The sequence below is a fragment of the Mauremys reevesii genome, linkage group 13 (genome assembly GCF_016161935.1).
Source record: "Mauremys reevesii isolate NIE-2019 linkage group 13, ASM1616193v1, whole genome shotgun sequence".
In the NCBI taxonomy this organism is placed as follows: domain Eukaryota; kingdom Metazoa; phylum Chordata; order Testudines; family Geoemydidae; genus Mauremys; species Mauremys reevesii.
In genome coordinates this window covers 47,958,174-48,022,107 of record NC_052635.1, presented here as the reverse complement: position 1 = coordinate 48,022,107, position 63,934 = coordinate 47,958,174, and the positions used below count along the sequence as shown (strand labels likewise).

The following is a 63,934-nucleotide window of genomic DNA, read 5'->3' as shown; positions in this document are numbered from 1 at the left end:
AGAAGCCAGGAACTCTGCCACTGACTTACCGCGTGGCCTCAGCCAAGTCACGATGCCTGGCTGTCTGTTTCCTCTTCTGTGAAATGAGGATGATGACACACGCTGGCCTGCCTCGCTCAGGCGCAGGGAGGATTAATTGGCTGATGTGTGGCAGATGCCCCCTAACCCGGCCCTGAGAGGATGCCCTCTCCCTCGAGGTGCCAGACACATGCAGGGGCGCTGCAGCCTGGCAGAGCTCCCCAGAGGGTGAGCCCAGCATTCTGGGACTATCGCTGCACTTTGTGTAAGAGCTGCAAACCCTGTCCTGCCTGCAGTGCGTGCTTTGTCCCAGCTGCTCTATTTATTGTATCCCCAAGTGGTTCCTGGTCTCTTGGCGTTCTGATGACCTGGCCAGCTGTTCTCATCTGACTCTGTAACATCATCCCAACCCAGGGACGTCCCCACCAGCTTCCAGGAACAGGCTGAACCCTGGTCATGCTCAGGAGACAGACTGATCCTGCAGCTGGGAAAACAATAGCAGAAAAGGACCCCCCGTCCCGTCCTGCTAAGCCTGTGAGTTTTTAGACACCACCGGGATGGAGCTCAGTGGTTGTACAGGCAGCGACAGGGCTGGTAAAAATCAAACTTGGAAACAGCAGAGAGAGAGAGAAAGCAAGAGCAATGCGGCTACATTCTGCCCCCACAAGTTCCCAGTCCTGGGTGGGTTGTGAGGCTTCAGCCTGCATCACCCCTCACTGCTGACTTGTCTGGCTTCTCCTCAGTTACCAGCCCTCAGACCAGGCCAGGGCCCAGGTTACTGAGAAAGCTACTTTCGATCACACAGTTACCAGAGTCCCCAAGGTCTGGGCTGCATCATCCCAGGGACTTCAGTGCCCAGTCAGCAGCTGGCTGCGTCCCCCAGGGCAAAGAGGCCGGGTGTTCCAGGAAAGCTCTTTGTACTGTTTTGGGAGGGAGCGGGAAGAAGGTTGAACCCCAGAAAGTGAATTGACCCCGGCTGAAGAATGAGCAAATAAAACACAGCGAGCGATTCCCGCGCAGACAGACCAGGCAACTGCTCATCCCCCGGACTGTGCAGACTGCAGCGCCGCACCAGCAGGGTGATTGCACCTTGAGCGTCATGGCTGATACAGACCCACAGGGTTAGAAGGGACCCCCAGGGTCATCTCGTCTGACCCCGGCGAGATGCAGGAGTTGGTGTGTCTGACCCACCCCAGACAGACGGCTCCAGCCTCCTTTTGAAAACCTCCCGGGAAGGATTTTCCACGACCGCACCAGGCATCTGTCCCATTGTCCGACTGTTCTTACAGTGGGGAAGTTTTTTCCTAAAATTTAATCTCAATCTGCTGTGCTGCAGTTTGATCCCGTCGCCTCATGTCCTGCCCTCGGTGGCCAGAGAGAACCGCTTTTCTCCAGCTTTTCTATGGCAGCTTTTCAAGGATCTGAAGAGCACTATCATATCCCCCCTTAATCTCCTTTTTTCCAAACTAAACATGCCCAGTTCCTTTAGCCTTTGCTCCTATGGCTGCATTCCATCCCTTTGATCATCTTTGTCGCTCTCCTCTGAATCCTTTCCAGTTTCTCTACATCCTTTCTATACATTGGGGTCCAACACTGGACACAGTTCTCCAGCTGGGCCTAACCAGTGCGGAGTAGAGTGGCACTATCGCCTCCTGTGAGTTGCATGCTACCCTCAGTTAATGCAACCTGAAATTGCATTTGCTTTTTTGCAACAGCCTCGCATTGCTGATTCATGCTGAGGGTGTGATCCGCCACAACTCCCAGATCCTTCTCAGCCGTGCTGCTGCCCAGCCAGTTACCCCCCATTCTGTTGGTGCGCTCGGTTTTTCTTCCCTAAGTGGAGCACCTGATACTTCTCTTTGCTGAATGTCATTTTGTTGTCTACAGCCCAGTTCTTCAATTTATCAAGATTCCTCTGAATTTTAGCTTTATCCTCCAAAGTACTGGCAACCCCCCCCAGCTTTCCGTCATCTGCAAACTTGCTCCGTGTGCTCGTTATACCTACCTCCAGGTCATTAATAAAGAGGTTAAACAACGCTGGACCCAGAACAGATCCCTGTAGAACCCCATCTGAGACCTCCCTCCAGTCCCACATGAGCAGTAACCCCGACTGTGTGAATCAAGACGCGGGCACAGCCCCTGGGACAGGAGAGCTGTGGGAGGCTGCAGAGAACCAGTCATGAACTACAGCTGCAAATCTAGATAGCTGTGGCCTGTCCCCCTTCCCAGCCCCTGGAATCCCGGCTGCTCTCGGGCTGCACAGCAGGCCCTGTATTCAGCAGCTAGAGGGGCAGCTGAGCAAACCCAACGTCTAGTTAAAGAGCATGGACTGGCTTGTGTGTGGCCCTTGGGCACAACCCCACCTCTGGCAGGTCAGCCTGTGCTGCCTGCAAGCGAGCACAGGAATTCCCATTAGGCTGCTGGGCCTGGCAAAGCCAAAGCTGACTTCGAAGCACCACTGCAGGAGTCTCCGTGCTCGTGACCTGCATGCAGCTTTATGAATGATTGGGGTGGCAGTGGGGAGAGACCTGGCTTTCACCACCCATCTGGAGTGGGCCCAGGATATGGGCCCTGGGAGAGGACAGGCTGGTCTGACATCCCTGTGGCAGCTGGGCTCTGCGCCTGGTCAGCTCAGTACAGTTTGAATGGCAGCTGCTGCAGGGCAAGGGTTTGAACGAGTGCTGCTTAGCAGCGTCTCTGCAGCTGAAGGGGCACCAGCCAGGGAAGCAGCTGAATGTTCTCTCTGCCCCGATTGCTGCATAACCCCGTGACCCTTCCCCACAGCTCCTCTTGTGCTGCTGCATCCGCCTGGGTGTGGATTACAGCAGCAAGGAACCGAAAGAAGGGCTGGTCTAGCCAGAGGCCGGACAAGGCAATAGGTTCCCGCTGCACCAGGCTGGCCGCGTTAGTAACGCACAGGTCTGCCCAGCTGGAAATGGAGGCACTTTGTTCGCCCGTCGGTGCCAGACGGACCCAGGAACCCCAGCAGGGGAGAGGTCTGAAAAAATCCTGTGGCGAAAGCTTGGAAGTGCTGAGTGGTGTGTGCTTTCAGCTGCCTGGACTCCTGGGCTTAGTCCCAGGCCTGTTCTCTGGGGGAGCCTGGGCCTCAGTTTCCCTGCATATAGCTCAGGGGACAGTAATACTCACCTTCCTCCCAAGGGTCAGAAGCTTAATTCATTCGCGTTAGTAAAGGGCTTGGCCTTACCACAGTGCCCGTGTCTGAGCGCGCTGGGGCCAGGCACCGGACGGCTTCCCTGCAGCACAGCCAGGTGCTCACGAAGAATACGGGACGTGGAAGCCCATTGAGGCCGGGCTGCTCTCTGCAGGTCTCATACCCACTAGGCCAGTTTCCACGGGTGGCACAAGGCCCGTCGCGTTGTGCTGCTGTGGCGTTGTGTAGGCGGGGGAGGGAGGCGGGAGTTGTTCAGAAGGACCTTGCTGTGTTCCCACGTTTGCACAGGGTTATCATCATGCTAGCAGTGAACGGACACACTAGGCAGGTTACAATCTGCTCTGGGCTGGGGCAGCCGCTGCCAGGATAAGCAGAGCCTGAAGACATGGTGGTGCATGGGAGAGATCGCCATCTGCTCGTGAAACCGTACCCAGGCCTGTTACCCCGGGGATTGTTAGCAAAACTATGTTTTTCTTGCACGAGTCAGTGTCCCCTCTAGCACTTAGAGCTGTGTAAGGACCACAGTCTTCTGCCTTAGGTGCTAGTGATGTCACCAGCTGTTGTGTGACAAACACAGGGATGTGGAAAGGTTTTCAGTTCACCTTTTAAAAGCTCTCGAGTGCCGGTGGAAAATTGTCAATTTCCACTTCCTCTATTTCTCTCCCCACCTTTCTGCACAAAGCAGGATCTCTGGTTCCTACGTGCTCCACTTCGCATATGTATTATATTGTTACCAAACTGAACTCAAACATCTGCAGTGTTACAAAACAAGGCCTCCAGTGGCTTTTTGGTGAATTGCTCAATCTATAGCAAACTGTGGGTCGGACCGAGAACTTACACCATGCACCAGCGCTCTGGCACCTCCTGGGATGGGGCGTGGGAGGGGCAGTGTGTTATAGGAGTCATGGCCTTCGGCTCTGAATTAACAGGCCTTGTCCACCTGAGTTACGAGAGAGAGACCCCCCCCCCCCCGCCTTTCCCATGGTGACTTGTTTGCGGGGGCTTTGGAGAGCTGCTTGTTAGACACGGACACGTGTGGCTGATGAATGAAGTTTCATCCTTTGAGAGGCTCTGAGGCAGTATGAAGGCCAGTGGCAGAGCAGCTCTCACACTGTATCCAGCGTGCAGCAGTGATACCCACATTTGCCCGTCTTACTGGAGGTGCAGTTGGCCAATTAGGCACCTAATTAGCTCTTTGCACCTTCAGTTACCACAACTGCACCCTCAAATGCAGTAATTCTGCATGCAAATTGTGCACGTTTGCACACACGTTCCTTGGGCACTCAACTGCATGGGCCTTTTTCTCAAAAGGTAGGAAAAATAGACTCTGGCTGTGGGTTTCCAGCCTCCCTGGCACAAACCCTCAGAGTGCCAGACCCTGCGGGGAAGGGACCCCATTTCTTGGGGCAGCGCCACCAAAACATGCTAGTGAGCTGGAGAAGGCCGCTTGTGCAATGTGTGTTTTGAGGGGCAATGGTAAATCAGCAGGCAGCTAGTCTCCAGCCTGCACACACAAAATACAGGCCCCTGCTCATCGAGAGCCACCAGCTTTTGCGCAATTGGTTTGTTGTATGTCTTCCTTTGTTAGCAGCCGTAAGCTCAGAGGAGCTCCATGGGATTGCTCCATGGGATTCACAGAATGGAGCAATGCACATGCAGCGGTGCCCTCAGATTTCCTGTGCTCTGCCTGGAGCTCATCACAAAAAGGGAACTGAACATTTCTGAAAAGATTTCTCCTTCCTTCGGTTGTGACTGTCAGTTCTGCGGAGGGGCAGGGCTGCTCAGGCCCCTGGAAATGAGCTTCTGCACAAAGCAAACCATGGCTACTTGTGAAATGGGCGTAGAATCTTCCTATTGGCTGGACTGCAGTGGCAGGACCAAAGCACTGTGGTTTGCAGAAGGAGAGGAGCAGCATCCAGGGCATAATTTAGCGGGACAGGGGGCTGAGGCAAACCCCCAGCTCTGAGCACACCTCGGTGTCTGGGCTCTTTGCAGCTTGGGTCTGCTGCTGGTTTCAAGGCTGCATGCCCCACCTTTCCCAGCGCGGCTGCTCTTGGGCAGCACTGGAATTCAGCCGTCAGGACTGAGTAGGGGCAGAGCAACTCTCATGCAGTCTAGCCCCCCACGTGCGGGGTAATAACAGCGTCCCATTCGTGTCACACCCCGTCTGAGCCCTCTCTGTTCCCAGGTGATCACCGGCCCTTGCTGCAGGTGGAGCGGCTGGGCTCTGCAGGGCATGAGAACTGTGCATCCCTTTTTCTTTTACACCATGCTGAGGTCACGGCCAGAGGCTGGTCCGAGGCACTTGGTGCCATTAAATGGCCTGCAGCGTGTTACTAGCGACTAAAACGAAGGGTGAAGATGGACCTTAACAGCCTGGCTTCAGCACGACACTTCAGGCCTGGCGTCCCGGGCCCCGACCGGCTTCCTGCACAGAACGTAGCTGCCAGCTGCCTAGCCAGGGTGCAGAGCGGATAAAAGAGCGACAGACTTAATTCCCCGGCCTGGCCCATGCCATGTACCAGAGCTCACGCCGCGCTGATTGGACCACGTCTTACTGGCCACTGCTGGTTGGTGAGGCCATTGGCTCATGGAGCTGGGGGCAGGAGAAGCCTGCTGAGCACGTGGAAAGGAGGAGAGAAATAACTGGGAAAAGCTGCTCCCAGCCAGGGGACTTGACAAGATGTAAAATCCTCCTCGCAAGGGAGAAAATGCCCAGAGAAACCTCTAGTGAGAGCAGCCCCCAGCAGGTCCCATAATCTGCTCCATCCTGCTCCCTGCCCTCTGCCACTGGAATGGGCAAAGTACAGTGCAAGAAAGCCAGCAGATCCAAGCCCCTGGCTGAATCCCGGGGCCTGCTCCAGGAGCCAGCAAGGAGCTGCTTCCAGTTGCCAGGGCAGTGAGGAGGCATTTGAGGTTGGCATGGTGCTGAATCAAAGTCCTTGCCTCTCCTTTCCCCAGGACCCACCCTGGTATCCATGGAGACCCTTCCAGCTGCATTCCTGTGGCTTGCAGGGCTGCTGGCAGCAGGTGTCTGTTAGTGGAGCCGGGCGTCACCCGCACTGCAAGAGACCAGCAGAAACTCTCCAAGTGAGCAGCGAGCGAGCCACGGGCCGGGGAGCAGAGAGTGCCCCGAGCAGCCCTGTCCCCTGGGGTCTGCCCCAGCCCCCGCCCCAGCCCCAGGAGGAGGAACCTGGAGCAGGACATGGCTGAGAATTGTGCAAGTGGGGACGGCCCCCAGAGGAATGTGAAAGCAACTTCCTGCTTCCTTGGCACCCGTTCTCAGTTCCCTCTTCCACCCTGCTATAAACACGCCGGTTACAGCAGCAGGATCGGAGGGGAGCATCGGCCAGCAGCCAGCTCAGCACGGACGGTTCCGCCGCACTCCTGTAAGGATGGCAACGCATCGCCTGGCCCTGGCTGCCTCCGTGCTGGCCATCTGCACGGTGCTCAGCAGGGCCACTAACCCCGGCTTTGTGGCCAGAATCACTGTTAAAGGCCTGGACTATGGTAGGTTCCCAGTCCAATTTGTGTCTGTCTCACACCGAGCCGGGCGAGAGGGGTCAGGTGTGCAGCTCCCCAAAATGCACTGTAAGGGGGGTATGATAGGAACCAGTCAGCCAGCGGGATGGACATGACATGAGAGTCCAGAAATGCGGGTGCTAGTCACGGCCGTGAGGATGGGTCCTGTGACCGTGTGGAGCAGCCTGTTCCCGTCTCTGGAATGGGCCATTTCATAGCAACGTCTCCCTGTGAAGGCAGGGCAGGAGCCCTACCAACCCCATTAGGGCACTCGGGACTTGCATCTCTCCGGGCGTGTTCTCTGTGGGGTGCGTGCAGGTTAAATGGGCAGAGTCCTCCCTGTGTCCTCTCTGCGTGTGGCGGGAAGTGAGTGCACCCTGCAACCCCCCCGAGCTATCTGGAGAGTGGGAAGTGCCTTTCCCTCCCAGCTAGAGCCAACAGCTGCAGCCGTCTAAGGGCTGTGTACACTGCAAACACAGGTGTGATTGCAGCTCGCACTAGCTTTCATTTCGGTCACGTGACTAGAACTAGCACCCGCCGGCACGGACCCTGGTGCAGGCTGTACAAGCCTGCCGGGAATCCTGGGTCCGTGCTCATGTTGCTAACCCACGCCAGGGCCAGGCTGCCGCACCTTCGCTGCTGTTTTTAGCTGCACTAGCTAAATTCAAGCTGGAGCAAGCGGCAGTGGACACACACCTGTAAGGGCCGTGCTGATCTCAGGAGAACCCTGGGCCCATCCTACCCCGCTCTGCTGTGCCTTGTGCAGTGCTCTGCACTGTCAAAGTGAGTGCAGTGTGTGAGCACTCAGATCTGGGGCCTCTTTGACACCAACAACGAGGAGCCCTTGTGGCACCGTAGAGACTAACACATTTATTTGGGCTTTCATGGGCTAAAACCCACTTCATCGGATGCATGGAGTGAAAAATACAGGAGCAGGTATAAATACCTGAAAGGATGGGGGGTGCTTTACCCAGAGTGAGGTCAGTCTAACGAGATAAATCAACTAACAACAGGATACCAAGGGAGGAAAAAGAACTTCTGAAGTGGTAAGAGAGTGGCCCATTTCACCAACGGAACCAACCAGTGTAAACGACTGCCCGGGCTGCAGGGGCGTGAAGAATGAGGCTCACTAGCATCCGTTAGGAGCTGGAATGAATGCGTTTGGCATGCAGCCCTGCTTCCTGGGTTCCCTTGCCCTTGGCAGCAGTGCAGCCTGCCCTGTGCCAATTGTCCACCTTGCTGCAGCCTTCCCGCAGGGGCCAGGGTTAATCAGATGTCACTTAGTGCAGCCGTAGCTCAGGCTGGAATGTTAGGGCTCTTTCTCACAATCTCAGGCTTCGCACTAATAATCGCACGTGGGATGGAAAGCAGCTCCCTTCACTTATGGAATCAGCAGGTAAGTTACTAACTAGTTGTTCCTTTTCACACTTCCCTTGTGTGATGGCAAATATGCCAGGGCTGTATCCGGCTCGCTCTCCAAGGGCCAGCCTGTGACGTCCCCTTTGTGGCCCTGCAGCTCGTCAGGAGGGCATCGCTGCGCTGCAGAAGGAATTAGCCGAGCTGAAGCTGCCGGACTTCTCGGGGTCCTTTAAAGTCAAGCTCTTAGGGAAAGTGCACTACACGTTCTACAGGTGAGACCTTGGGGCTTCCATGCGCAGCTGGTCCCCGCTCTGAGTGCCAGGTGTGGGCAGAGTCCTTCCCAGGGTGGGGCATGTCCCTGAGGGACCGTTCTTCTCACACCGGAGAGCCGGGTGCAAGGGGCTCGAATAAGGTGCAGAGGGAATTGCGTGGTTCTGCCAAACCTGTTTATCCAAACCTCCCAGCCAGAGCCGAGTACAATGTGACCCGGAGCCCAGGCACTCAAGGTTGGGATAGTGTTTGTGCAAAATCGGCCCAATGGGTTTTGCCAAAAAGAAAACCTACCCCCAGCCCAGTTTGTCCCTGTCTGATTCCAGAGCTAGCCTCTCTCCAGGGAGCAGAGCTCCCGGCGCTGCTGGGTGACCTCTCCTTTCAGGAGACCACAAATAACCCCCCACTCCCAGCCCCAGCCCGTCCGACACAAGCAGGTTCCTGTGATGGCGAAAGCACTTTGTGGCTCTCTCCCAGGAGTGAGGAGAGACCGCGGGTGACTGTTCCCAGGAGGGGGCATAGCCCCGGGGCACAGCCCCTCCCCGTGCCGCAGGCCTGTCCTGGCGGGGTCACTCGTGAAGGAGTTTGTTCACCCCGACCTGCTCGGTCCTGGGCCCCGTGCGACCAGCAGTGCTGGTGGGTGTGGGGACATGGAGGCCTATGTTCAGGGTGCAGCTGAGAGCCACCTGCCGCTTTTCCCGGGGAGGGTCTGGTTTCCTGCTGATAGAATTTCTCTCTCTTGCAGCCTGAACCTTCGCAGTTTCCAGCTGCCGAGTTCACAGATTGCCCCGATCCCCAACGTGGGCCTGAAAGTCTCCATCGCCAACGCCTTTGCCCAGCTGACGGGGAAGTGGAGGGTGAAGAAGAGATTTGTGTAAGCTCCGTCTGACCCCGCGTGTGTAACCCTTTGTGTCCCAAAACGGCCCCGTCTTGTCTATCTCCCCTCCCCCGCCCCCTTCACTCACACACGCGCACACACACACACTCGCACACACTTGTTTTTCCTTGTCATTTCCTGCCCCACTAACTTGTTTCCCACATGTAGGGGGCTGATTCTCCTCTCATACTAGTTTTACACCAGGGCAGCCCCATTGACATCAGTGGGGTTACTCCTGATTTACACCAGCATAAGCGAGAGAAGGATCAGGCCCATCATCCACAGGGAGGCAGGCCCCAAAGCCCACCCATGGGTGGGGTTCACCCATAGGGCCTGTCTCCCTGGCGTGAGCACTCACAGGGATGATTGGAGGGCAGTACCCAAGCCCAGCTTTTCATTTCCTGAGGGCAGCATTCTCGTCGCACTGGGCAGGGGGCTGGGTTCTTCTCTGGATCTCCTCCAGAGTCACTCCTACAGCTCTGGCCTCTGCACTTCAGCCCTTGGTCGCGTGGCTCCTGGGGAAGAGCCACGGGGATGAGGGTGGAGGGAATTTCTTGCTGTGTTCTCCCCTTCTGCCTCTTTAGAAATGGCTCAAATGGCTAGTGGGTGACAGGGGGCAGCCCCGAGGCTGAGCTCTGAGCTGGTTAGTATGAAGCACTGGGGAATATACTGGAGGGTGCAATCCTGCAGTGAACCTCCATCCCGGGCATGGAACCAATGGCCTGGTAGGTTATTTCCCACTCCCTAATGATGGATAAAGGAAAAAAGAAACGGCGGAGTGACTACATATCCTGAATATTGCGCCAGCCTCAGGGATGTTCCTTGTGAATAATCAGTGCTCCAGGAATTAACATACAAGCCCTTTCCACCAGCATATGGCATGTGCAGCGGTATTAGCAGAGCCCCTGGCTGCAAATGCCATCTCTTCTCCTGCCTCCTTTTCCATTAGCAGGGACAGTGGGTCGTTTGACCTGAAGGTTGAGGGTATCTCTATCTCTGTTGGTCTGAAGCTGGGCAGCGACACCTCTGGGAGACCCACCGTTACCACCTCGGAGTGTGGAACCCACATCTCCAATGTTCGGGTGCACATTTCGGGCAGGTTTGGGTATGTAACTTCCCTTAATTGTCATGGCTTGGGGATCACGTTGATTAGCCATCTTCTACAAGGGCCTCCAGCGATATAGGTTACCTTCAGCCCATCTCTGCTGCGCCCACTGGTCTGTAAGCAGCACTGTTGGCCCTTCCCATTCGAGGCCTTCCTTCACAGAATGCTAACGAGGTAAACTGAATCCTAGAGTAATTGGCCAAAGGCCCAGTAGCTGCACAGAGAGGCTAATTAAGGAAAAGCTCCGCTACTGCCAGGAGACTGGTTGGTCAAAGACGAATTTAATAAATAAACATGCAGAACCAAATCATGAGCTAATGAATTATCTTGCACCAGGTCTGAATTTGGCCCACAGTGTTGTCCCTTTAGGAGACACGTTTTCAGCTCATCTCTAAGTTTGGGAGCTCTCCTATCGATTTGCAAATGCAGCCATCATAGCAACACAAAGCAAAGCAGCCAAGATTTGAATCCAGAACATCCTGGGCCAATATGCCCCGCGGTCACACGCTTCTCTAGTGTCGCCCCTTTCCAAGCAAACGCTCCTCCCGTTTCCTCCCAGGGGCAGGAGCATGACGTTAGCGCTCTGTGCTTTTCTCCACAGCTGGCTGTACAATCTCTTTCACAAGAAGATTGAGTCCAGCTTCAGGAGGACAATGGAAGGCAAGGTACGATATGCTCGGAGCACAGACTACCAACTCCTTTTAGTGCCCCTCCTTCACTGTCCAGCTCTCCTGCGGCACTGACACGATTTCCAGAGGGCCCATGTCCACCGGCGAGAGCTCGGGGGATGAGGGGCGTCTTGGGGAGAAGCGTGCGGTACGGAGATCAGTGCTGCAGAGTATCGTGAAAAAACACATGAACGGCAGCCCCCTCGGCAGTGCACAGCTCTTACGGAATTCTAAACTTGCCACATTTGCCAGTGCCTAATATCATTGCTCTCAATTAACATAGACTTTTCTTTTCACGTGGTCTGTTCATTAGATCGCATGCCTCAGCCAAGCTCGTATCAAACGAGAGAGCCCACTTAGAGCGAGGCTTTGAACGGCTTGTCACTCGTAGAGATTTTTAGGAGCTTTGGGGTAGAAATTCTCATCGCTGGATTTACAGACATTTACCGGCTTGTTTGAATGGGGCGCAGTAGCAAAAGCCTGGTACCTACAGCACGGTACAATAGCCTGCCCTCAGGAAACCTGCACCAAGACATGGAAACAAGCTGTTAGCAATAATTGCTACATGGCTAACTGGCACGACTTGCTCCATCTCTGGATGGGAACCTCAGTCAGGAAGGAGGCAGTTGGAGAACAGGGAAAAGTCCATTTATATAATAGATTTAAAATACGGGACTGACTGTATTGAGCTACTTTTAGTGCCATCTAGTGGCTTTTTAAGGGCCATCTGGAAGCTGCTGGAGCAGATGGGTTGGTGTTAGAAGCAAAGCCCAGGCCTGTCAGAGACGTGCTTCCATTTAAGGCTTTCGTCTCCTGCCTCTCTGGAGGGGACTCCACTGGGGAACATTGGAAACCTGGTGAGAATCTCTCTCAGTAGCTCCCCTTCTGCTCCTCTTGCAGCACGTCAGGTGCCTGTCACCACAGGCAAGAAACTTCCCGTAGGCAGAGGCCTCCCCCCGTCCATAGCGACCGGTCAGTCTGCTCATGCCTGTCCCTAGGAAGTCACGGAGCTGCTTTGTTTCCCCTCCTTCGAACAGGGGGTGCATCCTGTCTCTCACCCTAACTCCCTGCACCCCCCAGCTCCCTGTCAGTCTCAGGGACCTTCCCACACCCTGCAGAGCGGACCTGCCCCTGCCCCTGCCTTGCCTCTCTCCCCTTCCCATTCTCCGCTGGGCTGGTTCCCCCTTGCCACACAAGCGTGTCTCTGTGCACTAGGAAGGTGTGTGAATGCACAAGGGCTGTTATATGACTCAGCCCCCAACAAACCTTTTCCGTTTCCCCATCAGTCTCTGGCCAGGTTTTGGCGCTCCAGGGCCTATGGAGCTGTACCTATCTCACAGAACCGGAAGGGACCCTGAAAGGTCATCGAGTCCCACCCCTGCCTTCACCAGCAGGGCCAAGTGGGGGATGTGTCCTGTCTCTGCACAGCAGGGTGGAAGGAACATGCCTCCCCTCTCACAAGCTGTACAGCAGAGAGCAGGGGAAAGAACTGAGCGGGAGCTGACTGCATGATGGATAACGGGGACCCGTGGACTAACCAGGCAGTTCCTGCCTCGTACCGCTCGAGGGAATTCCCCCCTTGGGCTCAGCTCTCTGCTTTCTGGTTTCCGTTCCCCTTTCCTCTGAAGCAATTTCCTCTGGATATTGCTCTTGGCCATGCTGCAGGCCAGCGGCCAGATGGGACAGACCAATGGTCCGATCCAGCGCGGCACTTTCTGGGTCCTTATGGGAAACGGGATTGGAGCTCTCCGGCAGGTGTTCCAGTGCATTGGCAGGGTTATCCCTGCAGTCCATTTCCTGCCATGCTGTGTACGCTGGTTCCATCCCCCAGTAATCCTGGAGTGGCGTTTACACAGAGCACCTGGAGCTGCGGGAGGAGAGTCAATAGCATGCTGTCACCAGGGCTGGCTCCAGGGGTTTTGCCACCCCAAGCACCTGTTTGCTGGGCTGGTGCCTGGAGCCGGCCCTGGCTGTCACTGAGAGCACAGAACTCTGGGTTTTATCATCACACTCCATTGTGCTGTTTCTCTCCCCCTCCCCAGGCAAGGCTGATTTAGCCCTTTCTGGTTGCCTGGGTTGGCTAAAAACTTGGCTACCCAGCCTGGCTTACCCAAGAGCAGTAAGTTAAAGACACCTCCCCCTCCCCCCACGCTCCCCCCCGCCATGTGCTGCCTGCATTTGGTGAACAGACAAACTTCCAGCCTACGTGATGGAGCTTTGGTCACAGAGATCATCCACAGCAGGTTGGATTCCATGTACATATTCTCCCACATGTCCAGCCTAGAACATAGAACTGGGAATTGGGTCACCAGTGAGACCCTTTTCAAAGGAGCTCAGCTCAGCCACCAGGCTGTGCTTGGAGTTGTTTGCATGAGCAGATATTTGCACACACAGCACCCCCCCCCCCCACACACACACACATGATTCATGCATGTTGGGCAGTCAGCCAGACCGCTGCCTCATTTGCATGCACAAATGTCACTTGCATGTGCAAACACAGGCTTTTGCATAAGTAAAAAAATTGTGCAACATCGCCGAAACTAAGAGATGGTTTGAGGGTTCGCCCCTGTGTGTGTGACCCAGCCTCTCCAGACAGAGCTGCTGGCCAGTCACCAAGGTGTCACTTCTCTGTTTTCCTCAGGTCTGTGGAGTGGTGACCAGCTCAGTCACCACCAAGCTGCAGCCCTATCTCCAGACTGTGCCAGGTACAACATGGTGATGGCTTTGGATTTTTACAAGTATTTCCCCCAGGCCAGGCACATGCTATGAGACAGGTTTTCACCCACACTGAGGGCCATGGGGCACCACCTCACCCCAGAGGGACTGTGTGAGCTCCCTGGTGGAGGCTGCCCCCCTCTGTGCCTAGTCAGCTGCTCTCCGGACGGGAGGGTGCCAAGCCCGGCCTCCTCCCTGCAGCCTCTGGGGAGCATGGCAGGACCATGCCCAGGGCCCCCGGGGGTTGGAACTGCAGGCGTCCTTATCAGAAAGGACCTAGCTTGACTCTCCAGGCTGAGGGCTAGTTCCCAGAGCTGATAGCTACAGGAAAACCTTGTCTCTTTGTGCCGAACTGAGCTAAGGGAGAATAAACCTGGCTCCCTAGCTCCCCATGCCACTGGCAACTCCTCCCTGGCTTGCTGCTCTGCGTGAGTCCCAGCTGGGGAGCGGGAACGGCCCCCCCGCCCCCGTGATTTCCTCTGGCATCTCAGCCCATCTCATTTGTGTCTCTCCTGTTCTGTAGTCACAGCAAAGATAGACAAGGTGGCTGGGATTGATTACTCCCTGGTTGCACCTCCCGTGGCAACAGCCCAGTCTCTGGACGTGAATCTGAAGGTGAGAGGGGAATGGAGGGACACACACAACCCTGCGGGGATCAGTGAAGAATAGTTGTACGTTCCATTAACATTTCTGCCTAGCGAGGGCCTGGAGCATCAACTACCAGGTGCCGGAGCATCCTAGGACCTAGGGGCTGGAAATCAGGACTCACTGATTCTGTTCCCAGAGCTGCCACTGACTCTCAGTGTGGAATTGTGGCCATCAGCAAGTCACTTAACCTCTCTGTGCCTCCAGTGACTTAGCTGCAGCTAAAAACAGGGGAAATGAGTAAAATGCAATCCGTCCCTCTCTGGTGTCATGTACGGGCACTTGAGCTCCTTCCCAGGACGAGCTCCAGGCCCTTCCAAAGCGTTAGCATTCTTTATATTGATCCAGTCCGGGTTATTTTTAACACACTCTGGTGCGAGTGCAGGGCGGGGAGAGCGGTGGGTAGACCCGGGTTTTATTCTCTTCCTCTGAATGTTTTGCTCCCGAGCTGGGTCAGTGAGAACAAGTGAATTCCAGCTGCCCTTCTTCTCCCCTCCCCCAGGCGTCACTCTTCCTTTCCTTCCTCACTAGGGTGAATTTTTTTCCCTGGCCCATCGCTCTGCCATCCCCTTTCCTCCTCCTGCACTGGCCCTCCCGGCGGATCATGACCGCATGGTTTACTGCGGGGCCTCCAGTTACTTCTTCAACACAGCCGGCTTTGTGTACCACACGGCTGGGGCCCTGCTCTTCGAGATCACTGACGCCATGGTAAGGGGCTATGGGACTCAGGAGACCTGCGTTCCATTCCCATCTCAACCACAAGCTTCCTTGGGCGAGTTGCTGAATCTCTCTGGCCCATCTGTGAAATGGGGATCGTTGAATCGCCCTACTGCATGGGGTGGGGGTGGGATGACTCCACTGATGACTGCATGGCGCTCAGACACTGTGGTGGTGAGGGCCATATGAGTACCGGGATGGGTAGGGGCAGGGGTGTCTGGGGGACGTGAGTGTGGGATGTTTTCTCTCTCATTGGGCACCACATGTGGAGTTTGCAGTGATCCCCTGACAGGGTAAAAGGCAAGATCTCACGTGGACCCGCCCTTAGAGGTGGATACCCCCCTTGCTGCTGGGGTTGAGAGCTCTTCTCACCGCTCAGGGCGGGTCCCACGGACCCTGGGCTATGGCTCCTAGAGAAGGAGGTGGGGTGTTTAGTCACAATTCCTGGGCTAATGGCACCTCTGAGCCCATCCGTTTTCAGGCCTGGGGCTGCAACCTCCCTCAGGATGGACGCAGGCGATTCTCTCACTCTCAGACTGGGCCCTGTGCATCAGCTGTGGTCACCCAGCAGGTCTGAATTCCAGCATGATAGGCCCATCATGAACATGCCACTGCTCCCAGTAGGAGTTAGCTCGAACAGGAGATTCTAATAGCTCACCTCAGTTGTAGCATCACTTTCCCTGACTGACCAGGTCACATATCAGGTTCATACAGGGCCCGGCCTTACGCAGCAGTAGTCTTAGATTATTGCATAGCAGCCCCATGTCTGTTACACATGTAGTGCGCCTTCGAGGACCTTGAGTTAGGTCATGAGATGGGAATATGCCCAGCCACACACACTGATGGCTCTAGTAGTCACTCAGCTCTGGCTGTAGGAGACAGGCCAGCTTGCGTGTATGGATTTCAGTCCTGGAGGAGCCCATCCTCGGGGTATCTGTGGCCCCAGGTCCTTGCTGTCCTACAAAAGGGCACCTGGAGAAACCTTTCCCTGCTGGTGAAACCAGCTTCTAGTGAGGAAGGCGGAGGTGGGTTTGGTGGCTGATTTTGCCTCCAGCTCTTCCTTGTGCCGTTCCGTACGGCAGGTCATTGCTGCGGCAAATTGGCCCTCAGGCACCATTTGTGTTTCTCCTGCTACAGATTCCTAAGGAGTTTAAATTCCATTTGAACACCTCCACCTTTTCAGCCTTCATTCCCCAGGTAAGTGTCCTGCTCCCCTGAGAGAGCGTCGGTGCTGAGCCAGCTACCTGTCTGCCACACACAAGCGATTGGGCATCGGGGTTTCCTGGGGGTGGCCACAGCGCTTTGGTCTGTTGTTTTCAAGTGAGCCGTCGCCCATTCCCAGACTGGATTAAAGATGAGAACTTCCCACAACACTTTGGTTTGTGTTTCGGAAAGACATGTTTGGAAATAGCGAGGTGGGCCCGTCGCTCGCTGGGGCGATGGTCACTGGAGGAACATGATGTGTTGTTAGATTAAAGGCTGCATCAGATTCCATTTCTCAGGGACTTTGCTTTACCACTGTACCGAGCTTGTGCGAATCTTTTGCCACCTTCCCCAGTGCTGACTGGCTCTCTTCTGCTCCATCCCCAGCTGGAAAAGATTTACCCAGACAAGCTGATGAAGCTCAGGATTAAAACCTCTTCTGCTCCATTCCTGACCATCACGCCTGGGAACTTGTCGCTTATGCCTGTTGTGGATATCCAAGCATACGTTATCCTACCCAACTCCTCCCTCGTCCCTGTCTTCCTCCTCAGCGTGGTCAGTCTGGAAATGGCTTATGGATATTGACCCTGGGTGGAGAGACCTTAGTGCAGTTGTCCTACTGATGATAGAGGAGGGATCTGGCATATGGACCTGGAATAGCTGTGAGCTCTCCTAAGCTCATATCCCTGTGTCGCCCCCTCTAGCAAGCTGACTCCTGCTGGGATCAGCTGGGACTGGATTTGCCATGAGCTGGGTCCCATCCCTTTGCCAAGTGCAGCAATTCTACTGCATTCCCAGAGCAGGAGAGGAGAGGGACCCCTCACCTAACCTGCCTTTCCCAGCACAGCCACTCTGGCCTCCTCCCCAGGCCAGCTTCGCTCCAAGTGCTGTCAGCAAGGTGACAGTGCCGGCTGTGCCCAGCCCTTCCCCTGAAGGAGCCAGATCTCACTCCTGGCTCCCCAATCCCAGGGAAGGGCCTTTGCATTCACAGTGCCAGGCTCACGGAAACTGATGTCACTTCTCCTTCTATTCCTAGACCAGCAGCGTTTCAGCCAAGATTATGGTGACCTCTGCCCGGATAGGTGGGACCCTGGAACTTGGCAGGTAGGAGCCACAGTGCGGGTCAGGGGGAGTTCAACCTTTGTCCTTGCCCGCTAAGCCGCCGTCAAGTCAGAAGATGCTCGTAAAGGCTGCTAGCGAGCTGGGCGTCTCTGAGAGCAGTGTGGATCCTGGGCAATGGCGCTGCCAGAGGATTCGGCTAAACTTCCCGCAGGGCCCAGGAGGTGTTAGAGTTTCCATTCGGGGGATAAGGGCAGGGGAGAGGGAGAGGGAGGCTGAGAAGCATCCCGGAGCTGCAAGCCCAGACTCCCTGTTGGTTAGTGGGCTAGCCATGGCTGTGGCCTTATTGGTGGAGTAAATCCAGCCCTTTTGGCATCAGGCGAGTTGCATTGGCTTACATGTGAGCTGAATTTGGTCCTGTACCTGCCAGTGAAGGCCAGGGATCACGGGGCGGGGGAGCAATGAAGCTGGGATGAAAGCGGTGGGATTCAAACTCCCAGCTCCCCTGGTATGTGACTTCACTCCTCCCAGCGTGCCTTGGCATTACAGCACACACCTCACAGTGCACCGCCAGCCCGGCCGCACCACAGCGCCCGAGTACCACACCCAGGGCCTGCCCCCGGCCGCACCACAGCACCCGAGTATCACTGCCCAGGGCCCACCCCCGGCCGCACCACAGCGCCCGAGTATCACTGCCCAGGGCCTGCCCCCGGCCGCACCACAGCACCCGAGGGTCACTGCCCAGGGCCCGCCCCCGCCTGCGCCACAGCGCTCGAGTATCACTGCCCAGGGCCCACCCCCGGCCGCACCACAGCGCCCGAGTACCACACCCAGGGCCTGCCCCCAGCCGCACCACAGCGCCCGAGGGTCACTGCCCAGGGCCTGCCCCCGGCCGCACCACAGCACCCGAGGGTCACTGCCCAGGGCCCGCCCCCGCCTGCGCCACAGCGCTCGAGTATCACTGCCCAGGGCCCGCCCCCGGCCGCACCACAGCACCCGAGGGTCACTGCCCAGGGCCCGCCCCCGGCCGCACCACAGCACCCGAGGGTCGCTGCCCAGGGCCCGACCCCGCCTGTGCCACAGTACCCGAGGGTCACTGCCCAGGGCCCACCCCCGGCCGCACCACAGCGCCCGAGTACCACACCCAGGGCCTGCCCCCGGCCGCACCACAGCACCCGAGGGTCACTGCCCAGGGCCCGCCCCCGGCCGCACCACAGCGCCCGAGTACCACACCCAGGGCCTGCCCCCAGCCGCACCACAGCGCCCGAGGGTCACTGCCCAGGGCCCGACCCCGCCTGCGCCACAGCGCCCGAGTATCACTGCCCAGGGCCTGCCCCCAGCCACACCACAGCGCCCGAGTATCGCTGCCCAGGGCCTGCCCCCGGCCGCACCACAGCGCCCGAGGGTCACTGCCCAGGGCCCGACCCAGCCATGCCCATCACTGTCCAGGGCCTGCTCTTGGCCGCACCCCAGTGCCTGCTGCTATCGCAGAGGGATGGCAACGCTGTGCTTGCAGCCATTCCACTCTCTTTAAAGGCCGGGCTGGCTGCGGGTGGGGTTCAGACGGGAGCCCCCTCCTGGGGCAGAGCCCTGGCAGTAGACCTCCCTACATGAGGGCGCGACGGACGTGCCAAGTCTCTGTGTTTTTCTGCAGGCTGCAGCTGTCACTGAAGCACTCGGACGTCGGCCCTTTCTCCGTGAGTTCTCCTCAAAGGGACTTCACACCAGAAGTCACCCAGGCTCTGCTTGGAGGAGCTGCTGGGCTTGATTCACACCCCTGGGTGTGCACCCAAGGGAGGGCTCCCGGGGGAGGGGAGATGGCACCCCACTGCCTCCATTCTATTGAGGTGCCACCGGGACTCAAGAGGAGCTGCACTACTGGGGTCTTCTCATCTCCCAGGACTCAACTTCCACAGGCCCATCCCTTCCTCCTCCCTGGAGCACCAGGAGACCGTGCATGTGTCTACACTGCACACTAAGCCCAGGCTGGGACTCAGGTGTCAGCCCCCCCTCCAGCAGCAAGCACTCTGGACCCGGGTCCTAGGACCCTGCTAGGGGGCTGGGTCCCCTTCTGGGACCCCTGGGGGGGCTCGGGTCAAAGCCCTGTCATTTTGCAGTGTGGATGGAGGTCAAGCTGCAGCCTGAGTCAGAAGGTCTGCGTAGTGCAGTGTGGACGCATCAGCCCACCTGGGAGACCCAGGTGGAGCAATTCTAAGCCCAGGTTTACAGTGCAGTGCACTGAGTCCACCTGCCCAGGTCCCCCACGCCAGGCTCAGTGTGCGGTGTAGACACAGGGAGCCTGTACGTCCCCACTGTGCCTGCCTGTGGGACCTGGGATGATGCTCCCCCAGCCCCGGGTGTTGCAGACTGTGGGACCTGGTTAGTTTCTAGGACGGCCCCTGTGTTTTGTCTCCTTGATTCAAGCAGATTCTAACCTGAGTTCCTGGTCCCCTGGCATACAGCCACCCCCCTCCCATTGCCTCCCCTGCTGCCAGCTGCAGAGGGTTACGCTCTTCATTGCATCCCCAGGTGCAGCTGCTGCAGGCGCTCATGAACTTCTATGGCTCCAGCATCCTGATCCCACGCATCAACGGTGAGGGGCTGGTGGGTCCCAGGGTATCTGACACCTCACTTCTCAGCAGTGGCTAGAAGCTGCTGCGGGCAGAGACCTAGATCCCAGAGCTGCCACCAGCGTCCTGGGGACCACTGCACACACAGGGTGGATGGCTGGATAGAGTCCATCTCAGAGCGGTGACACGCAGAGAAGAGAACACACTGGAAAGAATGTGCCTGACGACGCACGTCTTAATGCCTTCCAGATCCCGTCTCCCTCACGTGCTGCGTCTCCTGCTGCAGCTCGCAGGGCCAGAGCACTGGGACCGGCTCCTGTGTGCGTGTGCAGGGGCAGAGCGGCACGCGAGACGTCTCCCTGCTTGTGCAGCTGCAGGGAGCAGGGTGCTAACAAGGGGAGGGCTGGGTGGGTGCGAGTCGATGGTGCTCGGTTCGCTGCACAACCCCGCAGCGACTCGGATAGTTCTGCCCCACCATTGCTCTCACGAGTGGTTTATTTTGCAGCGAGACTGAAGGAGGGCTTCCCCCTCCCACTGCCGGCTCGCGTCCAGCTCTCCAACCTCGTCATACAGCCCCGCCAGGTCAGTGAACACAGTCCTCTGTGCTGGGCAAAGGGGCCCCTGGGCAAATATCTGGGACAACAAATAATGCTGACAGCAGGCGGAGCAGAGTGAGGAGCAGCCTCCCGAGCGGGGTGTGAGCTGGGCCCGGAACAACCACCACTGGATGCCTTAGTACAGGGCCAGGGAAGGGCAGGGGAACCCTTTTCATGGCTAGTGACGCCCTTGCGGGGGGCGTAGGGCGGGAGAGGGAAGGAAGGGGTCTCTGCGCTGACACACAGGTTGGTGGAAGCGTGGTGAGGAGGAGCAGTGCCGTTCACAGGCAGGAATCGCCCTGCTTAGTCGGTGCTAGCTGGCAGGGAGGAGCTGGTCTGTACTAAGGGAGGAGAATGAGGAGAAGATCACTAGTCAGTGTCAGTGGCCCAGCAACACACAGACTCCATGGGAGCCCAGGTTCATATAAAGCCCTGTGTCTACCCAAGGTACATCCCTGGATTCCCTTGGGATTTACTGGGCGTGGGCGGCCGGGGGGTAGGACGTGTCTCTCAGACAAGAACTTAGGAACTGAGCTGGTCTCGGCTTTGAGCGTCAGGGTCCAGATTTTCACAATTGCACAAGTACAGTTGCACATCAATCCCAGAACTGCACATTCAGCATCAGCGTGCAAATGGACATGTGGTTTTGTGTTTTCTGAGGGTCTGGTCTTTCACACGGCTCTTTTTATAAAGAGCAGAGATTTGCTGTGATTTTTGATCCTACATTTCCACCATCCCCACCACCACTAACACACACAATCTTGCCATGTGCTATGTGTGGGTTTTCTATTGGGTCGCGTCCTTCCCTGTCCCCACCCTCACGTCAGCAGGGGCTGCAGTCCGGTGGCTTTGTAGGCACATAGAGGGCTCAGGCCAATGCACACTGAAATCAGTGCAGAGTCCTGTTAATTTCAACGGGGCTTGGATCCAGCCCAGACTTTGTGAGGCAATTGGGACCCCTCAGCATGAGGGAACTAAAGAAACGTAACCTGTTAAGGCCTGAGTCCATTGGGTGTTGGCCAGGCACGTTTGTAAAGCCCTTCCAAAGCAAAGCAGCACGAGAATGTCGGTGCCTGTGAGTATTGCAGCACGTCCAGCCGAGGGCGAATGAGTAAAGCGCCAATGACAGAAACAGAGAAACAGCTGCTCACACAACGCTGAATAAATAGAAAGTTGGGAACAATAGCTGGGGAGAAACATGGATTTCCCTCTGATGTGGAGCCAACTCCCACACTGCATGCCCTGCGGCCTGCACCACACACGTGCTCACCGGCTTGCTGCTCTAATTAGAGAACATATTCCCTGATTAAAGAGAGCCCTGCATTTACTGCCAAATGCAGGTGGGCTCTGCGGTTCTGTGACCAGAGGAAAGGCTTTGCCAGTGGGTTACATCATGATCTCTTTCCTAGAACTTCCTGCTGTTTGGAGCAGACGTTCGTTACGTGTAGAGAGGCCGAGGCCGAGACGCTGAAAGAAATGACTGATATGAAAAGACAAAACGTTCCTCTTTCCCCTGAGCAGCACCTGGCCTTGTGAATGGATAGCAGGCTCCCGCCTTTCCTCTTTGCCTGCGCCGCACCCATCCTCATGCCCAGAGAGGGCTCCAAATTCCCTCCTTCCCCCTGCAATTCACTGCTACCAAAGCTGTTTGTCCAGGAGTAAAAAACATGTGATTTGTCTCCAGAGAAATTCCTCCCCTGCCTGTCTTGGTCTGGATCACTGAGCACTGGATAGACAGAGGAGCAGCAAGTGCATTTGAACAAAAAGAAAAAACAAGCAAACGAGCTTCCCTTCCACAGCCTTTGATTCTAGGAAACCGTTCTGGTATGTGCTGCTCTCCAGCACACAAGAACCGATCCAGCTCCAGGAAAGATGCCCATTGGCTGCACTGGGAGTTGGCCCATGCCCTGAACCAGTCAATTGATTTATTAACACACTTGGGGTGAAGTTCTGATCCGCGTTAATGAGCAGTTGTGGCCATTGCCCTGCGCAGCAGACTGGTTGTGCCAGGTGGAGTGTGGCACGGGGAGATGCTCACAATAGAACCTGAGAATGGGCACTCAGAAGGGACGTGTCCATTGATTGTGCAGAGCAATTCACGGTGTTGCAGAGAGACCAGAAATGAACAAAAGCCAGGGGGTGAGGCCTGATTAGCAGGGAGCTGGGAGTCACATGCACCAGGCCCCGGCTGTCAGTCTTCATCTGAGTTCTGGCCCTAGTTTTGTTAAGTGTTGTGTGCAACTGAAAATACCCACGCACCCTACCGGGACGTTAGCATCTAAGCTGGGGGTTCCTCCACCTTTCCCCCGGTAGGCAGACATTGTCTCATGGCCCACTGCCCCGCACACTCCCGATGCTGGGTCAGCTCTGGGGTAGCTATGGCAATTGCTTTCATGGATCAGTAACACGTGGCAGCATTTCCTGTATCTGCTGCTGTCTCTTTAACGCAGTGTAGCAGCTAGCAGTGAAGGGGGGCAGGGGAAGGAGAACCAGCACCATGTGACCTGCCAGCTCGCTGCACATTTTATAATGACGAGAAAACCCTGGAAAAAAGGCACATTGGAATTGTGGGTTCCTCAAAACAGGGCTCCCGGTCCCGCATCTCCCCCGATCCACTTTGCACTCTGACCAGCTGTAACCTATTTATTCACACTGCAGCGTGCTCCAGTGGAAAGTATGTTAGAAAGAGGAACACGTTTTATTGTGCTGTTGGCAAATAAAACACTCTGATAAAGGCAGACGTTGCGGAAGGTTTTTTCATCTGTTTCTGTGGCCCCTCAGCAGAACGGTTACTCCGAGGAAGTACCTGACATAACAATAATACTTTACACCCACATGCCTCTCATCAACACCTCTCCAGCGGTTGCGTGTAACACACTAGCCAGTTGGAACATTTTCCATTGCCTTCGGTGGGCTTTGCGTCAGGTCCAGAGTGGCTTTCATCCAAGCATTTGAAGCTCCATTACACACAGTAATGAGGTCGCTGAAAAAATTCTGTAAAAAAAACCAAACTTTTTTTTTCCAATGAAAAACAATTTTTTGATATCCTGGAAATTTTGGGGGGAAAACTATGAAATCCAACAAATTTTCTGTTTTCAGGAACGAAAAACCACGTGCATTTATTAATTTATTGTTGAAAATGAAAATGTTTATCAGGTTTTCAACAAAAACTAAAAATAATTAAGACTTTTATGAGCAGAAAAACAACAAAAATAATTTTTTTCAGAATTTTTCATGGGAGAGGTGAATAATTGTCCAAGCAGCACGACTGATTAATAAGTCTGGGGGAGGCAGCCATCTTACATGTGAGTAAACTGAGGCACGTAGCGATTAAGTCACAGGCTCAGTTTTATAGCAGAGCCAAAAATCAAACACAGGAGTCCTGACCCTCAGGCCCCTCCCCTACCCGCCAGGTATGAAATACTAACCATTTAGCCACTGGATAGTTTTTATTAGTAGTTTGAATGCAGATTAACTTTCCCACCCACTGCTGGACTCTGGTGTTACGTGGGTCGCTCAGAGCAGGCCCGAGGCAGTAACTCCTGCCTGAGAGTCTCTTGAGGTGGGTAGTGACTGATTTCCCCAGCCCTGTTCTGTAATTCTCGGAGAGGACGGGATTCAGGCAGTTGTTGGCGTAGGCAATGCTGGAGACCCAGGGCCCTGTCTTCCCACAAAGAAGCCAGGCTGGTCCTGCAGGGCTTGAGGGAGGTTTGCCCGGCAGTGGTGATGACGGTGGGCATGGCTGGGGTGTCAGAGGCACGAAAAAGCTGACAGCAGGACGAGCAGAACTTGCTGTTGGAATGTCAGGCCCCCATGTGCCAGGCAGCGTGACGGTTTCCTGTGCTGCTGTCCAGGCTGCAGCCAGTGATTAGAGGCAGGTTTCTGAGGCCCAGTTTGCTGGTGGTGGAATTTAGACCATTGGCCTTTGAGGCAGGTGCTGTGGAGCTGAGATGGGTGAGGTGTGAACCCCGTGGAGGTCTGTGTCTGAAACAGGGCAACGTCCCCCACTGGCCCCACACGCCGATTCTCTGGCCCAGTTGCTGCGTGCTCCGGGACACCCACAGACAGGTGGAAGCAATGGAGTCCATGTGGGCAGGCTCAGTCTCTCTGGGAAGAGGCACCGAGGGCACTGGGGCCTGCGCTTGTGGATGGCACATCAATGAAGGGGAGCTGAGGAGCATGGGAACTAGTCACAGCAGGAGGCAGGCCGGCCGCTGGTTCCGGCCCCAGCCCGTTTTTTCTCCTGCCCCAGCCCAGTCCATGGGGATTGCTGTGAGCAGCTACACGCGGAAGTAAAAGTGGGAGGCCAAGGCAAAGCTGTGCACTCGGCGGGACGCTCTGCCAAACAGCCACTAGCCTGGGCAGAGAGCTGTGGGGTAGAGGGGCAAACACAGCCATTGGCACCTGCCAGGGTCAGGAACCGAATGGTGCCCCCCTGGCTGCTTTCACCTTGACTGCATGATCCAGATAACAGTCCCATTTCCAGCCAGACCTGCTCTGGGCACCAAGACGGTGATACCATGAGCAGAGCTGATAGAAGAGGGACGGTGGAGCTGCAAAGCAGGGAGGTGCCTAGTTCTTAGTTGGAACTGAGATCCAGGGCAGCAGGCGCGGCCCGCGTAACTGACAGCCACGTCTCTTTCAACAAAGCACCTGAGCCCCTGCTGGCCTTGTAGAATTGAATTAAGTATCATTTTAAAACTCAGCAGTGGGAATCGTGCCTGTGCTGGGCGGCCCTGGCATGCTCGGTGATTGCACCGCACGCTCTCCTGCTGGGCTGGTTTCGGGGGGGTGGATGATCGCTCTGCCATGCTGGAGGGGGGAAGCTCTGTTCTAGGGATCCGGGGTTGTAAGCAAGTGTCCGCACTGCCAACCCCAAGAGTTCAAAAATCACGTGTCAGGCACCCGAAATCCTGAGAGTTGTTTGTTTCGGGGACCGGCGGAGCTGGCGGGCGGCACACGGGTCATGCTCTCACGTTGGCCCATAACCAGGCAGCCAGACACGGGCTGACTTTTAAAACCAGAGGCAAGAGTCTGATGGAGGCGCTGGGAGACGCGTCCAAGAGCCTCGCGTGTGAGAGCCGGGCCACGCGGCCGGCCTGGCGGGAGAGGCACGGGAACGTGGCAAGTGGCTGTAGCACATTAGTCTGTATCCACACAACCAGCCAGGAGGCCGGTGGCACCTCGGAGACTAACAGATCTGTTGGGGGACGAGCTCTCCTGGCTAAACCCGCCGGGCCAGGCGCACCTGAAGCAGCGGGAGCTTCGCCCACCGGCCTGTGCCCGAAGGGATCAGTGCGCTGGTGCCTTAGGTGGGAACCTCGGAGCCCGGAACTGCGGTTGCCCGGGCGGTTGCCGGGGGAACGATTTTTGCGGGACACCAGATGGGGCCGGAGACGCTCACGTGGGCGGTGAGACCGGCCCGGCCGGGGCGGGGCCTGCAGCGGCGCTGGCAGGTAAAGCCTGAGCGGGCCGGGGGCGGGACCCCCCGGCGGGGTGAAGGGGGGGGAGGGGCCCGGTACAGGAGCGTGGGGCCCGCTGCCCTGTGCGGGTCGCTGAGCCCGGGGGGCTCAGACCGGGGGGGCTCCGACGCGGGGCAGGGGGCGCAGTCGGTAGCGGTGTGGGGGGGCCCGCAGCACCTCGCTGGGAGACGGGGGGGCCCGGTACAGGAGCGTGGGGCCCGCTGGACGGGGGGGGGGCGCAGTCGGTAGCGGTGTGGGGGGGCACTCAGCACCTCGCTGTGTGACGGGGGGGCCCGGTACAGGAGCGTGGGGCCCGCTGCCCTGTGGAGGTCGCTGAGCCCGGGGGGCTCAGACCGGGGGCGGGGGGCGCAGTCGGTAGCGGTGTGTTTTCGGGGGGGGGCGCTCAGCAGCTCGCTGTGTGACGGGGGGTCGCTTAGCCCGGGGGCCTGGCCGAGCCCCGGGCCATGCAGCGGGTCCTGCCCGCCCCTGCACCCCCCCCGGCCCCGGGTGCAGGGCCCAGGGTTTGGGGGTGCCCCCGGCAGCCCTTCCAGGCCGGCTGCAGCCCGGACACAGGGCGCATCTGTCGTGTCTCTGCCCTTTGCTTCCTGCCTGGCTTTGCTGGGGCCCTGCAGCTCGGTCCTTTCGCTGACCCACGGGACCCCCTCCCCAGTTCATCCCTCGCCCGGGAGACGCGCCTGCCCTGCACGGGGGGAGGATGGGCCAGCTGCCAGGCTGGACCTGACTTACACTGAGACCTCCCCCCGCCCCTCTCCGCTTGCACCCCAAGGTGCACAGCCCCGGAGAACCGTGTCTCTGACTCGCTGACAATGACGTAAGGCCCCGATTCTGCAGCTTGCTCCACCTGGGCAGGTGCCAGCGCTGGCCTGCAGCCCCACTGGCGTCACCAGCCCCCGGATGCTGCGGCAGGAGCGTCGCCCCTGTTCTGAAACCCCAGCGCTGGGGATTTCGATCGTTTGATAGTTTGCTGATTCCGGCGGGGAGGAAACGGGGGTTCCCGGGTGTTTTGCGTCTCGTCAGTTTCCCAAGAAAGGGGGTGAAGTGGGGCTGGCTAGTGAACGTCCTGCTCTCTGGGGTTTTGCAGGGTGTCTGGTCTCTCGCCCATCTGCCACGATGCTCCTGCCCTTCAAACACATCTCGGGAGCTGCTGGGACGTTCCTCTGGAGGCGGTTGTCCCGGGCGGCGCGTTCCGAGCTCAGAGCTCGTGTGCCCACCCGGGGCCGGGGCGAGCGGAACAGGGGCCTGGAGGACTTTAGCGCCCGGCTGGCAGCAGGGCCAACGCTGCAGCACTTCTTAAGAAACGCGTCCCCACCTCAGGAAACTCGCCCTCAGCTGGCGGAGGAGCCGGAGGAGCCAGAGCCCTATCTCACTTCCAGCATCCTGGAGGAAGCCGGGCGGAAAGGTCAGTGTTACTGCCCCTTCTCGGCCCCACTCACCCCTTTGGGGGGAGGGATAGCTCAGTGGTTTGAGCACTGGCCTGCTAAACCCAAGGTTGTGAGTTCAATCCTTGAGGGGGCCACTTAGGGATCTGGGGCAAAAATTGGTCCTGCTAGTGAAGGCAGGGGGCTGGACTCAAGGACCTTTCAAGGTCCCTTCCAGTTCTAAGAGATTGGTATATCTCCAGTTATTACCTTATTACCTTTCCTCAGGACTGGCTCACACCTCTTCTTTGCACCAGCTTTCTGTCCTCCCGTGCGCCTGCCCCCACCTCCTGGGCATTGTGACAGGCCGCGGTCGGGGCAGAGCCCGTCCGTCAGTGACCTAGCACCAGGCTGGCATCGGGGGCTAGCGAGTCTCGCCCTGTGCACCAGGGACCGATGGGCCAGTGGAGCCAGGCCCGGGGCGAGCCAGCACTGAGACTCGCTGGGAAGTGCCCTGTTCGTGCTCTTTTGTTTTTCTGAAATGAGGAGAATGTCACTGCCCTTTCTCCTGTGCCCGGGAGGGGGGCTGAGGAGCGGGGGACTGTTCACGGTGCCCGGCTCTCCCTGTTGGCTGGTCATTACGGTGGTGACCAGGCACCTGGCCCAGCTGCCGCTGGGAAAGTTGGAGTGTTTGTGCACGTTTCATAGCACGTGCGTACTGTGCCCCTGGTTGCTACAGAGGGAATCGCTGGTTACCAGGAGGCGCCAGCTGAAGATGGTGCCATGAGCATCCCAACAGTTCCGCGTCGTTAGGGAGCTGCAGAGTCTGGGCCCACGGCATGCGGGGGAGACGCTGTAGGGCCTGAGGCTGCCCAGTGCCAGTGGTGGGGGATCACTGGCAGCCCTGGCGTGTCATGGGTGTGGAAGAAGCAAGCTAGGAGATGGTGGCAATTCATGTGCTGCCTGCGTGAATCTGAGCCCAGGTGGGAGAGCAGCAGGGTGGCCGGGAGAGGCACAAGACAGAGCCAAGTGTGAGTGATGTGATCCCGTCTCCCTCGAGCATCTGGCCCCAGAAACTGCTGCTTCTGTGCAGCCAGCCGCCCTACTCCTGTAGGGCAGGTGGAAGGGGCTCAGGGCTGCGGGTCCAGGCCCAGCTGGGGGCTGGGCCCACCTGGTCAGTTTCTTACATCCTTGGCCTCCTCCCCATTCCGGCAGGATTCCCACCCTCACTAAGCAGCTGTCGTTGCTGCAGGTTGGCGTTGGCGTTAGGGGTACAGCTTGTCTGAATCTTTCGGCAGACCACTGAGCAGGTTTGCACAGTGGGTGAATCTCCGAACGCCCCCTGCAATCAGCAGCGACGAGTGCGGCCTTCCTTTGCCTGCTCTGCGTGGTCAGGATTTCCCCCCCTCTGTCCTGGTCCTGCCCAGGAGCTGCCTTCTGTTTAATTGCAGTGTATCTGGAGACCTACGGCTGCCAAATGAACGTTAATGACACCGAGATTGCCTGGGCCATCCTACAGAAGAGTGGCTACCTGCGGACACGCTGGCTGGAGGAGGTACGACCCCGTGCTCGCTGTCCTGACATACATGGTGCTGCACCCGGAACCCCTGGGCCCATGTCTCCCAGCCTGGGTCCAGAAGCAGCTTTACATTAAGGGTCTGATACCCTCAGTGGGGTCTCGTCTGCAGAGCACCCTGCCGGTTCAGGTGCTATCTGTGCGAAGCCCTGCGGCAGCTGGAATGGAACGATGTGCTGGGCACATTAATAAAGCTTGATTTATATTTTTTAACTGTTGCGTCTGTCTTGGCTGCGAAGGGGATTGGGCCCAGCCTGAAGCAGGTGGCCGGGCTGTAACTTTCGGCCGTTCCGCGGAGCACACTGCCTGTATTCCGCTCTGGGGGGAGTTGTAGCGATTCCCTTGGTTTGCTGGACTAGCTGATGGCCGTGATGCTGGCGGTGCCTGGGTTCCAGCTTGCATGGAGAACTGATCCTCCTCCTCTCATTTCTTCTGTATTGTCTTCCCCACTGTAGGCGGACGTGATTCTCCTGGTCACCTGCTCTGTCAGGTAAGAAACGTCGCTTTCTTAGAAAGGGTTATTTGGAAACTATGGAGAGTGAATGTCCCCGAGTGTCGGAGATCAGAGCTTGGAGACCTGGATCTGCCCAGTAGATATCCAGAGAGCTGGACTGACCTTATTACAGTGCTCGCCTTGCGGCACGTCGGCATCCAGGTCTCTGCTGTAGCGCAGCCCGAAGTGAACATAACGAGTGTTCATGTGACGACTGCCATCCTGGCTGACACGCTGGGGACTGAACCAGGGACCTCCCGAGCTAAAAGCCGAGCTGCTGCAGCCTGAGCTAGCGAGAGAACGTTCTGTAGCTGGAACCTGTGACAGAGGGGGCCTGTAACACTCACCAGTGGGATACACTTATAGCAGCATTATACAGAATGAAGCCACTCTTTTTTTACTGCTTAATCTGCATCTGGTTTTGCTTCTCTGCATCCTGCCTCTTTTCTCCATCTCCTCCTCTGTAATAATAGAATGTGGGATGTAGTTCAGTGTTGGTAGTAAAATTGCATGCGGTTTCTGAACGCATCGCAGAATGCTCATTGTCAGCTGTGATGCAGTTTGTGTCACCAGTAAAGTCCCATTCTTTCTCTGAAAGACCTCAGTCTCGCTGATTAAGAATCATTTCTGCAGTGTAGCTGCAGCCTACAGGCAATGCCTGTGCAAGCAAACAAAACAGCCCTTGGTGACGCGGTGCCGAAATAATGCAATCTGTCTGCCGTAAACAGTGCGCACCCTCAGGCAACCGGCCCAGGCTGTGGCACGCTGTAACGACAAATATCCTCCCTTGCTCTCGGGGGGTCAGGAGGGGGAAAAATTGGAAAAGGTTCTGGAAAGAATGACAAGAACAGTCTGAGGTTTGGAAAACAGGCCTTCTAGTGAGTGATTTAAGAAGCTCAATCTATTTACTGTACCCAAGAGAGGGTACGGGGTGGCTTCAGCATGGTATATCCCACGTAACCCGCATGGAGAAGAGGTTTTGGAGAGCAGATGACTCTCTAATCTAGCAGAACAAAACCTCCTGAGTTCAATGGTTGGAAGATGAAGCTAGACACGTTCAGCCTAGAGATCTGGTGCAGGCTTTTACCAGGGGTGGGGGATTAACCATCACAACAACTTCCCTGGGCGTGTGCTGGGCTCTGGGTCTCTTGCATGCCGAAGTCAGGACTGGATGTTTGCCCAGTAGATCTGTTCTAGCTCAGCGCACGCTGCGGGCTGGATGCCAGGGGCCCGGATGAGGTTCTCTGGCCCAGGTGACAGGCCAGCTAATCAGAAGGGTCCCTCCTGGCCTAATCTAGGACAGCAGGGGTTGATTACAGTGGACGCGGTTCAGGGCGCAGGCTGCGGAGATGGGGCTGAGCTTGTTCCCTGGCCCTGTCGCACATGTGGGTGTGTCGCTCGGCAGCCGTGTGCCTTGTCTGTGAAAGGAGGCTGATAACCGTCCCTGCCTCTCGTTCCTGCTGTTCAACAAGTGCCTGGGGCCCTTGGCTGGACAGGCAGAGGAAGAGCCATCAGCATCACTGACTGCCGTTTCTCCTGGCTCCCCAGGGAGAAGGCCGAGCAGGCGATCTGGAACCGCCTGCGGCACCTCACAGCTCTGAAATCCAAGCGGCTGCGGTCCCAGGCACCTCTCCGCATTGGGATTCTAGGTACCTGGCAGTATGTACAGCATTGCCGTGGCAAGGGGCCGGGGGGTGTTACATCCACTGTCGGGATGAAAAGCTGCATCCCAGGACGCTGGCTTCATCGGGGGCACTGAGCTTTCTCTGATGGGGAGGAGCGGGCTGTTGGGTGGGCTCAGACACTGACCGTTCTCCTCTGGCTACAGGCTGCATGGCCGAGAGGCTGAGGGAGGAGATCCTGCACAAGGAGAAGTTGGTGGATATCGTGGCTGGCCCTGATGCTTACCGTGACCTGCCCCGGCTGCTGGCTGTGGCCGAAACGGGCCAGCAGGCTGCCAACGTCCTGCTCTCCTTAGACGAGACGTATGCAGATATCCTGCCTGTCCAGACCAGCCCGGATGCCACCTCTGCATTTGTGTAAGAGCCGAGGAGTCTCTCCCCCACCGGCCCTGCTCTGCAGGGCTCTGATTTCGGAGGGTTGTGGGGAACCAGCCCTTAGCGATGGCAGAGACCTGCGAGCTAGTGTCTGTACCGCGCTCGTCCCCGGCAGCGCAGACCCAGGGCATCACCCCGCTGATACAAGCCTGTCGCCTGGTGTACATTCGCTCCTGCTTTATCTCGGTGATCGAACTCCCACCCGCCCTGGTGAGGCTGCCCGACAGTTCTGACCATCAGGGAGCTTTTCCTAATAGCCGGCTTTGGTTTCCCTTTCAATGCTTGGTCCCACCAGCCCAGCACCATTCCAGGCGATTCCCCTGCTTCTGACATTGGCACCTCTCCTGGGGGGGGCGGCTGGCTCACCCTCCCTGCCCGTAGCTGGGCACCCAAGTGCGTATTTTATCCTGCCTTGTACATCGCCCCTCCCAGGGCACCACCCACCCCGTCCTTGTTGCTTTTCTTCCCGTTGGCGAGTTCCTTTCTGAGACGGAGCCGCCCAGCTGTGACGCCACGTTCTAGGTGTGGCCGCGCCGGAGGGGTACAGACAGGCGGTTACCGCCCTGCCCTGGGAGGGAGGAAGACATGGGCACCTCCCGTGTGGGGCAGGCTCACCCAGAGGCACCGGGTCCGGGTGGGGAGCAGTGGCTCTGCTAGCGTGACTGGCGCCCATTCATCGGTGTGTCCCCGCTGCAGATCTATCATGCGCGGCTGCGACAACATGTGCAGCTACTGCATCGTCCCCTTCACCCGCGGCCGCGAGAGGAGCCGGCCCCTGGCCTCCATCCTGCGGGAAGTGAAGGCGCTGTCTGATCAGGTGCGCTGTCCTTTGCACCCGGGGCCGGGGGAGCTCTTGGGTCAGGCTGCTTGGCCGGGCTGCCATCTTTGCGCCAGCAGCCCCAAGCGCCGCGCTGAGCCGAGGCCACTGGCTGCGTGTGGTGATCAGTGGGGAGTGATCCCATAAAACCATGGCTCTCCCTATGGGACAGCCCAGAAGGGAATGACCGAAGGCTGGTCCCTGTCCTCCCCCATCTCCCCCACAGGGAGGGGCCCTGGGCTCGGGCAGGGAGGGGGGGCTGACTGGCTTAGGGAGTTGTGCTGTGATGGGCTACGGAGTCAGTCACCTCTTCAAATCCAGCCCAGGCCAGTGGCATCCCCGAATCCTTCCCATCTGTTCCATGGCCCCAGGTTCGTTCCAGTGCAGAGGCGTCCATGTCACAAAACCTCCCGTCCGGTCTTTGCTCCTGTAGGCCGGACAGTCTCAGCCGAGAGGCCAAGGCTTGACAAGGCCGTGGAGCCGGAGCTGCCCCTTGGCCCTCGGGGCTCGTCCTGCTGCTCCCGGGGCTCTGGTGGGGCTGCGTGAAGTGCAGGCGTCGGCCCCCACCCCTTCCCGCCGGCGCACCCAACTGCCCCCTTGGCGAGGGCTCTGCAAAGCCGGGCTTGGTCCGGAGGCTTGGCTTGGCGGCTAGGCTGGTATTTCCCTTGGTGACTCGCGCCCCCTTGTCCGTCTCCACAGGGGGTGAAAGAAGTGACCCTCCTGGGTCAAAACGTCAATAGCTTCCGAGACACCTCCGAGGTCCAGTTCCGCTCGGCAGCCGCGCCTGGCCTGAGCCGCGGCTTTAGCACCATCTACAAGGCTAAAGAGGGGGGCTTGCGCTTCGCACATCTGCTGGATCAGGCCTCCAGAGTCGACCCGGAAATGCGGATCCGCTTCACCTCCCCGCACCCCAAGGACTTTCCTGACGAGGTGCGTGCAAAGGGGCTGCGGGATTTCAGCTCCTCGCCACGGGAGCTGCAGCTCCCCCCAGAGGGAACAAGGCTGAGATCACCCCGGCAGCTGGTGCCGAGCGGGAGCGGTGTCTTTGCAATGGCTCTTTGCTCCCCTTCGCTGAGGGAGGTTGTTCCCTTTGGGCCAGAGCTGTGACCTCCTGTCTGCTCTCCTCTCGGCAGGTCCTGCAGCTCATCCAGGAGAGGCACAACATCTGCAAACAGCTCCACCTCCCGGCCCAGAGCGGGAGCTCGCGAATCCTGGAGGCCATGAGGCGAGGGTGAGTCTGACTGAGGGGACGTGTTCCAGTCCTCGCTGCGCTGCAGCCTGCCCCTCGGCTCGGAGGTGGGGGAGTGGGAGCCTTCCGGGGGCCGCCGTCCCTGCCAGACAGGGAGCTCAAGGAAGCCGCATGCCCCGCAGACATGCCTGTTTGCGAGTGTGATGACCGTGCATTGGCCAGGGCAGGCACGGGATGGCAGCACAGGCTAGTGCAGAGGCCTGGGTGAACATTTTGCCTGTCAGTTTAACACCCCCCCCCACACACATTTTGGGGGCGAGGGGGGGATTCCAGCAGCACCTCTCCAGGCCTGTCTGCGTTTCAGTCTCGACGTGGCAAACCCGCGTTGCAGTGACGCTCAGCGCCTCTCTGAGCAGTGCTCACGTCTGTCGGCAAAGTTTCATTCCTTGCGCTTTCGGTTCTCCTCTCACGGTTAGTGTTTGTGGGGGGCAGATGCCCCGCTCGTGTGGCCCCCAGACGATTGCAGTGCTGTGTATTGTCGCCTTGAGCTCTGTCAGGGGCGTGTTGCCAGCCTGGCAGGGAGGGAGGTGGAGGAGACGCACTTATCCACTCCACTCCTCGAGCTTCAGGGCCAGCCAGAGGAATCCCTGGGTTTGGGGGAGACCCTGCAGATGCTGCTTTTGTTTCCTGTCTCCCTGATGACGTCAGAGCTTCATAACCAACACGTCCGTGTGCTTTTCCTGACAGCTACACGAGAGAAGCGTATTTGGAGCTTGTACAGCATGTGCGGGATTCCATACCAGGTAGGGGTTTCCTTTCGCCTGGATCTGACCCAGCCACTGCTCTCTCACTTCCCCTGCTAGAATCCCTCGCTCATCCTCACGCGCACGGGCAGCGGTGCTGGGATTGGCTAGATGGGGTTCGTGCTTTGCATTTGAAGGGGCCCATGGGAAGAACCAGGATGTTCCTCCAAATGAAACGAGGTCAGCGAGGTGGCCTGCCCGGCCCTCGCCTGCTCCTCAGAGAAGTGACTGTGCACCAAAGCCAGCCTCCGGCCTCGCTCTGCCCTTGTGCATGCTGGGAAAGAGCCCTGGCAGGGAGGGCTGATGGGGTATTCCCCTCTTGTCTGTGCTTTGTGGGGCGAAGGGTCTGCTCCCCGGCTGTGTAACCCTGTGCCTCTCGGTGCCAGGCGTGAGTCTCAGCAGCGATTTCATCACTGGCTTCTGCGGCGAGACCGAGGACGATCACCAGCAGACGGTGTCCTTGCTCAGGCAAGTCCGCTACAATGTGGGTTTCCTCTTTGCCTACAGCATGAGGCAGGTGAGTGCGGGGCCGGGGGGAGAAGCCTCTAGCGTGGTCACCCTGGTCCGGGTCAGTTTGTTCTTGCCTGCTCTCCCCCCCACACACACACACCCCCCCCCCAGCCAAAGGCAGTGACTGTGTTGCTGGGCCCCAGTCTCTTGCACACACACAGTGCATGTGAATGGCTCATGTGCACTCGCACTGTCAGCATCCGTGTGTCTGGGCTGCCCAAGTGAGGATCTTCCCAGCCCTCGGGGCCTATGGTCGTGGAGCGTGAGCTGATACAGGCCAGCCCAGCAGAGCAACCCATGGGGCAGCCTTTCCCAGCCGCAGTGCTTGCCTTGCTCAGCACTTCCCACGTGCGAAATGCAGTGTGAGCATCCAGGCTGCCAGCTGGGTGAGCTGGCGTCACAGCACAGTTTGCACCCCAGCTGAGCACTCGGGGGCTGACGCAGCATGTTTGGCTTTGCTGGAGGGGAATTTTGCAGATGCAGTGCGTAGCCAGGTGTCCGCCCTGCTGCAGGTGGAGCTGGTCGGCTTTCAGAAACTTTTGGCAGAAGAGGCAGGAGGTCTCTTGGCGGCCGTGCCAGGTGGTGGGAAAGAAGGCGGGAGATTGGCAGTGGCTGAAGGAGGCAAAGGAAGATAAATCTCCTCCTCGGGGTGGGACTTAACTGGCCACCTGTGAAAAGTTTGTCCTTCTTTGAATGGCATCTGAGCCCCACTGGCTCAGACAGGACAGGGCTCCTGCCCCATGTGACCTGGCCGAGAAAGGGCTTTTAATCTCTTTGTTGTTTCAGAAAACCCGGGCCTATCACCGGCTGCAGGACGACGTGCCGGCTGAGGTGAAGCGTAGGCGGCTGGAGGAACTCATCTCCGTCTTCCGGGAGGAGGCCACCCGGGCAAACGAGGCCATGGTGGGCTGCTCGCAGCTCGTGCTGGTGGAGGGGGTGAGTGGAACTTTAACACACGCTGGGTCTGCTTCCCACCCCTGGCCCAAGAGGCTCTGAGGCCATTCGACCGTTCCACCTCCCCGGCACATATGCCGTCTAGTCAGGGCCAGCGATACGTACCTAAATAAGTGACCTGCTCTTCAGAAGTGCAGAGCAAAATACTTGGATGCACCCGTTAAAAATCAGCTCACTTTTCTGTAGGGACATAACTCCAGGCACCTGATTTGGAAAATCTTGGCTTTGGGGAGGTCCTGAAATAGGACTCTTGGGAGGCTGTAGAATTATTATTTCAGGGTGTGGCTGCAGGGGATGCTGGTCAGGTGACAAGAGCTCAGCGTGGAGGAGTTGGTGAAATGTCTGTCCGTTGGATGCATTGCAGATAGATGTGAAGGCGCAGGGTCCCTGCCCTGAAGAGTTGACAGCCCTGACGGGGTGGGGTTTAGACGTGTCTCAAGTTGGGCACCCAAAATGAGTGGAGGCTTTTTGGCTGCCTCTCTCCCAGCGCAGCTGCTGCAGCCAGAGCTCTTTGCTTAACGACACGGAAGGTGGATTTTAATATTGGCCACAGTGCTCAATCCCCGGGCAGCAGAGTCCAGCCATGAGTCGGGGTTGATGCTGTGCAGATAACGTTCCCTGTCCTCCTCCCAGCCCAGCAAGCGCTCTGCCGCCGAGCTGTGCGGTAGGAATGATGGAAACATCCGAGTGGTCTTCCCCGACACGGAGATGGAGGACGGCACTGGCTCAGGAGCTGTGGTGAGAGCCCAGCCAGGGGACTATGTGCTGGTGAAGGTGAGGCTCGTGTGGCTCTCGTCTCCAGGAGGGAGCCGTGCGTTCGGCGGGGGGTTCAAAGGGCTGGGGCCAGCTCTCCCTTTTTGCGTGTGCTTTTTTGTGCTTGCAAACGAATAGTGAGCACAAATGTGAATAGACGAGCTGCGCTGCTGCCTGCCTGGTGCTCCAGCACCATCCCCTGCTGGGGGGAGCTGCGAGTTCCTCTCCCAGGGATTCTGGCATGGCTGGGACCTCCCACCACTGCCAGTGCTGCTGCCCTGCTCCCTGCAGTGCCTTCCGGGGTGAGGCTGGGAGTTCAGACACCAGCAGTGCGCTGTGCATTGCTGCTGGGCGGGGCTGGGACTCAGCAGACGTCCTCCTTCAGCATTCCCTGTTGGAAATCCGTCCGACCAGCAGAGCTGGGCCATTGCCTTGCCCCACGCAGCCAGCTCTCCTGAACTGTTCCCTGCTGTCACTCCGCCGCTCCCAGCTCGTCTCATGACGGTTCTGTGCTGCTGCCTTTCAGGTTACCGCCGCCAGCTCCCAGACGCTGAAGGGAGTTCTGCTTCGCCGCACCACCCTCAGAGAATCGGCGGCGCACCGCTGACGCCTCCCGGCTGCTGGCGGACAAGGGGCAAGCGACTTTTCCCCGGGGAGGACCGGGTAGCACTGGCCAGATGGAGGTGCAGACGGGCATGGTGTTTACTCCCAGAGATGCCCCGTCAGCTGGAGCCGTGCAAACTCCTGAGCAAAAGGCAACGGACACGTGTGCACACGCCGGCCTTGGCAAAGCTGCTTGGAGCCATTCGAAAATCGCTACCTCCAGGAAATGCTTTGTTTCTGCTTTTTCATTTGCTGTCTTTGCTGTACCTCCCTGGGCTCGGGGGCAGTTAGCATCCCCCCTCCTACCCCCCCCCCAAGCTGTGCATCTGCCAGAGTTCAGCACCAGGGGCTGGAGGTCTCCCCAGCCAGCGACTTGCGGCTTTCTCCCAGCTCACCTCCATAAACTCTGCAGGGAGCCGCTGACATTAGGAGCCGCAAAACTCCATTGGTTGCCCAGAGTGCGAGCGAGGAAAGCAGCAGTGTGCAGAAGGTGGGGAATGCCCTGGTGGTTAAAGCAGGGGGCTGGCAGTCGCTACTCCTACAGCTGACAAGTAACACCTGGGTTGTGCCAGCAGGGCAGTAGGAGCCCTGCGTGAAAGGGGAGCGGGGAGAGATCGTTAATGTGCTGTTTATAAAGTGCTGGACGGACGGGAGCAGAGCAGAGGAAGTATTGCTTTTAAATGCCCTGCTGAGGTGTGAGCTGTGGGGTGGGAGACGGATCGCAGAGCTGCACCCTGCTGGCTGTGGGAACCATCCAGGTGGCCCGGCCCTGCCCTGCACTGGTCACTTCCTGTCCGGGCCCCCTAGAGCAGGAGGAGATAGGAGCTGAAGGGCGGCTCTGCCACCTGGACAATCCCTTGTAGCAGAGGAGTCCGGGGGTAGCTGGGTAAAGTGGCTTTTAAGGCTGAGCACTGGTCTGGGAGTCGCGATGCAGCAGCGCTCCCTTTCCTTTCTGTGCTCTGGATTCCAGGTGGGCTAGTGTCGTCCTCCTGGGCAATGGCGCGGGAGTGGGGAGGCAGCCTGAGCCGTTGAACTGGGAGATTATTCCCGGCAATCTGTGCCCAAGGAGCTGTTAACGTCCCGTGGAATCCCAGACTGATGTGGGAATTCCTCGCTGCTTTGTGGGACAGAGCAGGGTTTTGAAATGGAATCGATACCTGTACCTGTCAGGTGGGGGTGAGCAGTGGGTCGCAGGACGTAATGTCCCGAAATGGGAGGACATTGATAAAAGACTCACACCTCTTATGAAATGTGTTGTGTTTTTTCACACTGCTGCAAGCTAAACACTCTAGTGAACTTTGTATGGAAAATTCAACAGCTCATCTCCCTGTAAAGTAGGAAGGACTTGACCCTGTAACTGGGCTGCAGTGAGTTCAGAGCCCTGCATCCCCAAGGGAGATGGGGGTTATGGCCAGCTGGAGCCTGCGCTGTGCAGGAGTGTTGGGATCACGGTGGAAGGGTGAGCGAGGGGCAGAGTCTCCAGAGCTTTACTGGGCATGGGGCAGGGTCTGGGGTGGAGCCCAGGGCCTGACCCACAGATGCTGCCAGCTGGAGGATGGGGGAATAATCTTCCTTCTCCCGCCAAATAATTGAGAAGCAAGTCACGGAGGGGAATGTCCCAGAGTCCGTCCCTGGCTCCTGCCCCCAGGTTCTTGCTGCAGAAAACGGGGGGGTTGGTGCGTGCCCCAGTTTTCAAACTCAGGGGCAGCAGCAATTTTCTTTCAGGGTTTTCAGGGTTCTCTGCTCATTGCATCCGCAATGGGCAGCATGTTGTTTCTAAACAAACTCCCCTCTGCCAACGAACCAAAAACTGTTATTTGCATCATGACTTATGAGGAGGGGCTGAGGGAACTGGGATTGTTTAGTCTGGAGAAGAGAAGAGTGAGGGGGGATTTGATAGCTGCTTTTAACTACCTGAAAGGGGGTTCCAAAGAGGATGGATTTCGGCTGCTCTCAGTGGTGGCAGATGGCAGAACAAGGAGTAATGGTCTCAAGTTGCAGTGGGGGAGGTCTAGGTTGGATATTAGGAAACACTATTTCACTAGGAGGGTGGTGAAGCACTGGAATGGGTTCCCTAGGGAGGTGGTGGAATCTCCTTCCTTAGAGGTTTTCAAGGCCCGGCTTGACAAAGCCCTGGCTGGGATCATTTAGTTGGGTTTGGTCCTGCTTTGAGCAGGGGGTTGGACTAGATACCTCCTGAGGTCCCTTCCAACCCTGAGATTCTATGATCATTTCCTCAGTGAAAAGGGAGGCAGACAGGCTGCCTGAGAATGGGGAATTTCTCAGCACCAAGATACAAAAGCGCAGTCCCTGCCCTTGTGTCGGGTGCAGACTTTGCCTCTCGTGTGCACTGCAAAGTGGCAGAAGAGAAAGTCACTGGTACAGTGCAGCCAGCAGCACAGCATTCTGCTTTCCCACCCTGCTCGCTCAGCTTCCCTTAGAACAACCCACTAAGGCTGCTCGTCATGGGGGGAGGGGGGGATTAAACCCTCCTTTCGCTGCAGGCTGGGCCCATTCCCCTTGGAGCGGAAGCCCCCATGCTCCCGCGGCACTGAGCACTCCCAGGAGTGAGCCAGCCAGGGCGGTGCTGTCTTCTCCCCATCACGCCGCACGCTGAGGGTCTTTGACTGTAACTACATGAAGAGGGAAAGGCTAATGAGGGGGCGAGCTGGGTTTACATCATCTCGCCTCCCACAGATGCCCAGGGGAGTGGGCTCAGTGCCCAGCTTGGGTGGTTAGGGCTTAAAGGCCTCATGAATGACATTTGGGGTTTTAACGCATGGAGGAGGCTTCCACCGTGGCCTTGGCAGCTGTCCGGCACCACTGTCAGCAATTCGCAAGGGGCGTCTAGCTGAAACCCAGCGTCCACCCCCGCCCCGAGTTGAAGCTGCATCCCCAGGCCCTGTGTGGGGCTGAAGCCCGGAGCTCCCCATGGAGCAGAAGCCCTGAGCCCATGGGCAGAGTTGAGGGGCACAGGGGCACCTCCATGGCTGGCAGAGCCCGATGAGAACAGGGATCACAGAGGAGCCCTCTGGGTACAGAGCCCCCAGCTGCCCCTGCCTGCACCCTGAGCTACCCCCTGTCTGCACCCTGAACTACCCCTGTCCGCACGCAGCCCCCAGCTACCTCCTGCCCCCTGAGCTACCCCCGCCCCTGGGCACTCACAGCCGCCAGCTAGCAGAGCCACAGCTGGACCGTGGTGGAGGGGCTGGTAGCTGGGTCCCCAGCGAGTGCGGAGCCATGCTGAGGCTGGGGTCAAGGCCAGGCACAAGGGCAGGAGTTGAGCTTGGGATGGGGATGGGTGGTGCTCCCTCCCTGTCCCCCATGGGGGCTGGCCTGGGACCCCACCCCGAGCATTCCACTGAGCCTCCTTTGGGGGGCGCACCCCACCGTTTGGGGCCCTCTGTGCTAGTTTCCAGCAGCTTGGGATATAGTCAGTTTGGGACATCAGGAACGTCTGCCCCCAAGAATGCCATGGTGACGGACTGATGTAGATGCTAATAAGCTTGAAGTAACAGGGCGACTAACCTATGGGAGACGGACACCCCAGCACTACAAATAAGGGAATGGGGCTGAAACCCCCATTGACTGTGCATTAGGTGTCAGGTCACAGGCGGGAAGGTGTATCCCAGCCGGTGCTTTGAACCGTCAGGAGGACAACCCCTGGGGAGGGGCCGATGAGAACTGACACTCACACTGCAGGTTGTTTGGCAAGGGATGCGCCGTGCTGCCTGACTGGCTGGGGAGTTTGCTGACTGTACCAATAAAACGATTACGACGATGGTTGCAGCTGTGCACACCGGGACACCCTGCACACCGGGACAGCCATTCTGATAGCGCTGGGCTTGCTCTTGGGATAGGAACATACCAACGTTCAGTGCGCTAACTGGGGGAAGTCATTTCGTAATATAATCAATATACGATCAGTAGGTGAGCCAACGTTACTCCCCAGAGCAGACTCAGTGAAGCCAATAAGACGGTGTGTGCGAGTCAGCGCTGCTCACTGGGATGATGGGTGGGAGAATCTTGCCCTCCCTAGTCGCTTTGAAAGGTGCTGGATTAGATGGGCACAACCTGTGTCTAATATCAGGATACGGGTCATCTGAGGTAACAGGTCCAGACCCAGGGCAGGGAATGGGGTCATCTGAGGACACGGGACAAGTAATGGGGTTATCCGAGGTCACAGACTCAGCTCCAGAAGAGCAAATGGGGGTCATGTGAGGTCACTGAAGAAGTAATGGGGTCATCTGAGGTAACAGGTCCAGACCAAGGGCAGGGAATGGGGTCATCTCAGGTTACTGGACAAGTAATGGGGTCATCTGAGGACACAGATTCAGCTCCAGAAGAGCAAATGGGGTCATTTGTGGTCACTGAATAAGTAATAGGGTCATCTGAGGTAAGAGGTCTAGACCCAGGGCAGGTAATGGGGGTCATCTGAGGACACTGGAGAAGTAATGGGGTTATCTGAGGACACAGACTCAGCTCCAGAAGAGTAAATGGGGTCATGCAAGGTCACTGAAGAAGTAATGGGGTCATCTGAGGTAACAGGTCCAGACCCAGGGCAGGGAATGGGGTCATCTGAGGAGAATGGACAAGTAATGGGGTTATCTGAGGACACAGACTCAGCTCAAGAAGAGAAAATGGGGTCACGCAAGGTCACTGAAGAAGTAATGGGGTCAGCTGAGGTAACTGGGGTCATCTCAGGACACTGGACTAGTAATGGGGTTATCTGAGGACACAGATTCAGATCCAGAAGAGCAAATGGGGTCATTTGAGGTCACTGAATAAGTAATAGGGTCATCTGAGGTAACAGGTCCAGACCTAGAGCAGGGAATGGGGTCATGCAAGGTCACTGAAGAAGTAATGGGGTCATCTGAGGTAACTGGGGTAATCTGAGGACACTGGCCTAGTAATGGGGTTATCTGAGGATACAGACTCAGCTCCAGAAGAGCAAATGGGGTCATGTGAGGTCACTGAAGAAGTTATGGGGTCATCTGCGGTAACAGGTCTAGACCTAGGGCAGGTAATGGGGTCATCTGAGGACACTGGAGAAGTAATGGGGTTATCTGAGGACACAGACTCAGCTCCAAAAGAGTAAATGGGGGGAGGTGTGAGGTCACTGAATGGGGGGTCATCTGGTAACTGGGGTCATCTGAGAGGACTGACACCTAGTAATGGGGTATCTGGGGACACAGACTCAGCTCCAGAGAGCAAAATGGGGTCATGTGAGGTCACTGAAGAAGTAATGGGGTCCAGGTAATGGGGTCATCTGAGGACACTGGAGAAGTAATGGGGTTATCTGAGGACACAGACTCAGCTCCAAAAGAGTAAATGGGGTCATGCAAGGTCACTGAAGAAGTAATGGGGTCATCTGAGGTAACAGGTCCAGACCCAGGGCAGGGAATGGGGTCATCTGAGGACACTGGAGAAGTAATGGGGTTATCTGAGGACACAGACTCAGCTCCAGAAGAGCAAATGGGGTCATGTGAGGTCACTGAAGAAGTAATGGGGTCATCTGAGGTAACTGGGGTCATCTGAGGACACTGGCCTAGTAATGGGGTTATCTGGGGACACAGACTCAGCTCCAGAAGAGCAAATGGGGTCATGTGAGGTCACTGAAGAAGTAATGGGGTCATCTGAGGTAACAGGTCCAGACCTAGGAAAGGCAATGGGGTCATCTGAGGAGACTGGAGAAGTAATGGGGTCATCTGAGGACACAGAGTCAGACCCAGAAGAGTAAATGGGGTCATGTGAGGTCACTGAAGAAGTAATGCGGTCATCTGAGGTAACAGGTCCAGACCTAGGGCAGGGAATGGGGGTCATCTGAGGACACTGGGAAGGTTCATCTGAGGACACTGGAGAAGTAATGGGGTTATCTGAGGACACAGACTCAGCTCCAGAAGAGCAAATGGGGTCATGTGAGGTCATTGATGAAGTAATGGAGGTAACTGGGGTCATCTGAGGACACTGGCCTAGTAATGGGGTTATCTGAGGACACAGATTCAGATCCAGAAGAGCAAATGGGGTCATTTGAGGTCACTGAATAAGTAATAGGGTCATCTGAGGTAACCAGGGCAGCGCTAGGGCAGGGAATGGGGGTCATCTGAGGACACTGGAGAAGTAATGGGGTTATCTGAGGACACAGACTCAGCTCCAGAAGAGCAAATGGGTTCATGTGAGGTCACTGAAGAAATAATGGGGTCATCTGAGGTAACTGGGGTCATCTGAGGACACTGGACTAGTAATGGGGTTATCTGAGGACACAGATTCAGCTCCAGAAGAGCAAATGGGGTCATGTGAGGTCACTGAAGAAGTAATGGGGTCATCTGAGCTGGACAAGTAATGGGCTATCTGAGAGTCACAGACTGAGCTCCAGAAGAGCAAATGGGTGAGGTCACTGAATCACAATAAATAGGGGTGAGGACACTGACACTGGAGTAGTATTGTATCTGAGGACACAGATTCAGATCAGAAGAAGCAAAATGGGGTCATTTGAGGTCACTGAATAACTAATAGGGTCATCTGAAGAAGTAATGGGGTCATCTGAGGTAACTGGGGTCATCTGAGGACACTGGACTAGTAATGGGGTTATCTGAGGACACAGACTCTGCTCCAGAAGAGCAAATGGGGTCATGTGAGGTCACTGAATCACTAATAGGGTCATCTGAGGTAACCGGGGCAGCGCTAGGGTAGGGAATGGGGGTCATCTGAGGAACCTGGCTTAATAATGGGGTTATCTGAGGACAGAGATTCGGTTCCAGAACAGCAAATGATGTCATTTGAGGTCACTGAATAAGTAATAGGGCCATCTGAGGTAACAGGTCCAGACATAGGGAAGGTAATGGGGTCATCTGAGGACACTGGACTAGTAATGGGGTTAGCTGAGGACACAGATTCAGTTCCAGAAGAGCAAAAGGGGTCATGTGAGGTCACTGAAGAAGTAATGGGGTCATCTGAGGTAACAGGTCCAGACCTAGGGCAGGGAATGGGGTCATCTGAGGACACTGGAGAAGTAATGGGGTTAACTGAGGACACAAACTCAGCTCCAGAAGAGTAAATGGGGTCATGCAAGGTCACTGAAGAAGTAATGGGGTCATCTGAGGTAACAGGTCCAGACCCAGGGCAGGGAATGGGGTCATCTGAGGACACCGGACAAGTAATGGGGTTATCTGAGGACACAGACTCAGCTCCAGAAGAGCAAATGGGGTCATGTGAGGTCACTGAAGAAGTAATGGGGTCATCTGAGGTAACTGGGGTCATCTGAGGACACTGGCCTAGTAATGGGGTTATCTGGGGACACAGACTCAGCTCCAAAAGAGTAAATGGGGTCATGCAAGGTCACTGAAGAAGTAATGGGGTCATCTGAGGTAACAGGTCCAGACCTAGGGCAGGGAATGGGGTCATCTGAGGACACTGGAGAAGTAATGGGGTTATCTGAGGACACAGACTCAGCTCCAGAAGAGCAAATGGGGTCATGTGAGGTCACTGAATAAGTAATAGGGTCATCTGAGGTAACAGGTCCGGACCTAGGGCAGGGAATGGGGTCATCTGAGGACACTGGAGAAGTAATGGGGTTATCTGAGGACACAGACTCAGCTCCAGAAGAGCAAATGGGTTCATGTGAGGTCACTGAAGAAGTAATGCGGTCATCTGAGGTAACAGGTCCAGACCTAGGGCAGGGAATGGGGGTCATCTGAGGACACTGGCCTAGTAATGGGGTTATCTGAGGACGCACATTCGGTTCCAGAAGAGCAAATGGTGTCATTTGAGGTCACTGAATAAGTAATAGGGTCATCTGAGGTAACAGGTCCTGACCTAGGGAAGGTAATGGGGTCATCTGAGGACACTGGCCTAGTAATGGGGTTATCTGAGGACACAGAATCAGCTCCAGAAGAGTAAATGGGGTCATGCAAGGTCACTGAAGAAGTAATGGGGTCATCTGAGGTAACTGGGGTCATCTGAGGACACTGGCCTAGTAATGGGGTTATCTGGGGACACAGACTCAGCTCCAGAAGAGCAAATGGGGTCATGTGAGGTCACTGAAGAAGTAATGGGGTCATCTGAGGTAACTGGGGTCATCTGAGGACACTGGAGAAGTAATGGGGTTATCTGAGGACACAGACTCAGCTCCAAAAGAGTAAATGGGGTCATGCAAGGTCACTGAAGAAGTAATGGGGTCATCTGAGGTAACAGGTCCAGACCCAGGGCAGGGAATGGGGTCATCTGAGGACAGTGGAGAAGTAATGGGGTTATCTGAGGACACAGACTCAGCTCCAGAAGAGCAAATGGGGTCATGTGAGGTCATTGATGAAGTAATGGAGGTAACTGGGGTCATCTGAGGACACTGGCCTAGTAATGGGGTTATCTGAGGACACAGATTCAGATCCAGAAGAGCAAATGGGGTCATTTGAGGTCACTGAATAAGTAATAGGGTCATCTGAGGTAACCAGGGCAGCGCTAGGGCAGGGAATGGGGGTCATCTGAGGACACTGGAGAAGTAATGGGGTTATCTGAGGACACAGACTCAGCTCCAGAAGAGCAAATGGGGTCATGTGAGGTCACTGAAGAAGTAATGGGGTCATCTGAGGTAACAGGTCCAGACCCAGGTCAGGCAATGGGGTCATCTGAGGACACTGGACTAGTAATGGGGTTATCTGAGGTCACAGACTCAGCTCCAGAAGAGCAAATGGGGTCATGTGAGGTCACTGAAGAAGTAATGGGGTCATCTGAGGTAACAGGTCCAGACCCAGGGCAGGAAATGGGGTCATCTGAGGACACTGGACAAGTAATGGGGTTATCTGAGGTCACAGACTGAGCTCCAGAAGAGCAAATGGGGTCATGTGAGGTCACTGAATCACTAATAGGGTCATCTGAGGACACTGGACTAGTAATGGGGTTATCTGAGGACACAGATTCAGATCAAGAAGAGCAAATGGGGTCATTTGAGGTCACTGAATAACTAATAGGGTCATCTGAGGTAACCGGGGCAGCGCTAGGGTAGGGAATGGGGGTCATCTGAGGAACCTGGCTTAATAATGGGGTTATCTGAGGACACAAACTCAGCTCCAGAAGAGCAAATGGGGTCATGTGAGGTCACTGAAGAAGTAATGGGGTCATCTGAGGTAACTGGGGTCATCTGAGGACACTGGACTAGTAATGGGGTTATCTGAGGACACAGACTCTGCTCCAGAAGAGCAAATGGGGTCATGTGAGGTCACTGAATCACTAATAGGGTCATCTGAGGTAACCGGGGCAGCGCTAGGGTAGGGAATGGGGGTCATCTGAGGAACCTGGCTTAATAATGGGGTTATCTGAGGACACAAACTCAGCTCCAGAAGAGCAAATGGGGTCATGTGAGGTTATTGGGGTCATCTGAGGTAACAGGTCCAGACCCAGGGCAGGGAATGGGGTCATCTGAGGACACTGGACAAGTAATGGGGTTATCTGAGGTCACAGACTCAGCTCCAGAAGAGCAAATGGGGTCATGTGAGGTCACTGAAGTAGTAATGGGGTCATCTGAGGACACTGGACTAGTAATGGGGTTATCTGAGGACACAGATTCAGATCTAGAAGAGCAAATGGGGTCATTTGAGGTCACTGAATAAGTAATAGGGTCATCTGAGGTAACAGGTCCAGCGCTAGGGCAGGTAATGGGGTCATCTGAGGACACTGGAGAAGTAATGGGGTTATCTGAGGACACAGACTCAGCTCCAGAAGAGCAAATGGGGTCATGTGAGGTTACTGAAGAAGTAATGGTGTCATCTGCGGTAACAGGTCCAGACCCAGAGCAGGGAATTGGGTCATCTAAGGACACTGGCCAAGTAATGGGGTTATCTGAGGTCACAGACTCAGCTCCAGAAGAGCAAATGGGGTCATGTGAGTTCACTGAAGAAGTAATGGGGTCATCTGAGGTAACAGGTCCGGACCCAAGACACAGAATATCTGCAGACCAGCCCGGCCGCCACCTCTGCGTTTGTGTAAGAGCCAAGGAGTCTCTCTCCCACTGGCCCTGCTCTGCAGGGCTCTGATTTCGGAGGGTTGTGGGGAACCAGACCTTAGAGATGGCAGAGACCTGCGAGCTAGTGTCTGTACTGTGCTCATCCCCGGCAGCGCAGACCCAGGGCATCACCCCGCTGATACAAGCCTGTCGCCTGGTGTACATTCGCTCCTGCTTTATCTCGGTGATGAAACTCCCACCCGCCCTGGCGAGGCTGCTCGACAGTTCTGACCATCAGGGAGCTTTTCCTAATAGCCGGCTTTGGTTTCCCTTTCAATGCTTGGTCCCACCAGCCCAGCACCATTCCAGATGATTCCCCTGCTTCTGACATTGGCATCTCTCCTGGGGGGGGGGGCGACTGGCTCACCCTCCCTGCCCGTAGCCCCCAGCTACCCGCTGAGCGACCCCCCTCCCTGCACACAGCCCCCAGCTGCCCCCTGCCTGCACCCTGAGCTACCCCCTCCCTGCACACAGCCCCTAGCTACCCCTGCCAGCTCCCTGAGCTACCCCCGCCAGCGGGCACTCACAGCCTCCAGCTACCTGTGTGGGGGCAGCTTAGGGTGCAGGGCGCTGGTGTTGAGTTATGGTTCATGGGGGGGCAGCTCCGGGTGCAGAAGATGGAGGGGGAGCTAGGGGCTGGGGCAGGGCTGGGGGCCCTGTGCTGTTTTCCAACCATTTGCACTTAGTCCGTTCCCCTCGCTGGGGAGTTTGCTGACTGTACCAATAAAACGATTACGCCGATGGTTGCAGCTGTGCACACCGGGACACCCTGCACACCGGGACAGCCATTCTGATAGCGCTGGGCTTGCTCTTGGGATAGGAACGTACCAACTTTCAGTGCGCTGACTGGGGGAAGTCATTTCGTAATATAATCAATGTACGATCAGTAGGTGAACCAACGTTACTCCCCAGAGCGGACTCAGTGAAGCCAATAAGACCGTGTGTGCGAGTCAGCGCTGCTCACTGGGACGATGGGTGGGAGAATCTTGCCCTCCCTAGTCGCTTTGAAAGGTGCTGGATTAGATGGGCACAACCTGTGTCTAATAAACCCATGGCTGCTGCTTTTTGCCCCAGTGTCCACATATTGGACCTGATTCTGATCATAGTTCAGTCATGAGAACCGCCACTCAAGTCCATGGAGTTGCTGTATCTTTGCAATACTGATGTGAGTGAGCTCAGAATCCAGTGCACTGAATCCCCCTGGTCTTCCTGGCATCTCCCGTAGGCGAGATTTACATGCCAGTTTTCAGACATCGGTGTGAACACTGCTGTGACCAGCAAGAGACCGTGAGAGAGGGGCCAGGGCTGCAAAGGCCTGACCGAATGCAGATGCAAACGTTTCTGAGTGTTTAAGGTGTTCCAGGGCCCATGTTCAGTTACGCTCCCATAGAGAGAAAAAGGCCGAGGTGGAACTGAGCTCTGACCAGGGCAGTTAGGATCTGGAGTTTTGATTCAGGCCCTAATAAGACGACTTTAGGAATTTGGGACACCCTGGAAAAGCTAAGAACACCAGTGGCGAGGGAATAGACTCTCTATGGGAGGAGAAATACTGTATCATCAGCCATGATGTGACATTTACTGTTCAAGTTAGAAGCAATGATGTAATTTTATATAGACAATTCATGGGATCAAACAACAGCATAGAATTCATGATCACATTTAGGATACATTTCCAAAGAGTCAAAAGATAAAGCAGCACGGTTGTTTTCAAGAAATAGCCTTAAGCATTCAGAAGAGCAGAACATTTTGGAAACATGAAGGCTTTACTCAGTGTTCAGGCAACAGGACAAACACAGCTCAGCAGTCTCCAGCGGCGATGGCCCTAGCTCTGAGGAGTGCACTGCTCTCAGCCTTGGGGGACAGGCAGCAGGGTTGCATTCTGCAAAACAAGGAACAATCACAATCATTTCACATGCCAGAGCCACTTGGAGCTTCTTGACAACAGTGCCGTTACGATCCATAGCAACCAGCCTGTGTGAGGGGGCAAGTCAGAAATGGGGGTTTGCAATGTTTGTTTTCAGTATGAAGAAGAACAATAGGGCTGCAAGTGATAATGTTACAGATAAAAATTCAAACCCCTCTCAGGGGCGAGGAAATCGTTGCTTGGCCAAAGCTACTGCCTTCTGCAACTGGCAGAGGGACCTCTTGATCTAGCTTAGCTGAAATGAAGAAATGGGGTTTTATTTCTGCCCCAGCTGAAGGAAGCTGGCTAGATTGTGTCATGTGCCTGATAGAGCTTTTCCCCTTTGACTGGAACCATTATTACAGGGCTGCACACGCTCAGACATGTCCAATCCCCTCGGGCAGATTTTCCAGCACAGGGACTGACAGAAGACGATGCTCCCAGGACAACAAAGTGACTGGCAGCAGCGGAGCCACCGCATCCTTATATTGCTGTGTGTTATTTCGGTCCTCGGCTGTGTCCTTAATGGTGTCAGAATGAACCTGCAAAGATCTTTATACAGATGGTGAAAGCACATTGATGCTGGTATGGCTGCCAGGCTGGGCATCTCTGCACTGCAGGGGAATTATCCATCGAATAAATAATAAACTCAGGGAGCTCTGAGGTTCTAGTTGTGCTAGACTAACGTATACTATGTTACACTGTATTATACCAAAGCCAATGGCCATGGATTCTCGCAGTTCTCTTTTAGCAGCAGTGCTTTGCTCAGGACACCTACCATTTCAGCCTGCAGACGTTCATCCTGTAAGCAAATCTGCAGGAGGTCCTGCTTGTGTCCCCATCCCAATACATAGCACAGGTTAGACTGCAACAGATCAGACCCGGTTCTCCAGCTGCTTTGGTTTATAGCAGCACCATCTGCCCAGAGCAGCTCTGAAAAGTTTGCTGGGTTTCCATAGCAGGGAACGGGAAACCTCAGGCAATTACACGGGGGTGAAAGTCTGTCCCTAGAGATGAGAGCGCGGGGCGCACAGATGAAATGCACTAACCTCGGTGGTATTTTCAGGAAGCAGAGGCAGTGTTTGTTCAATAAGACTGCGACCCTGTGAAATAAAAAAGACAGGGTGGTGAAAAGCTAGTGTTCTGCACAGCTGTCTGGGCAGGCCGCTTTGCACCACCCCGCTGGACACACCTCCCTGACCTGGTCTCTGTGCAGGTGAACTGCACCCCGAGCTGGCCCTATACCAAGTCACTGCCTCCAGAGCACCCCTCATGCCTCAGTTTCCCTCTCCTCAGGGTTCCTCACTAAAGTCTCAAAGGTTTTCTCATTGCCAATAACCCCTTACGGGGGCTGTTTACTGAGCACAAGTCAGTCCATCCTGCGGCACTCTTCAGCCAGCCACTCCCAGCCCTGCCTCGCTGCAGCCTTTGCTCCCCGGGTGTCTCAGGGTACCCTGTGGGCCTATAGCCCTCTGGTCCCCACGGCCAGCCTTCCTGTCTGGAGTCTCTTCCCAGCCCCTTCCATGTGCCCGGCGGCCTGGCTGGGTCACTTGACTTTCTTCCGTTTCCCCACCTGGGGAGGAGGGTGGGCTGTGTCACAGGGGGCTGTGGAAGGGCCAGCGATCCTGGAACGGGCCCTGCCTGGCATGAGAAACGGACGCAGCCCTAAAAGCGGAGGCATCAGGCAGTTCTCAATCCAGCGAGGCTGCAGACAGAGCCAGTGAGGCTCCTACAGTGAATTACAGACAGCGAAGGGGTCTCCAGAGAGGAGTGAACAATAACAGGTACACTCAGTGACCACGTGCTTCCCCGCCGGGTACGCGGGAGTGATTGTTATGGAGCTCAGCGGCAGCCAAGCCAGACACGGCTCTATTAAGACACTCTCGGGCAGTGCCAGGCCTGAGCTCCTGGGGAGAGCAGTGTACTGCCGCCTTCCCCTGGGGGAGACGGCTCATATTTTTAAAAGAAAAAGGCAGGAAGAAGAGGGAAAATGTTTTGCTGAAAAGAAGCCCCCTAAGGGAGTGTTTTATTTGCTACAAACATGGTGTGTTTGGAGCAATTCCTTGCCAAGTGTGAGACGCACCTGACTGGGGTCCTCTCCCCAGACCGTAGACCTGCTAACGCTGTGAGAGGGGAGCAGCTGTTGTGCGGTTCTGCCTGGGCTTCACGACAGAGTCGTGCTGGGCCTGAGCCAATGCCCAGACGCTGGTGGAAAAACTCAATACACCTTAGGGCACGTCCTCAGACTTTAGAAAGTGACCCACTGAGCATAATGGCAGCCGAGGAGAAGCTACTTCTTCCTGGGACTTCTCTGCCTCTAAGCCACAGGGAACAAGGCAGCACCTCCAAGAAACAGAAGACTCTCCTGGGTCAGGAAACATCCTGGCTGTGTCTGCATCAGAGCAAACGCATGCTAGCCCTAGCCCAGCCGCTCTGGGACAGCAAATCCATTGACGGGGTAGCTGGGAGTCGCTCTCCAGCCCCTAGTACAGGGGCCAGATCCTCCACTGCTGAAGCTCTCTTGCCTTCAGTGGAGCAGGGCCAATTGGCAACAGCCCTGGGTCTGCCCCTCTGGAATTAGCTGATTCCTTCTGTGCCAGGAGTCTTGTGAGAGTCCAACAGACCTCGCGCTAGGAACTCATAAAGCCGGAACCCTGCAGCAAGAGGTGCCACCTCGTCTTTGCCTAGGACCCCAGCAATCACAACAGCCTCCCACGCAGGCAAGGTGGACACACTTACGGTCAATTCTAGCACAATGGCGTCGGGATTAAATGACATATTAAAGACGGAAGCTGGGCTGTTTCCTCCCGGAGCGGACGTCGCAACTGCAGAGACACAAAAAGCACATGAGAAAGGAACGTGGCCAAGAGGCCTGGCAGCAGCTGAACTCCGAGAAATGAAAGTCCTAGTGCAGGTTAGCAGGTTGGTCTGGGCTTCAGCAAGGACCTGAGACAGGGAGATGAGAGACTATTCCCCCCTTCGGAGCCTGCCCCCAAAGCCCTGACCCACTGAAGGATTTTGCACGTCAGGCCCTGTTACCGTTTCCCCCAGGTGTAAGTGACTATAAATGCCATTTCATACATTGCACGCTTTGAGACCACACGGACGCTGCTTACACAAGCATCATGTGTGCTGTGGCCCATCACCATGGTATCTGGGCACCTTACTGTCTTTAGTGTATTTGTCTTCACAAGACCCCTGCAAGGGAAGGCAGGGCTATTATCTCCATGCTACACATGGGGAACTGAGGCACAGAGCAGCTAAGTGACTTACCCAAGATCACATAGGAACTCTGTAGCAGAGCAGGGAACTGACCCGGGTCTCCACTCCCAGGCTAGGGCCCTAACTTGACAATCCCTCCTCTTAATCTTGGAGCCATGTCCCTGCCTATTTGGCACTGGGACCCGTTCCCATTCCCTAGCTCCCATGGACAATGGCAGGTGAGGCGCCCTCCACTCAGGGAGATCTTGTGACCCTGTGATGTTACCAGCCTGTTGATGGGTAAATCTGAAACATTCCTGTATCCGGGTGTCTGGGGCATCAGTTTTGGGGTAATACTTTCCTGCCCAAGCAGTGAGGGATGGGGGCAGAATCTGGGCCCTGAAAAGAAAGAGGGGAAACTTACGTCTTGCTGTGCTTAATGATGTTCCATCCAAGCCGGACACGACAGCACTGATCACTGGGCACAGCTGTAACACAAAGTAACACAAGCACAGTCACTGCTAATCAGTCATGGTGCCCAGACAGCAGCGAGGACGTGACACTGGGCCGTTTAGTAGTGTTGCCATTAATTTTATTGCTGAGATTTTAAATCAAGGGACTAGAGCTCGGAGTATGCACTGACTCCGAAGCCTCAGTTAAAAGGGCAGTGACCCAGACAGACAGTTTGGAGCCACGTCTTTGTTTCTGTATTTCCCAACTCCGTTTTCACTGGCACATCATAACCGAAGCTTTATTAAGTTAAGCCTGGGAAGGTGCCAGGCAGCTCCTTCACTACCGGCTTTTTCTTAATACATTTAGTGACCTTGACAAAGTTTGTGGGGTGGAATTTAGGGAACAAGCTGGCACAGGCCCGGGTATGGGCCGCATGACCCAGTATGAGATGAGGCATCCCAGCAGCCTGACCAGCTCGGACTTAAAACTAGGGCTGACGATTAATCGCAGTTAACTCAAAAAGATTAACTGCGATTTAAAAAATGTATCGCAATTAATCGCACTGTTAAACAATAGAACACCAATTGAAATGTATTAAATATTTTGGATGTTTTTCTACATTTTCAAATATATTGATTTCAATTATATCACAGAATACAAAGTGTACAGTGCTCGCTTTATATTATTTTTATTACAGATATTTGCATTGTAAAAATGATAAACAAAAGAAATAATATTTTTCAATTCACCTCACACAAGTGCTGTAGTGCAATCTCTGTCATGAAAGTGTAACTTACAAACGTAGATTTTTTGTTACATAACTGCACTCAAAACTAAAACAATGTAAAAAACTTTAGAGCCTACACGTCCACTCAGTCCTACTTCTCGTTCAGCCAATTGCTAAGAGAAACAAGTTTGTTTACATTTACGGGAGATAATGCTGCCAGCTTCTTCTTTACAATGTCACCTGGAAGTGAGAACAGGTGTTCTCATGGCACTTTTGTAGCCAACATTACAAGGTATTTACATGCGAGATATGCTAAACATTCATATGCCCCTTCATGCTTTGGCCACCATTCCAGAGGACATGTTTCCATGCTGATGATGTTCGTTAAAAAAATAATGTGTTAATTAAATGTGTGACTGAACTCCTTGCTTGAGAACTGTATGTCCCCTGCTCTGTTTTACCCTCATTCTGCCATATATTTCATGTTATAGCAGTCTCAGATGATGACCCATCACGTTTGATTTATGAATGCGGTCACTGCGGATTTGAAAAAACACAAAGAAGGTACCAATGTGAGATTTCTAAAAATAACTACAGCACTCGACCCAAGGTTTAAGAATCTGAAGTGCCTTCCAAAATCTGAGAGGGACGAGGTGTGGGGCATGCTTTCAGAAGTCTTAAAAGAGCAACACTCTGATGCGGAAACTACAGAACCCAAACCACCAAAAAAGAAAATCAACCTTCTGCTGGTGGCATCTGACTCGGATGATGAAAATGAACATGCGTCAGTCCACACTGCTTTGGATTATTATCAAGCAGAACCTGTCATCAGAATGGACGCATGTCCTCTGGAATGGTGGTTGAAGCATAAAGGGACATATGAATCTTTAGCGCATCTGGCACATAAACATCTTGCAACGCCGGCCACAACAGTGCCATGCGAACGCCCGTTTTCACGTTCAGGTGACATTGTAAACAAGAGTGGGCAGCATTATCTTCTGCAAATGTAAACAAACTCATTTGTCTGAGCGATTGGCTGAAGTAGGACTGAGTGGACTTGTAGGCTCTACTAAACTTTTACATTGTTTCGTTCTTGAATGCAGTTATTTTTTGTACATAATTCTATGTTTGTAAGTTCAACTTTCATGATACAGAGATTGCACTACAGTACTTGTGTGAGGTGAATTGTAAAATACTATTTCTTTTGTTTTTTACAGTGCAAATATCTGTATTAAAAATAAATAGAAAGTGAGCACTGCACACTTTGCATTCTGTGTTGTAACTGAAATTAATGTATTTGAAAATGTAGAAAACATCCAAAAGTATTTAAATAAATGGTATTCTATTATTTTTTAACAGTGTGATTACGCGCACTGAATGTTGTTAATCGCTTGGCAGCCCTACTGAAAAGCATGAAATCAGAACGAGCTTCTTCTCAGTGCACCCCCTCGTGTAGGTTAAATATAAATAAATAATAAATAACAATTGGAAATGTACCAATCTCCCAGAACTGGAAGGGACCTTAAAAGGTCATCGAGTCCAGCCCCCTGCCTTCACTAGCAGGACCAATTTTTGCCCCAGATCCCTCAGTGACCTCCTCAAGGATTGAACTCACAACCCTGGGTTTAGCAGGCCAATGCTCAAACCACTGAGCTATCCCTGACATTCCCATCTCTGCAGCAGCTCTGCTGGTCTGCTGCATTTCCTCCTGGGAATCCTCTCCCACCCTGGGACTTGCTTAGGTTTCTTGGCCAGCAAGGTGCTATTAGGATCCAGTTGCGGCTACCTCCTGGTCAAGCTCTGCACACAGCTGCTGCAAAAGATGCAGGCAGCCATTATTCAGGATTTAAGATAAGGATTGTGCCTAGTCACAAACACTTGGACATCGTTCACATGTGACCCTGGCATCATGCATGTGCCGTCGGACACGCTGCTGAAATGGGTACATTTACATTCTGGAGAACTGCTGATGTCACGTGAGATCAACTGCTCCCATGAGACTTCCTGTCAAACTAGTGGAAATCTCGTGAGCTCTTACAATAGTTCTGCCATCTTGAATGGTCAAAACCTCAGCACAGATCAGTTGCTCTTAAGAGATTCAGAGAAAAACACTCAACACCCAAAAAGAAACTTTCGAATCCCTGCCAGCTCTCTCTGGGCAGTCAGTGACAGCTGGAACCAATTGAAAGGCTAGTCATTCACCAATGCATTTTTAACAGGTGTCCTTATTCAGCTCAACCCGCAGCAGAAACTCTTTTTAGACTTACAGTCTTTTGCAGGATCTGAGGAAGGGTTCTGTCCAGTACACGCGTTACGAGGGTCAGGATTTCATTCTCCAATGGCAGGGAAGATCTGCGTAGGTTAAACATTCAGTGGTTAATAGTGGCAGCTTGCTTCGCAGTGGAGTTATGAGTCACAATACAGGAGAGATGTGTTTGTCATAAAGCAGTGAGATTTCAAGTCTGGCAAGGCATTCCCACGAGCCCGCGATTGAGTCTCCCTTCATTCCATGTGCACGCGAGGGTGAAATGCTGACTGTCTCAGTAGTTCACAATGCAGCTGAATATTGACTAGAAATCAAACCCTCCTTAAGCCTAAGAATCTTCATTCATGCAATATGTAGGACTCAGATGTCGCAAGCAGGATGGGTGCCCTGCAGCGCACACTATGCACCACCTGTTTACTGAGCAATGCTGCTGGAGTCCGGACAAGTAGCTGTTACTTACGCTTTCAGAACTTTGATGTCCATGTAACCAAGAGGGATTTTGCAGTGCTCAAGGACGAGGCTGGGATCTCCCCTTCTGATTGCAATGATGATGTTCTTGAGCACTTCAACTTCAATTATTTCACCTAAGAGGTCAAGGGGACTAAAGAAACACACTTGGGTTAAACTAATCCCTAACTCGTGCCCTCCAGACAGTCTTGCAATCCAACTCTTCCAAAGAGAGACTGTTGGGTCATGGCCGAGAAGCAGCACAAGCAGGTGCCGAAAACTGGCTGTCACTGACCCCACAAAGGGTTTTTATAAGTTTGTCACAACACTCAAAGTGTGAATCCAAATGAAAATGTATGTGCTTCCATACCTGCCACGTGTTGTCTTTCACATAGGCCACAAGCTGCCTTCCCTAGGCAGCATCGGAAATTGTACCTCCCAGGGCAGGACGACACTGCAAAAATAGACCCACCACAGCAAGCCTGAGAGCTCCTCAGGTCAGCTGACTTGGGCTTGCACTACAGGACTAAAAATAGCAGCTTGCAGACGTTTGCACTCAGGAACTCAGAGCCCTGGCTCTGGAACCCCAGTGATGGGAGGATACATCACCCTGGGCCACTTCATTAGTAACCAGGTGCCACCAGGCCAAACTTCTTTACTGGGGGAAACCCTATTCACCTACCTGGCATCATCACAACCTGGGGCTCTTCAAGAAGAAACTATCAATAGCCTACAAAAACAACAAGGAGTCCAGTGGCACCTTAAAGACTAACAGATGCATCTGAAGAAGTGGGTTTTTTACCCACGAAAGCTTATGCCCAAATAAATCTGTTAGTCTTTAAGGTGCCACTGGACTCCTTGTTGTTTTTGTGAATGCAGACTAACACGGCTACCTCCTGATACTTGACATCAATAACCCCATTTTTCCCTCTCTGCTATTTGAGATGAGTCCCATAAATGCCATCCATGAATATACAGAGCCAGGTCCTCAGCTGGGGTAAATCGGCCTGTCTCCATTGCTCCAGTATTTTAAGAAATTGCTCCCTTAAATCACGGGACAAATCAGATTTCTGGTGCAGCAGGAGCATTGCCAGCAGCCTTTTACACAGAAGGAAATGGTTCAAAATAGAATGGCAAATCCATGGCTACCTCCTTGCAAGAAACTAAAAGGGTCTGTATGGAAAACTTTTGCTCTCTCTCTGCATTGGTGTCTTTACTCCATCTTTGGCATGGAAAACTTTGACTGTGTGCCTGGAACACCTCTTCCTAAAGAAGTGGACATTTTATGCCAAATTCTTGGTGGTGTAAACTGGTACATCTTGATTGGTTTCAGTATAGCTGCACCAATTAACAACAGTGAAGAATTTGGCTTTTTCCCCTCAAATAGCAATTGGTACCTATAAAATAAAGTAGATGCAACTTTGCTTACAAGCACAGATCTACAGAGCAACCTGCTACATTCTGGAGTCTTTCTGCTAATGAACAACAAAAGAAAATGCCAAATGTTTACTGACCTCTTAACTGCAATGTGTAGTTTTAATTTTAAGGTAATTTCCACCACACTGTTAGGTAAGACGTCCAGTGTTACATTAGGAGCAGTGACTTCTTCAATTCTAAGCCTGCAAATGAAACCAGAGCTAGTGACGCGAAATGCTTGGCCCAGCAGGGTGAGCAGTTGAGATATTGCAAACCCTCAAATCCCTTTTCTGCTTTTTTTTTTTTTAAGTGAAAAATGTTGTTTCTAGTGTGTTGGGGCAGTGTAGGCTAGTGGGTAGAGCAAGGGACTGAGGCTCGGGATTGCAGGATTCTGTCACATACTTTGTGAGGGACCTTGGGCGAGTCACTTCAGCCTCACCTCCTGGCTGTACAAAACGGGGACAATGGCTCTTATTTTCACGGTGAGGCCTAACTAATGTTATAAAGCACCAAGTGGTCCCCTGGTAAACAGCAACATCAGTGTGTGAAAAACCACTGAGCCTGATTCCCCTGTCACTCACACCTGGGAGAATCCAGAGGCGGGTGCCAGTAAATTCAGTGGATTTACACCCGTGTAAAAGTGATGTAAGTGAGGGCAGAATCCAGCCCTATGGATTCATACTGGTGCAAGCCAAGTGAAAGTGAGAGGCAAATCAGGCTTGCAGTTCCTTACTGGACTGTAATTCTATGGCAAGTGTGGGTGCCCTCGGTTAAACAGCATTAGAACCACTCTGCCATGTGTCCCATGCCCTATACTGCTACAAGTTAATGAAGGTCCTGTGACTGGGTCCTGTATTTCTGGAGCAGGAGGATCTGGGCTGTAGCCTCACCATTCCCAAGAAGTTTTGGCAGCCATAGTGAGCAGCATACTGGCTACTGCGGGTCTAGAGAGCCTCACAATTGTTCCAGTGGGACAGAATCTAATCCACATTAACTGTTAAACCACAGCTCTCACACAGACCCCTCCCTCCACCTTGACACAGCCTCCTCTGGACCTTCTCCAGTTTGTCCATATCTGTCCTGGAGTGTGGTACCCAGAACTGGGCACAGTGCCCTGCTTGAGGCCTTGTCAGTGCTGAGTAGAGCAGAAGAATTACTTCTCGGTCTTGCTTACAACTCTCCTGCTAAAACAGCCCTGAATGAGGTTTGCTTTTTTGCAGCAGAGTAACATTAGTGACTCACATTTAGGTTGTGATCCATTATCACCCGAGATTATTCTCTGCAGGACTCCCGCCTAGGCAGTCCTTGTCCACTCTGTACTTGTGCCATGTATTGTTCCTTCCCAAGTGGAGTATTTAGCATTTGCCCTTATTGAATTTCATCCTATTTATTTTTCATCGTTTTGGGTTCGACTTACCCTACCACTTTGCTTAGCTCGGTGCCCAGCAGGCCTGCACTGCCGATGTCTCCCCCGGGAACTGGTCCTGTGACAGGTAGATCTCCAGCAGGTGGGGCAGCTCTCCGATATCTCCTGAGAAGCGAATCTCCAAAGACAGGCAGATCTTCTCCCACAGACAAACCTCCACCAACAGGGAGGCCTGCTGTCACACTGAGCGTCCCTTCCTCTAGAGTGACATCTGTTCCCACACCGAGCAGATCTCCACCGACAGGGGCCCCTGATCCCCCTCCCAACACACCTTCATCTATAGAGACGGCCACAGCACTGACTGTATCACCACCTATGGGGATGCCTGCTCCCCCATCCAGCGTACCGTCACCTGTAGGGGCACCTGCTCCCACACTGAGAGGACCTCCACATATAGGGACACCCACTCCCCCACTCGGTATATCTCCAACTGTAGGGACACTTGCTCCCACACTGAGTGTGTCTCCACCTACAGGGACACGTACCCCGCCATCGAGTATATCTCCACCTAAGGGGACACCGGCTTCCACATTGAGCAGACCTTCAACCGTAGGGACACCTGCTACCCCACTGAGTGTGTCTCCACCTATAGGGACACCTGCTACCCCACTGAGTGGATCTCCACCTATGGGGAGACCTGATCCCCCATTGAGTATATCTCCACCTATAGGGAGACTTTCTACCACACTGAGTGTGTCTCCACCTACAGGGACACTTACTTTTCCATCAAGTATATTTCCTCCTATAGAGACGCCTGCTCCTCTACTGAGTGAATCTCCACCTATGGGGAGACCTGATCCCCCATTGAGTGTGTTTCCAACTATAGGGACACCTGCTACCCCACTGAGTGTATCTTCAACCATAGGGACACCTGCTACCCCACTGAGTGTGTCTCCACCTATAGGGACACCTGTTATCCCACTGAGTGTGTCTCCACCTATAGGGAGACTCGCTACCCCACTGAGAGGATCTCCAACGATAGGGATGCCTGCTCCCCCACTGAGTGGATCTCCACCTATAGGGAGACCTGATCCCCCATTGAGTATATCTCCACCTATAGGGACACCAGCTACCCCACTGAGTGTTCCTCCACCTATAGGGACACCTGCTACCCCACTGAGTGTTCCTCCACCTATAGGGACACCTGCTACCCCACTGAGTGTGTCTCCACCTATAGGGACACCTGCTACCCCACTGAGTGGATCTCCACCTATGGGGAGACCTGATCCCCCATTGAGTATATCTCCACCTATAGGGAGACTTTCTACCACACTGAGTGTCTTCCCACTGATAGGGAGACTCGCTACCCCACTGAGAGGATCTCCAATGATAGGGACGCCTGCTCCCCCACAGAGTGGATCTCCACCTATGGGGAGACCTGATCCCCCATTGAGTGTGTTTCCAACTATAGGGACACCTGCTACCCCACTGAGTGTATCTTCAACCATAGGGACACCTGCTACCCCACTGAGTGTGTCTCCACCTATAGGGACACCTGTTATCCCACTGAGTGTGTCTCCACCTATAGGGAGACTCGCTATCCCACTGAGAGGATCTCCAACGATAGGGATGCCTGCTCCCCCACTGAGTGGATCTCCACCTATAGGGAGACCTGATCCCCCATTGAGTATATCTCCACCTATAGGGACACCAGCTACCCCACTGAGTGTGTCTCCACCTATAGGGACACCTGCTCCCCTACTGAGTATATCTCCACCTTTAGGGACACCTGCTACCTCACTGAGTGTGTCTGCACCTATAGGGAGACTCGCTACCCCACTGAGAGGATCTCCAACGATAGGGACACCTGCTCCCCCACCGAGTGGATCTCCACCTATAGGGACACCTGCTACCTCACTGAGTGTGTCTCCACCTATAGGGAGACTCGCTACCCCACTGAGAGGATCTCCACCTATAGGGACACCTGCTACCCCACTGAGTGTGTCTCCACCTATAGGGACACCTGCTACCTCACTGAGTGTGTCTCCACCTATAGGGACACCTGCTACCTCACTGAGTGTGTCTCCACCTATAGGGACACCTGCTACCTCACTGAGTGTGTCTCCACCTATAGGGAGACTCGCTACCCCACTGAGAGGATCTCCAACGATAGGGATGCCTGCTCCCCCACTGAGTGGATCTCCACCTATAGGGAGACCTGATCCCCCATTGAGTATATCTCCACCTATAGGGACACCTGCTACCTTACTGAGTGTCTCCCCACCTATAGGGACACCTGCTCCCCCACTGAGTGGATCTCCAATGATAGGGACACCTGCTACCTCACTGAGTGTGTCTCCACCTATAGGGACACCTGCTACCTCACTGAGTGTGTCTCCACCTATAGGGAGTCTCGCTATCCCACTGAGAGGATCTCCAACGATAGGGATGCCTGCTCCCCCACTGAGTGGATCTCCACCTATAGGGAGACCTGATCCCCCATTGAGTATATCTCCACCTATAGGGACACCTGCTACCTTACTGAGTGTCTCCCCACCTATAGGGACACCTGCTCCCCCACTGAGTGGATCTCCAATGATAGGGACACCTGCTACCTCACTGAGTGTGTCTCCACCTATAGGGACACCTGCTACCTCACTGAGTGTGTCTCCACCTATAGGGAGACTCGCTACCCCACTGAGAGGATCTCCAACGATAGGGATGCCTGCTCCCCCACTGAGTGGATCTCCACCTATAGGGAGACCTGATCCCCCATTGAGTATATCTCCACCTATAGGGACACCAGCTACCTCACTGAGTGTGTCTCCACCTATAGGGACACCTGCTACCCCACTGAGTGTATCTTCAATCATAGGGACACCTGCTACCTCACTGAGTGTGTCTCCACCTATAGGGACACCTGCTCCCCTACTGAGTATATCTCCACCTATAGGGACACCTGCTACCTCACTGAGTGTGTCTCCACCTATAGGGAGACTCGCTACCCCACTGAGAGGATCTCCAATGATAGGGACGCCTGCTCCCCCACTGAGTGGCTCTCCACCTATAGGGACACCTGCTACCTCACTGAGTGTGTCTCCACCTATAGGGAGACTCGCTACCCCACTGAGAGGATCTCCAATGATAGGGACGCCTGCTCCCCCACTGAGTGGCTCTCCACCTATAGGGAGACCTGATCCCCCACTGAGTATATCTCCACCTATAGGGACACCTGCTACCTCACTGAGTGTGTCTCCACCAATAGGGAGACTCGCTACCCCACTGAGAGGATCACTAATGATAGGGACGCCTGCTCCCCCACTGAGTGTATCCCCAACCATAGGGACACCAGCTACCCCACTGAGTGTATCCCCAACCATAGGGACACCAGTTACCTCACTGAGTGTGTCTCCACCTATAGGGAGACCTGATCCCCCATTGAGTACATCTCCACCTATAGGGACACCAGCTACCTCACTGAGTGTCTCTCCACCTATAGGGACACCTGCTACCCCACTGAGTATATCTCCACCTATAGGGACACCTGCTCCCCTACTGAGTATATCTCCACCTATAGGGACACCTGCTACCTCACTGAGTGTGTCTCCACCTATAGGGAGACTCGCTACCCCACTGAGAGGATCTCCAACGATAGGGACGCCTGCTCCCCCACTGAGTGGATCTCCACCTATAGGGAGACCTGATCCCCCATTGAGTATATCTCCACCTATAGGGACACCAGCTACCTCACTGAGTGTCTCTCCACCTATAGGGACACCTGCTACCCCACTGAGTATATCTCCACCTATAGGGACACCTGCTCCCCTACTGAGTATATCTCCACCTATAGGGACACCTGCTACCTCACTGAGTGTCTCCCCACCGATAGGGAGACTCGCTACCCCACTGAGAGGATCTCCACCTAAGGGAACACCTATTTCCACATTCATCAGACTTTCACCTAAAGGGACACCTATTTCTCCGAGTACATCTCCAACTATAGGGACACCTACTCCTCCACTGAGAACATCTCCAACTATAGGGACACCTGCTCCCCCTCCTAAGGCACCTTGATGTGTAGATACACCTGCTCCCCCACCAAGCAACCCCCTATCGCCACTTACTGGGACACCTCCTCCCCCGCGTAGCAGACCCCCACCTACCCCACCAAGGTTATTCCCAGTTAAAGGTAACCTCACTCCCTTGCCTCCCCCAAGCAGCCATCTGATCAAAGGCAGACGTGCTCCCTGTCCTCTTGAGCCAAGCAGCCTCCCATAGACAGGCTGTCCTGCTCTCCTACCTTCCATCCCGAGTAAAGGTCTGGCCTCGCCGACCCCCCGCCCACCAAAGGAAGGCACCGCTCCAGCCCCTTGCACATTGGATCGACGCTCAGCTCCCTGCCCACCTAACAGCCTGCCCACTGCAGAGAGCAGGCTGCCGAGGAGTGATGGCTGGCTTCCTGCGACGGGCGTGCCTCCAGCGCCTGGCAGCCGCCCTCCAGGGTCACCGCTCAGCTGCTCGTCAGCCAGACTTTGCCCATGGAGCACGTGGGACACGAAGTCTAGAAAGTCTGAAAAGATTGTCAGCCGTGTCACTGATAGCCCTGGCGAGCCCTGGGTGGGGAGCAACTGGGCTGTACATATTAGTATGGCCCATTGGGCCCCCCATCGGGCACTCCTGCCGCACTGCCTATACGGCAGCTACAGCATCTCACACGGGGCCCACCTTTCAGAGGGGCTCAGCACCCACCTCTCCTGCTGAGCAGATTCCCAGCACCCCTGAAAATCAGGCCCCAGCTACTCAGTTGTGTTGGCACCATCTCAGTTTAACATTGGCTATTTCCACCTCGGGGGTGATGTCCTGCCAGTAGCAGGAGGGAGCTGATGGCCCCTGCGGCCCATCCCGCTCTCACTTCTAGGAAGCAATGGTTAATGACCTCTCTTGGCACAACCTGGTAGGGCTTGTGGCCCCATCCGGCCTGGGGGCTGGGGGAGGATGTGAGTCACTTTCTTGGGACAGGTATCGGGAGGGTAGTCGTGTTAGGCTGTAGCCACAAAAACAACAAG

General features: G+C 55.1%; 2 protein-coding genes across 7 annotated transcripts; both read left to right on the top strand.

Annotated features, from left to right (window-relative positions):
* The first annotated feature begins 4,968 nt into the window (after nucleotides 1–4,968).
* Nucleotides 4,969–23,279, top strand: BPI (bactericidal permeability increasing protein). Of its 2 annotated transcripts, none has more exons than XM_039497772.1 (15): nucleotides 4,969–6,700; nucleotides 8,229–8,343; nucleotides 9,087–9,215; nucleotides 10,168–10,323; nucleotides 10,925–10,988; nucleotides 13,633–13,696; nucleotides 14,230–14,321; nucleotides 14,883–15,059; nucleotides 16,206–16,265; nucleotides 16,659–16,826; nucleotides 17,308–17,375; nucleotides 18,985–19,027; nucleotides 19,860–19,923; nucleotides 20,406–20,482; nucleotides 21,906–23,279. In XM_039497772.1, exons 1-15 carry the CDS (start codon nucleotides 6,586–6,588, stop codon nucleotides 21,942–21,944), a joined length of 1,431 nt encoding a protein of 476 aa, XP_039353706.1. In that variant the 5' UTR covers nucleotides 4,969–6,585; the 3' UTR covers nucleotides 21,945–23,279. The 2 variants fall into 2 exon arrangements, with proteins under 2 accessions (XP_039353706.1, XP_039353707.1); XM_039497773.1 differs by lacking the exon at nucleotides 4,969–6,700 and adding an exon at nucleotides 7,643–8,108.
* A 2,579-nt stretch (nucleotides 23,280–25,858) lies between these two features.
* Nucleotides 25,859–38,337, top strand: CDK5RAP1 (CDK5 regulatory subunit associated protein 1). 5 transcript variants are annotated; one of them, XM_039499125.1, is made up of 14 exons: nucleotides 25,859–25,952; nucleotides 27,061–27,378; nucleotides 28,789–28,892; nucleotides 29,369–29,403; nucleotides 30,955–31,055; nucleotides 31,235–31,445; nucleotides 32,160–32,280; nucleotides 32,980–33,210; nucleotides 33,414–33,511; nucleotides 34,217–34,272; nucleotides 34,659–34,789; nucleotides 35,569–35,718; nucleotides 36,370–36,510; nucleotides 37,016–38,337. In XM_039499125.1, the coding sequence occupies exons 2-14, from the start codon at nucleotides 27,090–27,092 to the stop codon at nucleotides 37,094–37,096; spliced, it is 1,749 nt and encodes a 582-aa protein (XP_039355059.1). In that variant the 5' UTR covers nucleotides 25,859–25,952; nucleotides 27,061–27,089; the 3' UTR covers nucleotides 37,097–38,337. The 5 variants fall into 5 exon arrangements, 4 of the variants coding, with proteins under 4 accessions (XP_039355059.1, XP_039355063.1, XP_039355062.1 ...); XM_039499129.1 differs by having other exon boundaries at nucleotides 34,616–34,740; XM_039499128.1 differs by lacking the exon at nucleotides 25,859–25,952 and adding an exon at nucleotides 26,029–26,047.
* Nucleotides 38,338–63,934: the final 25,597 nt, after the last annotated feature.

What these genes read in the sequence shown, in the direction of transcription:
- BPI (XM_039497772.1), top strand. Translation starts at nt 6,586, where the DNA reads ATGGCAACGCATCGCCTGGCCCTGGCTGCCTCCGTGCTGGCCATCTGC. An exon ending in AGGGTGAAGAAGAGATTTGT is followed by an intron (nt 9,216 to 10,167) that starts GTAAGCTCCGTC and finishes CTTTTCCATTAG; the next exon opens with CAGGGACAGTGGGTCGTTTG. An exon ending in GGGACCCTGGAACTTGGCAG is followed by an intron (nt 17,376 to 18,984) that starts GTAGGAGCCACA and finishes GTTTTTCTGCAG; the next exon opens with GCTGCAGCTGTCACTGAAGC.
- CDK5RAP1 (XM_039499125.1), top strand. Translation starts at nt 27,090, where the DNA reads ATGCTCCTGCCCTTCAAACACATCTCGGGAGCTGCTGGGACGTTCCTC. An exon ending in GGAGGAAGCCGGGCGGAAAG is followed by an intron (nt 27,379 to 28,788) that starts GTCAGTGTTACT and finishes GTTTAATTGCAG; the next exon opens with TGTATCTGGAGACCTACGGC. An exon ending in CCAAGGACTTTCCTGACGAG is followed by an intron (nt 33,211 to 33,413) that starts GTGCGTGCAAAG and finishes TCCTCTCGGCAG; the next exon opens with GTCCTGCAGCTCATCCAGGA.